We start from the raw sequence: 72089 nt of genomic DNA, 5'->3' as shown, positions 1-72089 counted from the left end.
AATTCTTAAGCCAAAGAACAGATATTGTGTCAAATAAAAACGGCCTAAATAATACCTAAGTATTGTCATGATGTACAATACTCTGCCGTAAAAATGCATTGGAATTGTATTTCAACTTTAAGGAAACAAACCTTTCAAATGTTCTAGCTTCCTGCATGTGCTCAAAAATTCATCCATGGTCGTCAAAAGTGATGTTTGGTAAATTGTACTTCTAAGGGACTTTGGCTATCCTGATTTTGCCAAGTGGTTGATGTCATTATAGGGCAACATCATGTTGACCCTGGGACAACATTTAAATCAACCAATCAGGTTTCAGAAATAAATTTACAGTTTATTTTAAGTTTAATCTTACAACCAGGATTAGGTGCTTCTAGACCATTGTTTTTCACTTATCATTTCCCTCTGATTTTAGGGGTAAGTTATGGTTAGGGTTGGGATTTGGTGTGGGTTTAGGTTTTATTTATAAAAATGTTGTCCTTAGGTCAACAAAATATGTTGCCTTGAGGACATCAACCGCTTGGCAAAATCAGGTCGAGCAAGGGACTTTATGCTAAATGATAAATGACAAAATGTTGTGATATTAACAAAACCTAGTAACATTTAATGAACCTGATAACAATCTGGTAATATAGGGTTTGTGTTCTCTTGCATGATTATTAATCCCAATTTAATTTATTAATAATTATTAAAGTATTAAAAGAGATCTCCTGTTAATTTTCCAAGTAATTGAACCAACAACTTTCATCTGGTAAGGCCATATCTAGAGACAAGATAAGAATGTCAGAATATTAACTCTTCTAGCCTCTTCTAACTGCATTATGCAACACCCCAGCAACCTCACAAAACACTTAGCAACACCCTGTCAACCACCCACAAGCATCGTGGTGATGACTTCTACTCCAGCAAACAACTTAATTCTTTCAAAATTTTTGCAATTTAGTTTAACAAATAAAATTGCATTAAAAAGTGACATAAAACCAAATTAATTATGATGCATTTTATTTGCCTGTACATCTACAGTATACACTATTGGCTAGGGATAGTTCATTCAAAAATGTATTTATTTACCATGTCATTCAAAACCTATGTGACTTTCTTCCTTCTGCAGAACACAAAATAAGATATTTTGAAGAATGTTGGTAACCAAACAACACTGACTTTCATTGTATGGACACAAAACCACTGAGACATTTTTTGAAATACTTTTTTTGTGTTACACAGATGAAAGAGTAAAATACAGGTTTTACTTGAGATGAGGATGAATAAACGATGACATTTGGGTTAACTATCCCTTTAAATTTTTTCTCCTGCAGTTACTGTAGCACTGCCTGTTGTTACAGTACCACCCATACACACATATTGCTGTAGCCTCATTGCTGTACTTTCCTATCCTGATCCGATCAGCACATCACTGTCCACCAATCACAGGTGATCTTGTGCTCCACTGATCTCATGCACTGACTCACCAATCACATGATTTTAAAAGGAGCCCCTCATCCCTTTCTGACCCTCCCTTTCCTGCTTTTGCTCAGCTCTCACCGTTTCCAATAACACCGAGCCTTCTCTTCCGGGAAAGGGAGAGAGAAGCAGAGAGAGTGTGTGTGATTGTGTGAGAGAGCGTCAATTCCCCTTTTTTCCCTGATGATGTCAGACTACATTTGCATTGCTGATCTCAATGCTGGAAAGTTGGTGGCCTGATCCAACTGAGTCAAAGTCTAATGGTGTGTGCATCTCTAAAGTGACTTCATTTGCCTGCTACAACACTTACACTTGTTCGTGCACTTGCTTTCCATTTATGGTCAGTGGTTGCTCTACACTGTATGAAAAATCAAACATCAAGACAAGCGATGGAGCTTTCCAGCACCAAACACAAAGGCCTCACATGGGCTGCCGAGACACAGTTAGCAGCGTGGCATCAGAAGATCTGCTGTCATGAGGAGCTGACTCATGATGAGCTCATGAAAAGCTGAGCACCTGACTTGCACCCTCCCAATCTCCAGATGTTTGAGCCTGCGGGTTTATCACATTTATGCTGATTTGATTTACAGCAAGTGATATCAGCTTCTAATGTGATTGCTTGCTAATCTCATTTCAGCTTGAAGTGAAGTGTGCTTTACAAACGGCCGTTTTAAGCAACAGCCGATATTTCCTAAATCTCTGCTTCTGTTCCTCAAGTCATTTTCATATGAATCCACATCATTATATGGACATGAACTACACCTCAAATCATATAGCTTGCTGAGGAGGGTGTGCATTGAGGAAAATACCCTCTGTATATATCTAAACACAGAATATCATATAGAGTAGTGGCAAAAGTAATGTCCGGGTGGAGCACATATGTACAATATTTGCTTTTAATGCATCCCCAAGACTGTTTAAAGGTCCAGTGTATGAAATTTAGCGGCATCTAGGGGTGAGGTTGCGAATTGCAACCGACGGCTCCCTCCACCCTCTCTTTCGAAGCACTACGGTGGCTGACACAGAGCTAAGATGTCATCAAGTTTTCACTTCTTTGCCGAAAGAGATCGCGCTCTTTAGAGCAGTTTGTCCATATAGGGCTACTGTAGAAACAACATGGAAAATTCCATGTAAGGGAACCCGCGGTGTATGTAGTAAGAAATAGCTCATTCTAAGGAAATAAAAACATAACGCTTCATTATGTAAGATCATTATACACATCTGAAGTTATAGATATGTATATTATATTGCATTTCTGTCAATAGATCCTCCAAAAAATTACACACAGGACCTTTAAAACAATCAGAATATGCATGGCAAAAAATTGCCAAAACAAAACTTTTAAGGTATTTATTAGACACAATTTGCAAAGAGGCAAATGATCGTTAGATTGCAGGCAACTGCTGATGAAATATCCTCTTTCTTTTTAAAACGTAATTTCTTTGAAATGTCAGAAGTGAACATTCCCCCCTGTGTTTTTTAGTTCTTGTTTCTACCCATGAAGGGCATGTGGCCCTACACAAACACACATTCACAGCTTCCTGTATTGGAAAGTAATGTCACAAGAGAAGCCTCACTGGTCACAATGACCTTGCAAATGCAAGTTCGTACCAGCACACACACACACACACTACACACCACACGTGCAGTGTCAGTCCGTGCCTGGCTGTGTGTGACAGTCACAAATCACATGCAGTCCAAAATAATTTATTCTCAAGGGACAGACTGAGCACTTGATGTTATCCGAGTATATTTAAATATGTTCAGTTCCTGCACAAACATCCAGTCACGAATGAACCAAAAGATTGTGTATTAAAGCACACCAGCAAATGTTCTTGGACTGACTGTAAGTCATCTGCTTTGGGGATTTATTTTTAAAGACGTATAAAGATCAAACATCTCACAGTTGGATCCTAGGTTTATTACATTTGCACAGATGAAGAATTTAAATCAGACTTCCTCACAGATCTTTCTCACATTACTGTGCATATTCATTTTGTATTTAAAAACGCATCCACACACATGTATAGAAAATATTTACATTTATTTACATATATTTACTGATCATTTAAATTATCATTTTAAATGATATTTATTTATTTTATTTATTTTTATATTTTTCTTCAATATATGCATGTATATGTATGTTTTTATAAATACAAAATTAATATGCACACAGACATATATTATGTAAACACAAACTTTTATTCTGGATGCAATTAATCACGAATATTCGTTTGCAGCCCTTGTCAAAAGAATTCACAGATGCACTCAACCATGCACTACTTACATCTATACATTAGCATCTAGACAAATTCATTATTACCCATTTTTAGTTTCCTACTGCTGTGAAAACAGCTGCTGATTTCAACATCGTTCTCTTTCTTTTTTTACAAAAAAATCTAAAAATAGTGACGTTTTCCAAATACGTTTCTCAAAAACGCTCCTTGTTGAGTACTGATAAACCTGCAACATAACTTTTTCACAATAACAGACTCTTATCTATTTTTTTCCACTTTGTCTTTCCACTTAATTTTTGTGCTAGATTTACCTGTGTGCATTTATATGAGAGCAGAGCAAAGTCCACCTCACGAAAATTGGATGAGATTCTGCATAACAGAAACAAATTTTTATCTCATCGCAAAGTCTCTTGTTCCTTCGACAGCATACACACTTAGTGTACATGTAAACACACCCCATGGTGTTTTTTCAGCAGTTTACGCCTCTGTGTACAGCTTTACTAAGAATAGGAGTCTTATCTTATCTAAGGTTTCTTTAGTGGAATTCCATCTTTTTCCGTTTTCCAGGTGCTGATTTTCTCAGCTTCTGGGTAGTAACACCGTGTCTACACCAGACGCAACAGGCGTTATGCGACATGACAACCTCCAGTGTGGACAAAATTAAAAAATTATAATGGGTTCTAATGCGTTTCTAATGTCTTTATTCGTGTCGCATCGCGCCGGTCGCGTCCGGTGTAGACATGGTGTTAGGCTTACAGGAAACCGCAGAGATCCGTTGATACGAATGTGTTAAACCCAATTGACAAACAGGTGTGGCTGAAACCGAGCTGTGAATTGGAGGTCAGTCCCCCCTCACCCGGGTGGCCCCAAATCTCATTTTCCTGGGGTCTTGATCCCCTCTACTCCTCCCTCTTCACACACACATTGACCACATACCCACTGCAAGGTTTTAATGCATTTAAACAGAAGGAGTAAATCTCAATATGTATGGAATACAGGAGTCACACCTGAAAGTAAGTGTACAGAAGGTGGTCCGGCTACATAGTTGCTGGTCCCCGGTAACTTTGCATTGGTCGTCTGCACCAGGCGATCGCATGTTAACAATCTCATCCTGCCCGGCCGCTGCCTGCATGCCATTCTGCACCCATGCAAGCACATGTCCTTCTTTCACTAATGGTGTTGTTAAAAGATTATATCATGTGCTGTTCTTGTCACTTATTGTGGAAGATTTATGGAGGGGGAGGTTTGATCAAAGATCAACGGTTCGTTTGAGGACAAAACCGACACGACTGGAACATTTACACAATAATCTGTACAGTTTGAACGATACAGTATGTACAGACTCAAGGGCTGGTCTTGATCATGTATGAATAAATCCAAAACAGGGTGAATGGAGTGCTGGAGTTTGTTTAGGGTTCAAATCAAGTTGAGATATACAGATGTCCTACAGTCCGTGTATCAGTTTGACTAAGTGTTTTATGAATGTGCGTGTGTGTATGTGTGAATGAGTGCACTGATAGGAGCATTTCTAGGAATCAGTCTAGGAATACGGTGAAGCAGAATCATTGCACCATGGCCTTTTACCTGGAAAAGGATTCTGAGAAAAAGGCAGGTTCATAAAAGTACACTCAGATAGACACAGTGTGCTCAGTTCTCAGAGTGGACAATGATCTTAGCAAAGGGGATTTTATTATATGTCAAGACATAATTTGACATGTTGCATACAGAGGTTCAGAAGAGGGTACGGTGTGTGACTGATCCAGGGTTCAGGTGTGATATTGCAGGTTTCGCACTGCGGTCTGCAGCTTTGTAGTGGTTTAATTAGGCCAAGAGAGTTAATCTTCCCTACCGGCGAATCTAAAAATAGTTACCGCATGGAAACTCCCAAAACAGATCAGGCAGATGGATAAAATGTATTTGTAGGGTAACCTATGAGCATAACATGTACGTAGACTAGTTCAGTTGGTTCCAAAATGAGATAACTCAGTTTTTAACTTTGTTCAAAAATCATGTTTTTTATTGTGTATTCCAATTAATATCAATCAAACTGCAGTTGGTTTGATTAGATTTAAGCCATTATAACACAAAAATACAGTTAATGGCTGGAATACACTATAAAACTTTTAAAATCTGAACAGATTTTTTTTTAACTAGATATCATACACTTGCACACTTTTTGAAAGCTTCAGATAGAAACACACTAACTGATCAAATCTGCAGACTGGCACAAACTTTCTGCAACAAGTCCAGACTGAAAATCTGGGCAACATCTGAGCAAAAGTCTTGTAGTGTATTTTAGCCTTAACTAACACAAAAAACAACAATAAAAAAACATGATTTTTTTTAAACAGAGTTATCTCATTTTGGAATCAAACTCTTCATTTGTTTATTATTCCCCTTGATATTGTAACTCCAATTATTAATTTATTATTAATCATTTTTATTTTAGATGATCTTCCCCAACAGCATGTAAATACAAAACCGACCATGGTTGTGCACTTATATACAAAGATAATAACAAGATGCGCCACTGCCATTACAATCTCTGAGTCCCAATCCGCATACTATTCATCCTAAATAGTATTCGAAAGTAGTATGTCCCAAATCATAGTATGCTGAAATACGTATTCTGGAAGTACCTGTATGGTCTGCTGTTTACTGGTGAATATCCATGGACACTCCAACGGCTGATATTACCCACAACTCACCGCGAGTAGGCGGAGTTTAGTGACACTTCACAGTATTAAAAAAATGTAATAATTGACGCTTCACTGAATTAATAAATGTAAGTATACAGTAAATATTACATAAGAAATAACCTGTGAATGAATACTTAAATGTAAAGAAGTGCTGAATTTTAATGATCGTGACTGTTAACAATCACAGTGTTGTCTAGGCAACAGCCACCTTCCAGTAGAACCAGAGCCATTGAGAGAGAGCGAGAGTTGCGTCAACACTGTTGACTCTAATGGAACAGTTTTTTCACAACAATGGCGGTTCATGGAGCCTCTCAATAGTTCCCGGAAGTTACTAGTAACGCACAGAGCTGCAGCAAAACAGACCGATTGTGACAAGCTTTTAACCCATTTAATGACGCAAGTCATATAAAGAATAAAAAATGAAATAAATAAAGTGTTTAAAGAGAAAATATAACTTCCTGGAACTATATGAAGGCTCCATGAATCACGTGACAAGCAAAAATTTGAAACTTCCGTTGTCGTGACTCTCTCTCTCTCAACAGCTCTGAGTAGAACGATCCAATCGCCAATCGATAAAAACGATTCTCTGGGACGGGGCTTATGTGAGGTGCTTGATAGCCTGTGTGCATGCGCACACTGTAAACGATTTTCCTGTATTTTTACAGTAATTTACAGTACTGTAATACGTTTTACGGTAGGCTACACACATTATTATAGTATAGCTACAAAACAGTACTTTACTGTATTTTAACTGTATTTTTTTATTTTGGTATATTTGTACTGCATTTTCATAATACTGTAACTTACTGTAATACCTATATTGACACATTACAACTAATTATTACTTATTGCAATAATTACAAATAATAATATATATTATAAGTAGTTAAGTATATAAATCGTCTTGGTTACGGATGTAACCTCAGTTCCCTGATGGAGGGAACGAGACGTTGTGTCGAGCCGACAGATGGGGTTCACTCTTGAGAACCTATCAACTTCTGACTAGTTTAGAAAAGGCCAATGAAATTGGAGAATGAAATTTGCATGCCAGACTCCGCCCCCAGATATCCGGGTATAAAAGGGAGACGGCGTGCTGCATTCATTCACCTTTTGGTCTGAGGAGCCTGAGCATCCCTAGACCGCTGCGGCGGGCGGCCAGCGTTGTGGCAAGAAGGACACGTCTGGAGCACTAGGTCCGGTTAGAGCTATGTGGTAGATAACTCAACTGTTCCCCGGCCTAAGGGGGCAGGGCTGCTCTGCCCAGCCTGCCCCCAGGAAGGTGCTTAGTAATGGATGGAATGCCTGTTCTTTACCCGGTGGGGAAAGAAGGGAGGTGTAAATAGCCGCTGATCCCCCTAGAGGAAGGGGGAAGGGCTTTCGCAGGTGTACGCCCTACCGGCTGCCGGTCCCACACGTTGCCCTGCAGGACGCGGGCTGACACCGGTTCTACGCGTAGGTATTAGAACCTCGCAAAGGTGTTGGGCGTTTCCCAACCCGCAGCTCTGAAGATGTCTGCCAGAGAGGCGCCCTGAGCCAGTGCCCATGAGGAGGCTACAGCCCGAGTGGAGTGTGCCCTCCCTCCTAACGGGATGCCGTAGCGACGGCATCCATGATCCAGTGCGCCAGCCTCTGTTTGGAGACAGCCCTCCCCTTCTGCTGACCTCCAAAACAGACAAAAAGCTGCTCAGAGCTTCTGAAGCTCTGCGTGCAGTCCAAGTAGAGGCGCAGTGAGCGTACTGGACACAACACGGATGGGGTTGGGTCTTCCTCCCCGGTGGGGAGCGCCTGCAGGTTCACCACCTGGTCTCTAGGGGGAGTGGTGGGAACTTTGGGCACGTAGCCGGGCAGGGGTCTCGGATAACGTGAGAATCACCGGGCCCGAGTTCTAGGCAATCTGTGGACAAGGAGGGTGCTTGTAGGTCCCCTACCCTCTTGGAGGTGAGCGCCATCAGGAGAGCCGTCTTTATCATGAGGTGAGAAAGAGCGGCAGCTCCGAGGGGCTCGAAGGGGGGGGCCTCTTGAGGCCCACCACCTAGGTCGCAAGAGGGTACGGAGCACGGATGAGGCGGTAGCCTTCTCGCGCCCCTTAGGAACCTAACGAACAGGTCGTGCTGTCCCAGAGGCTTCCCAGCAACTAGGTCGTGATGAGCGGCCGTAGCGGCTACATACACTCCCAGTGTGGAGGGGGGAGCGGTTACTCTCCAGTCTCTCTTGAGGAAGGGACAGCACGTTCTCTTAGCTCGACACAACGTCGAGAGACCGACATAAAGGGAACTATAGTTATTAATATTGTAAAACTACTATATTTCAGAATTACATTATGAATCAAAAGGCAATCAAAGCAATGTTTGTATCAAAAATATTATTTATTAAATAATTTCATTGAAACATAAAACACTTCAAAGATTTTAAAAACTGTTTAATAGGGTAACTGTTAGTCGAGAAACTGCATGACTTGCAGTCGTGGCTGGACATCCTAAACCTGGGATGACTTGCCTGGGAACTTTACAGATGACCCAAGCAATGGTGAGACTGTAACATAAAAAGTCACATATAACAAATCTGTCTGCCATAGAAATAAGTACAAATTGTGCAGGAAATGGTGAAAGAAAATTCAGTAACACTTTACTATAAGGTTATATTTTACATTTGTTAATGCTTTAGCTACTATGAACTAACAAAGAACAATATTTTTTACAGCTATGATAATATTTGATAATGTTAGATAAGGGGCAGTCGTGGGCAGTAGTGGCCTAATGGTTAGAGACTCGGACTTGTAACCCAAACGTTGCCCGTTCGAGCCTCAGTACCAGCAGGGATTGTAGGTGGGGTGAGTGAATGATCAGCGCTCTCCTCCACCTTCAATACCATGGCTGAGGTCAGGTGAGACCTTTGAGCAAGTCATCGATCCCCCCAACTGCTCCCCGGGCGCCGCAGCAATGGCTGCTCACTGCTCTGGGTGTGTGTTCACGGTGTGTGTGTTACTCACTGCTGTGTGTGTCCACTTGGATGGGTTAATGCAGAGCACAAATTCCGAGTATGGAACACCATACTTGGCCTCACATGACTTTCACTTTCATAATACATATTCATTGCATATAAACTAATGTGAAAAGAGACTAATTTATTTAAAAATGTGTTAGCAAATGTTGAAATGTATTAAGATGGATAATGTTAACAAATGGAACACTATTGTAAGTATTACTGAACATATAGGGAGGGAGCGGAGGAGTCATCGCCATTGGCCGTGAGCCGGAGCCTGCTGCGGCCGCCAAGACTGGCCCCCGGGGGAGAGTAGAGCACAGTCTCGTGGGTACCCCCCAGCCTGTGAGGGTCAATGGGGGTATGTAACGAGGAAGGTGGGACGAGAGCCGTGAGGGGACGGTGCAAGGCCGGTGACGTGAGTGATAATGAGTGTCAGCTGCGCGTTGCACCGATTTCGCATCTCTCATGGAGGAGCGGAAGCATAAAAGGACGAGCGACAGGAGTGAAGGATGAGAGAGGACCAGGCCTGGACATTATGTTAAGTTTTATCTATGTTTGTGTGGCCGGCAGTTGACCGTGAGGTAGCTGTCGGCCCTTTACTTTCGTTTTGTTGTTTGTTTATTTGATTAAAAGTTTGTTTAACGTTTGCCGGTTCCCGCCTCCTTCCTTCCTTACTTTGAACTGTATTACACCTTTGTAATTACACTTCAAACAATTTGACAAAAAATAAACTTAGCAAAACCCTCATATATCCATTTATTAAGATGTGAAAAGCGGATTTAAGCAGCAGGTATACACCTAACTCTATAGGTTATATTTCTGAGGGAGATTAAAACTTTCATTGGCAAACTTTTCTGTCTCAGTCCATGTTTAAAACAATACTGTGACAAACTATTGTGCAAAATACTAAATGATGTAAGTTTGCATGAAACACATAAAATAAACCAAACTTACCGAACCACCAGAAATCTAACGTCCTCCTTCAGCTGCAGCCAGGAGTTGTGCTCTGTGTGACTTATCGATGGGTGGGGCACTTTTGCAGTTTACAGGAATGCTGTATTATTGCCTGGCATATTACAGCAAGGCTACAGCAAGGTTACAGCAAGACCAAATTTACTGTAAAATTTTCCAGCTCAATCAAAATGACCCAGAATGCATTACGAACTGCAGTATTTTACTATAATGTAGAAATGCGGTATCGTACTGTGCATTTTTACAGTAATATGCTGCCATATCTACAGCAACATCTAACAGTGCAGTAGCTGAAGCGACTTCAATAAATGTAATTTTTTAACGCAATTTAAGCTTAGCAAACCAAAGTTATGGTACAGTTCATATCAGGTTTAATCAGTGATTGGAAATATTTAATTGCGATTTTTGCCAGTGATTTTAGAAATATATGCCTTCCACCATTCAAGGAGATAGGACTGTTGACTTGCTATGACATAAATAACTGCCCAGACGCGTTGTAAACATGGCCACCAAGTGGCATGACTTCCGTAAACGGACTTTGACTTATCAGCCAAACAATCTCCTGCTATCTGACTACTTACTTCGTGGACATAATGATATGCCTCGTGGACCAGACTTTAGCCTTCCAGTCAAATGTCACTCTGTAGGAACAGGCTTACAGACATGCCCTAAAGCATTTTTTCTAATATCAAAAGCTGGAAAGCTAAAATCCTCGACCTTGAATGCTTCATGCTTTTTGAAGCTCTTGTCATTCAGTTTTCATTCTGAAGTCACCTCAGGCTTGGGCGTGACCCTGCAGGGCCGCGTGAGCACTGCAGAATGCCCTCTAGTTTCGGCACTCGTCTCAGAAAAGCTTATGGTTATTATGATCCGCACAGCGGTGCTCCATCTGCCATCAATATCTCCCTTTTTTCCCTGCAGGCAGCACGCTGGCTTAATCTCCAGCTGTTCTCCTCTCTTTTCTCCTCAAACACACTCGGGAAGGGCATGAGAGGGTACTTCACAGTGTGTGCTGCTAATTGCCTGGTACACCCAGTACAGAAAGATACAAGGATGGGAGAGACTTTTGCAGGTACTGTATGTCAAAACGAGGACATATTCTGCCGCCAAAAAAACTTCTTTGATCACTGCACAATGGGACAATAGGACTTAACCATATCTATTAATTCAATAACATGCATAATAAGATTTTGGGTGTATTTGCATCTGCATATCACACACGCATTTCACTTCAAATCTTTTATCATTCTTTTGAAGGTAAAGATTAAATGCAATAATTTGTTTTGTATAATCAGATGTTTGGAGATTAACTGACATAATTGTACACCTTTAAACACCCTATTTTAAGTCTTTTGCGTATCTAATGACACCTTAACGCCCATCTGTTGGCCCCATCTGCTTAGATAAGGTCTTTAGTGTAGTACATTACACAACCTTCATTACCTGTCAACATTGTCTGCATCTATGAAGTTAATGTTCAGCTGATGTGAATCAGAGGGGAGAGCCTCTATGCTACCTGTATTTGTTTCTCTGTTGTTGTTGTTTGTGGGTCACTCTGGGTTACATTTATCTGTGGGACAGGTGAATGTGTCACCTGCCTCGCTGTTGCAGGAGTTGAGTTACACTGTACCTGTGTTGCCAGGGGCGTCATTTTTCACCACCCTGTGGGTGTGCCAGTTACCTGGGACATAGTGGTTCCTATGGGTTTGGTTTACTAAACACAGCTTTTTTGAAAGACTAAAATTATAGTGACTATGTAAAAAGACATCTGTGACTGAGGATAAAACACAAGATTTTTTTCTAGGCCATTATTGTATAAACCTTTTCGGATGATGTCAACAACACTGGTTCAAAGGTGGTCCAATAGAACTTCCTGTTTCACAAACTTTTGAGCAAAATACAACTAACAAAACATGTATAACTGATTTAAAATGTTAAACACATACACAGTATTTAAGATGTAATCATATATGTAAGATTTAAAAAGTACTAATAATAAACTAATTAAAACTGAACCCAGAAGTGTTTCTGGACCAGTGTTTACATTTTGCGTGGTCTATAAAAAAGCTTTCAAATGTTTCTGTAGTACAAATTACATATACAAAGGCAAGTACAGTAACATGTTAAATTTGAATCCAAATGTGACTAAGGCCTTTTATCATTATTGATCTAATTTGACTTAATAACTTCCCTGTTATTTTAATGTGTACAGTGTTTCAGTATCACGGGAGACCAAGAGTCAGTGATTTAATAAGAGTTAAACATATTTATTACCAATAAAAGGGCACACTTCTCTCAAACCAGCAACCAGTCATTTCTATTGAATTGTGCGACAAAGCAGTGACGTGCAAATAGCACGACTGTTACTCATCCTATCATGTAAGTTCGTTCAGATCTGTGGAGTTTAAAAGATCTCTGTAAGTGACCTCGGCTCATGCTCACGGGATCATGTCCTCATTGGATTGTACATGAAAGTCACAGTGAGTCCCGCGCTTGAGCTTTGTGATCTCATGAGATGAACATCTGCCAAGGAGCTGCTTCAGAATGATCTGTGAGAGAGTTCATAGTGCTGTACATTGTTTACAAAGCAAATAAATAGAAATTGGCTCTTGCATTGCTCCAGAAATCTCTTTGATCACCGTCTCTTTCACAAAGAAACCATTTTGCTGTGATGTTAACACATTCTCAAATGGTTAATACAAGACCTATTAATAAATTTGACCTTTGAAGGTTCTATCATTTTGACCGTTTCCTTGGTAACTGTAGGTTTGAGTCTGGGTTGTCATGTGACTGTCTGTTGTTGTGTGTGGTTTCTGTGGTAACCGGGCCAGTCAACAGCAGCGGTGGTGAGACAGTGGTCTGTCCAGGGAAAAGTGCTGAGTCAGAGTTCCCACACATCCAGTCTACGGTTCTGTTCCCTTCAGAGTAAACATGACTCCACGGCTAGAAACTGTGACCATAATAGCATGCATCCTGTAACAAGAGGGAACCCCACTGTAGAAAAAGCAACTCAACCACCTCTCTTTCAGTCAACCATACCCAAACAATACTGTTGCCACAGGCATCTCCCATAGCAATGTGCGGATATCTGATAACAAACACGGCTTGGTGTAGAATATTGGATTACATAACAGTGTAACCATTTCCAAAATCCAATGGGATATTTGTTTTCTTGCAGTTTTCGCAGTTGGCTCCAAACTTCATTTTCCGATTTCCTTTTATCACACTTTTAACCTTGACCTTGTAAACTGTAGACTCTAAGTTTAAATTATTTGCACATTTATGGTGTTTTACAAATGTTTTATGAATCTCACGTGAACACTGTTGTTGTTGATTTCTATGTTTGTTAACATTAGTTTGATAAATGAGGCCCACTGTGTTCTTTGGGCTATCTTCTTTTTTCCCGTGTTTATCCTTTCTTTTTCCTAAGGTAAAGCCATTTCGAAAGGGGGATAGTGTAGCTTTTAACCTTGGTTTATGAAAACCCCATTTTGAACAAGGTTAGCACCATTTGTACATTTCCAAACAAACGCAGTGTTAAACTATGTGGTGCAAGAATGTTACGTTGTTTAGCAACAGACAACCAATCATAGCTGACCTCACTGCTTACCTCATTAAATATTTGCATGCTTCAAGCTTCGCAGAAAGCATCCTAAAAAATGTTTTAAATGTTGACACCTGAAAAACAGGATTACTCCTCCTAGCGTGAACAGCGTGAATCACGAAACAAGATAACCTGGTATTACATTTAACAAAATCAAGTGTGAGAAGCCATTCTGTTTCTCATGATAACCTTTTTATTAAGATCGACACGGGACGGTCCAGCAAGCTGAAAGCTCCACCCGGTTTGCACTGAAAATTCCTTGGAATGTATTTATTACATGAACATCCTGCAATACAAGAAAAATCTTATGTTAGCATGTTAATATGTTAGCACATTCTGCTAAGATTTATATGTGTGTAATTCAAGCTTTCCCTGAGTTTTTGCAATACAGGAATTAAAAAGGTCATCCAAGTCTCTTATCTGGAATTGTGTCATTGAAATGAAACAGTAGCATGTGTCATGAACTTCGAGCAGCTGACTGATTTCCAAATCTCCAACTTCCCCTGCTAAAATAGTCTCATGCCAATAAAATAAACATTGCACTCCAGGAATAACCAGATGCATTCAAATCTAACACTACAAGGTAGTTCACAGATATATTTAGTAGGGTGTGTGAGAGAGAGAACATGTTCTGTCCACAACAGTACGGTTGGGTTGTCGCCAACAGGCTGTGCGGCACAGTACAGTACGTCTTGCCGTCAGGAAACGGCTATAAATATCAACCAGAAGAACAGCATAATGGCTGGAAGACGGCGGCAGTGTTTCTAGAAAAGGGCGTGTTTGTTAATGTTGCTAGACGCTTCTGTGTTCCCTCCGGGTGTCCCTGGGTGATTCTACGCAGTTGCTTGTATCATGCACAAATATAAATATTTAAAATAAAAAATCTAAAATATTTATTTATCGCTATAGCAATGTATTATTTGCCATATGTGCATGCGTTCAATAGAGATCGGCAAAAAGTAATTATTTTGCACTAGAGAACAGTGAACTACTCCAGTCCTAGTGGCTCATATGTTGATTTGTTAAAGATTTTTAAAGAGTTCACCACAAAGTTCCAATGCCTGGCAGAACGGTCTGAATTAATGACAATGACCAGTTGGTCATCCTGTACTGTTTTAGCTGTCAGATATCTCTGTGACTAAATAGAATGCAGCAACCTAGAATGAGTTCAAGTTTACACATAGCATGAAATAAAAATATATAAAAAAGCATCCTAAACGCAGCAGCATCATTTCCCTCGGCGGCTATGAAAACTAACAGTATTGCAGTTTGTTTCTTTGCATTTCATATTTCAAGTGTAAAACAGTACATCACAAAACTCTTTCTTAACCTATCTTATGTTGACTTAAAACATTTCTTGCAGCCAACAGACACCTGCAGGAAGAAATGCACCCCACCCAGAAACATGCAGAAATATCAAGAACCTTCTAGTCCATTTGACAGCAAACATGCTAATCTGACAGCCTGAAGCTTGTTCTTTATTAAACGCAGGGCACACTGTGAATTCCTGACACAGGAATGGAATGTCTCGACTGAGTTTTCTCCAACTGTAGGATTGGTTCATTACTTGGAATAAAAGGTACGGAGAAGCACAGCGAGTGCTTTGATGTTCTTTTCTTTTGTGTGTGTGTGTGTGTGTGTGTGTGTATCTGATACAGACTCTACTGCCACAGGCAGAAACACGCTGTGCCCTGTTTTTCCACTTGGTTTTAAAAACAAAGAGCCATATACTGAACCATATCTGGGAAAAAGGAAAACAGAAAAGTCATTTTCTATCCCCCCCTTCCCGGGTTTTCAGCTCTCTCATACACAGACACACATTATTCTGTTATGTTGCTAATATTTTCCTCTGTGCTATTATAGACTTATACCACCCACTGCTGCAGTCCAGCTTGCAAAATGCATGCACAAAACCATGCACTATCCATGCTTACTGCTGTTTCTGTTTATGCTTTAGAGTCCGAATCTAAAGCCGACGTTCTGAAGTCTTTTTCATGTGCGTCTGTATTTGTATGGTTTTACCTGAAACTGGAGGGACGTTGAGGTGAAACCGGCAACAAAAGATGACCCCATTACACACATAGCATGAGGTGCACATGCTTATTTTTCCTGAAGGCATATTTTTTTGGAAGAGGTTAAGAACGTGTCGTTCACACGGGTATATTAAGCTCCTCCCAAAGTCTCTGCAGTTAGAACAATTTGTCATGGCAAGCTTAGATTTCCGAGTATTACTTTAAGCTGAAGCATGTCATTTTTGCACCAAGCGTCGCTGATACAAATACAAATAATGTTATTTAAATACGTTTCCTCAATGCTCCCTGCATCTGCCGTTGGTCGGTCTATTGGTTGCATTGGTTGAGCCAGTGTTGCTGTGTTGGACTGATCTGATTGCTCAAACAAGCAAATCGATGTTTTGATAACATTGTTGAGCGTACACACTCCTGAAAGTCCCAGTTCAGCCATCTTGGTAATGCCCTCGGGCGGCTTTTATTCATGTAGTCATGGAAATTCATTCGTATTAGCCAAAACATCTTGTTTTCTTTCTGCTTTAACTCAAAGCTAAAAAAAATTGCGAGATTGTTTTAGCTAATGCCTTTTCATCCGCATGGGCATGCATGCATGTGAATTTCATGCATTTTGCATATGCATCAGCATGCCGTTTTGACACCAGTAGGCTATATGCCAAATAGCACATTTGACAACTGTCCCAAAACAAAACACAGTGTACAGCACTACTCTTCCATTAAATAAGCACGCTTCCTTTCCAAAACATTGCACAATAGCTGTGGCTTATGCACAGACTGCGGTGGTCGGAAAGCCCTCCCTTCCATGTTGTTTTGGCTGATACCTGCCGTGCGACTGGCCGAGACTGGATGATTGTAACCTCATGCCTTTAAATGGAACTCAGTGGAATAGGAGAAGACAGAACGTTCCAGGATACACTGAACTTTATTTACTAGAGCGACTGTGTTCATTATGCCGTTTTTGCTCACAGTCTGTGCAGCCAGTTACTTTAGATGAACAAGATGTCTTTTTGCACCACCGCCGTTCTGCTGTTCACACTGACTTTTACATTTTCACATTCATACGGCGATCATGTTGTCTAATAAGTTCCCTCTTTAGCTGGCAATAAAGTAACAGACATTATTTACGGCCTGGATTTGACAATGTATCATGCATTTAGGAGCGCAGAAGGACAAATTGTTTGTTTGCATACGGAGACAAGGGGAGAGTGCCTTGTGCGTGCAGAGTGGTGTGTCTACAATGCAAATTGCTCAGTGTGTTACACATTTAAGTGGTGCAGTTTAAATAGTGTTGTCGTACTGTAAAAAATGTTATGCAATGCATTTAAAGTGAAAAGTGAAAGTGACCTATTAGTCAGATATGGTGACCCATACCCGAAATGTGACCTCTGCATTAAACCCATCCAGAGAGTAGTGAACACACGAACAGCAAGTGGTGAACACACGTACACCCGGAGCAGTGGGCAGCTATCACTGCAGCACCGGGGGAGCAAGGAGGGGTAAGGTGCCTTGCTCAAGGGCACCTCAGTCGTTACCCGCCGGCCCTGAGAATCCAACCGGCAACCTTCTGGTCACGAGTCCGACTCTCTAACCATTAGGCCTTTTATGCAGTACAAAATGTTCGAAAGCCCTTGACTGGCAAGCTTTACGAAACACTTACCCGGTCGCTGGTGCACGTGCCAGTTTAAACTATTAACTCCTGTCACAGTGACCTCTGTTCAGACTGCGTTATACAGAGGGCGAGTGATAGAGCTGGAATTTAAGTGAGTACGGATCGGCCTGTTTGGAGAACGCTGAAGTCAGCTGCCACGCACTGGACTCTGATCAGAATGTGCTGGTGAGATCACTTGCTCCAGCGATCCTGCATTCCTCCCGTGTTCTGTCAGTGCATTCCAGACAGAGATGCAGGGACGCTCTCTCATGACTGGTCCCAGTTCAGCTTATCATGGCTGTGTTCTGACTTCACTATAGCATAGACTCACTGGACTCAGATCAGATCACTATACTTAAAATAGAAACACTAAAAGCTTTTCTTTCTCTCTCTGAACCCTGATGGATTTATATAGGTGACAGACTGTATATGGTGTGCATGATCTCAACTGCAAGCAACTACGTCTGTGCATTGCACAAATGTGTAAGTCACAGTCGGGAGATTTATATTAACCCAAAATTAAATACATTTAACTAATCGGCAAAATATGTATTTTTATTCAAAAATTATAAATATCAATATAGTGTATCATATGATATAATATGTAGTGTATGTATAATATAATATTACATCGTGTGATTTAAAGCATATTATGAGAAATTTTCCTGTTACTTTAACCAGTACTTCAGTTACTGTACATGACCAGTTGCGTATAAATGCATGTATTTACTCAAACATGTATAGCAATAAAGACAAAAAAAAAAAAGAAGAAAAGCTCTTAACATTATGAGTAGGTGATACTTTTGTCTTTGTAGTCATGCTGTCTGATGCGTGAGAATGAGTCACATGAGCAGCAGCAGCTGAGGCGGGTGGATCATGAGAACGCAGCGGGATTGTCCATCTGTCTGCAGCGTCGCGCCGCGCGTTCACAGCTGTTTAACCTCGAAATCCCGAACGCGATTGGAGCAATAAACGTTGCTTAATAGACGCCCAAGCATGAGGATTAACGTCTGTATTGTAAGGGCAAGCAGATCGACTTTATGTGGCGCTGCGCAAACCGATCGACGTATGACATTGAAATAGCGCGAGAGCGCAGCTTTAGAATACGTCCATCGGTTTGCGCATCGCCGCATGAAGTCAAATAAGCCTAACGAAATTGCATTGTGACGGTCCTCGACAGACAATTCATTTCAACGCTACCGACACTGAGGCTTTTCCCATTGTGTAATGTGGATGATAACGAAATGCGTTATGTTGTTATCTCTGTGTAAGCACGAGGCTTTGGGGGGGGTTACATTGCGTGTCCCTGCTGGTGATCTGAGATCAGACTCCCCCACATCGTGATGCATCCTGTGAGTCGTGACTAGAGATCAGTTCCCACATCTCAACCCCTCCACCCCCTCTGAGCTCCAGACTAAAACACTCCTGAAGTGACTTTCAAAGCAATAGGTCATCTAATCTGTTTGCATTGCAGCTTTGTTTTATGAAAGACAGAGTAACCAAATTTCTTGCAAAAGATATTGGCCTTTTCACATTGCCATTTACTCCAGCACTAGTCTGCCCACAAGAGCTTTAAAAGATGGTTGAAAGTTTTTATATGAATATTTATTTTAGACAATAAAAAGCATTGCATGAAATTGCATAAAAGAGTGTCTGTCGCTTTTTCTTTTAGCGTATAGCTATCCAGCATGAAATAAGAGTCACGCTCCACCGATTAGTTGAGAAATGTCAACCTATTCTTGTAAAGCCACCTGCATGATACCAAGGCTCAGTTATGCAAGGCTTGTGAGAAAGGAGACCTTTTAGTGCCTCTTTATATCCCACCATGTTCTTCAGTCCAAAAATAGTAGCCTACCTTAAAATTAAATTTGTACATCATATGCGCAGTGTTACGTCCCCAGTTTAAATGTAGGGGTATGAGAGGACGTACAATAAGAATGATAACATTGAAAGCAATCTCGTCTCAAATCACAACAGCAAGTTCGTTTTAAGGCATTTCTATGACGCCAGTTTATTATATTTTTTTGTCAGTTGAGACAAAAGAAATTAGTCAGTTCGAAAATAATTATTACCTCAGGAGCGGGCCCATTCAAAACAACAAAGAAAAACTCTCTTTTTTTTAGTAGACACTTTACCTTCAAAAAATCAAAGAGGCCTTTAGGCAAAAACAAAGACAGGTCGCTGCCCTTCCTCCCTCTCTGTGGCCAAACAGGAGAAAAGATCAAAAGAAAAAAAGAAAAGGAGCCCGTTCCCTACCAATACCGGAACACTTCGTTTTGGTGGGTAAAATAGGGTGCCAACACAACACCATAACGAGTAAGTTTTTAAACTCTACAACATGTCGAAGTTCACACCAACAAGGATATCTCTCGCTCTCTCTCTCTCTCCCTCGCTGGCGTGAAGTTGTTCTTTTATGCCAAGAACAGTCAGGTCAGGCAGTCTGGGAAACAGGTGCAGGTAGTTGTCCGCTAATTAGATGAGCGGCGGAGAGAGAGACACGCGGAAGAGAGGGGGAGAGAGAGACACAGCAACAAATGCCACACCAACAATACAATGCCAGACACAACATTCACCCGATAAAATATGTACACAAACATATATACGTCTAGGACATAACAGTAATAAATAACCTTGTCATAAGACTTGCATCTGCATTTTAAATGCTCTTGATTCATTTCAAGTTCAAAGGTAATGCTGGCAGTTAGCACAGAAAAGAATTTAATGTGTCCCTCAGTTTATGAGAACAAACAAATTGGTGGCTGGACCACAATTTCGGACATGTTGTGCAGTGGCTGTTATGTCAGTGTGACCATGTCCAATTCCAGCTTGATACCCCCAGCTCCCACCTATCTTGACCTTTCACCTCTTTTGCTATCTGTGCCAATAAAATGGCATAGCACACCGGAACAAACATTAAGTCATCGACGCCACCTCAAGTCATCATAATTCTTAATATAAGAGTGATGTTTACATGAATACTAACTATTGTGTATTTAACAGAAAACATTCCTTGATTCCTTCACAGCGAAAATCAAGGAAATTCACACCTCAACGCTCCTTTATTTCCTGCTAGATCAGCTTTCTGAGAGAACATTATCTGTCCTTCCTCCCTCATCTGTGGTTCTGAGAACAGTGTCTCTTTCCTGTAGGATGAGGGGCTCATAATGAAAGAGAGAGAGGTTTGAGCGCTGGCCTTGGATGTGCCTCCGCTCCCTATTCTTTATCTGGCCTCTGTGGGCACTCTGCGCCTCATTGTCATGCCGGTCAATGCTGAGTCCTGGCTGGCCGGTTTGTTCTCAGGTCTTGCCCTCTGCTGTGGGGTCTGTACCGGGACAATGTGCCTTTGTCATACGAGCCGTGTTCACTTCCTGCACCGCAGCCTCTCCGCTGGACAAGAGCGAAGACAAATTATTCCCATGTGAAAAATGCCTTACAGCGCTCACTTAACAATGGTATTAAAATGCACAATAGATCTCAGGGGATTTTTTACTGTCTTCTTTCTTTATTAACGCAGGCAACTTCATTGAAGGATTCGTCTGTGCCCGGTTCACACACATTTATCTCCTCTGAATTTCCGAGTTGTGCGTTCCACCAATAACGTATTCCAGCTGCAAGACCGCCCACTGCGACCAACAATACAGCCATTTCCTCCAACGCTAAAGATGACAGCGTTTGAGGTTTTGCTAGAAGATGATCCTCCTGTTTCACACTCAATGACACCAATGTTGTTTGAAATGCACAGCTCCTCGGATCACTCTGTTGATGCAAATCACCTCTTGGTCTTTATTGCGCTTTTCCACTGCATGGTACCGTCAGGTTTAGTACGACTCGGCTCGGCACAGCTCACTTCTCTTCGGCTCACTTTGCTTTTCCACAGCAGTTTAGTAGCGCTTCAAAGTGGGTGGGGATTATAAACTTCTCGTCATAGTTGCGCCGCCTCTACTGCCGTAGCATTATTGTGAACGCGACATAAGCACAAGCACAACACAGGAGAAATGGAGCATATCAATGGCGGATGGCAGCAAAACAAAATACTGCTAAAATACCAGAGAGTTTGAGAAATCTTACAGCAAAGAGCAGACAACGATCATTTGGTTATCTCGACAGCGCACGAGGATAAGATAATGTAGCATTTAGCATTGCGTTAAGGGTCTCAATCTCTATTTTACTGTCACGAAGCATATAACAAAATGCCAATATTACGTATTAAAATGCGTATTCATGTGTTGCAAATCCAATGAGGCTGGTAATGATTCTCTCTGCCCAATCAGTGATCTGTGTGTAAACGCCTCACATTTTGATATCGGTACAGTACGTTTGGAACCTCAACCGAGGTGGTACTAAAAAAAGTATCAGGTACTAGGTACTGTACCCAGTGGAAAACCCCCCAAAAGTGAGCTGTACCGCGCCGTACAGTGCAGTACTATGCAGTGGAAAGCGCCAGTTACTCGAGGCCCAACTAAATACCACTCCTGCATTAGATTCATCTCCATTCAGAAGCAGATCGTGTTTCCATGTAAGGTTAGAGGTTGATTTATCTACACGAGCACCCGTTCCAGTGGAACATTCTCTGCTGTCTCTTTTCTAATACTCGCCTTCCAGGAAACAGGGGTCATTTGGTACTTTGCTCTTTTACTCCACATGTGTGTGGAGAGAGAGACCAGGATCCTGTTTAGAGAAGATAAGGGCCAGTTTACAACTCATGTCAGACGCGCCGCTTGACCCGACTGATGGAAGCTTCTCACAGCACGTCTGTGAATGTAATTGCATGCTGGAGAGCTTTCAATGCAGGCCTTGACCAAATTTAACACAGCAATTGCAACAAAAATGCCAAATGCAAAAAAAATGGCATTGGTGAGTAAATATTATTACTGAGTAAATATTACTTGTGTGTTGGATTGTGACATGATAGTCACGGTTTACTTTAAAAATCATCAGATGACAAAGTAAAGATTTAACCATACTTCACCTATACCACAGCTTGCAATTGTGCATGTTTGTGTGTTTATCTAGTTTTTGTGTTTTCATTCCCAAAACGCTATCTTTGTAAGAACTTGCTTATATCATGTTTTAAACAGCTACGGTATAGAAAATGAATCAACAATGTAAAAACACTGGGTTCAAGAATTTAAAACCACAGATAAATAGATTTAATAGTGGTTCTCTTGTTTAGCAAAGTCAGGACATTTATGCTCCTGAAAGCAGTTTTGAGATTAACTATCATATCCAAACAACAGATGTGGCTCATTTACTGACGCACTGTTCATACGGAGTTGTCAGATCAGAATGTCAACAGACATATTCATGTGGGTTGTTGGCCAAAAGGGTGTAACTGTATACGATTTACCCTTTAGTGAGTGCATTCTTAATGCTGATGTGTCAGCTCTTGTCCGTGGGAATTTCACCATGAACTTCCCTCAAAATATGATTTGCACAGCCCAGCGACTTTGGCTCTCTCTCAGCCCACACCATGGGTGCACCGCAGTGGCGATCCGTGACTCCTCTTCCAGGGAAGCAGGAATTCAAAATACATGTTCAGTGCTTCACGTGAACCTATGTGCCTGCTGCAGACGCGTCGAAAGGGTTTATGATAAAAGAGATGCTCGCGTTCAGAAGACACTGCGTTAACACTTAACTCTGATTACACATGAGACTAAGAGAGTATCTAGCAAACGCGAGCGTTTCTTTTATTAAAAACTCTTTCGACGCGTCTGCAGCAGGCACGCATTTTGACATGAGAGGAGTCACGGATCGCCACTGGTGCACAGTCAACACGGGTGTGTGGGAAAAGAGTGGGATATGAGGGCGTATGAGACATGAAAGAAAAAGATTAAATGAGAACGCCGACTCGGAGGAAGAATTATGTTTAATAGATGTAGGACAGTAAAGAGCTTGAGGCATTAAAAAGGAGCTTGCACAAATAAAAGTGTTCATAAAATGCCCCGATTGCTACTGGGGGGTTTTCAGAACTTTCAGAGATGCTAAACTGGTTCAATGTCATAAATATTGTGCCAAATGAAAGTGGAATTAAATGACTGAACTGAAACCAAAACTCAGGGCAATTTCCTTTATTTCACATTGGTTGTGAGCAGGCCAGTGTAACTGGGAAGTTTCTTTCTTTCGATTTTTTTTATCACATTGAATGCCGTGGACTCTCCATCTGCAAGCTTCAACCGTTTCGAAATTCTCCAAATATTTCGGAAGTTTCACTTACTAGTCTGGCAGGTTCTCTATGTGAACCAAATTCTGCTGTGACGCCCTGTTTGTTCAAGGTAATGTCATTGACGCCAAGCATCAGCCCTTGAACTGCTGCTTGCGTTAATACACTCACTCTCTGTCCTAGAGGTTGGGACAAGGCGTCAGTTTGCTCACGCTGTGAGGGAATCCCTCCCTTCTATTTTTAGCAGAAGGTCTGTTCAGGTATTTGAGATAATGACTGACATGTAAGAGATCTTATTTAGCAGCCTCACAGTTTAAAGTGCATTAAAGCAGATACTGTATTGCAGCTGAGCAGTGTTAAGCCCCTGTATGGTTCTTCCACGGTTCTGTATCACCTCAGTCATCCCAAAAGAACCGCCGAGGCACCAAGATATGGTTCTCCATATCACTTAAAGTGGTTCCCTAATGATGGCGAGGCAAATACCACTTTCCGTGCTATATAACGCCATTTTTTAATGTAGCATCACTATGAAAAACTTTTTGGTGCAGCTTTACTTTCTTTAAAGAGTTTATCTATGTCCTTGAAACTAACAACAACTCCATAAACCACATAGAAGACCCTAGAAATCACCTAGCAGTTCTGTAGCAACCACATGAAACAACCCAGTAACCCCAACAACAACATGCTTGAAAAACAACCTAAGAATTACCCAAAAACCTTAACAACTGCCCAGCAAAAACTTTTCATCAGTGTACCTGTACAACATTAGGAAAATTAGACCTTTCCTATCAGAGCATGCTACGCAAGCCCTGGCACAAGCTCTAGTCCTGTCCAGACTGGACTATTGTAATGCTCTCCTGACTGGCCTTCCAGTTTGTACAACCAAACCTCTGCAAATAATCCAGAATGCAGCGGAAAGAGTGGTCTTTAATGAGCCAAAGAGCGCACATGTTGCATGGCTCCTCATCAGGTTACATTGGTTACCAATTGCCACTTGCATCAAATTCAAAGCTCTGCTTTTGGTTTACAAGACGACCACTGGTTCTGTACCCCTACCTACACTTACTAATTCAGACATATGTACCCTCCAGATCCTTGCACTCTGCGAGCTAACAACATCTTGCGGTGCCACCCCAAAAAGGCACAAAATCACTTTCATGCATCTTTTATGGAACTGTTCCACGTTGGTGCAATGATCTGCCTGTTTCTATAAGAACAGCGGAATCGGCTAAAGACACATTTCGTCAACACCTAACACAATAACTCGGACTCCTCTTGATATCCTTTTACTGTTTTTTGTTTCCTAAAAAAATTATATTGTCTGAAAGTATTGTATTTGTGTTTTTATTTGTATTAGCTTGAGGCCAACTAAGGCCAGTTCTATGGCACTTGCGCATTTCTGCCCTTTTGTTGCTCTGATTGCTTTCCATGCCCCATTTGTAAGTCGCTTTGGATAAAAGCGTCTGCTAAATGTAAATGTACCTAAATATTCTTACTGAGTATCTTTAATCTTGTCAAAAGTTCCCATTTGTTGCTGCTCATACCCGTGAATATCTATGTCTCTGCACTTTCTCATGAGCCTGTGTGTGGTGTGGTGGGGGACATACTGTAGTTAGGAGAGTGATTTATATCAGCTGAAAAGAAAAACTGCTGACAGCTCTGGGAAACCCTTCCTCTTCAGCACTGGCGGCAGCTGGAAAAGTGTGTGCGCGTGTGGAGCAGAAAGGGAGTCCTGCGTGTCCGCCAAATCGAATGGCATGTGCAGTGGGAAAGTGGATGATCTGTACATTTAAGTCTTGTTGTTCACATAATGAAAACCCTTGTCTTTATAAATCAAGCCAGACTCACATGCCCAGGCGCAGCACGGTTCAGCATGTGATTCTAGAGGAAAGTATGTACTGCATCCAGCCCGTCCCTACAGTGCAGGATTCCCACACCCTACAATCAGAATGCTTTACCCTTGTGAAAGGGGTTTGTATGTGTTGTTGCCCATGTGCTGTTATTATAGTCTTTGTAATAAATAATATGTTGTGATACTTTGCACATGGCGCTTCAGCTTGGTGAACACACGTCTGGGATCCTATCTGAGTAATCTTTAGATTCAGTCAAGAATATTGTTGAAAAAGTGCAATCTTAAGGCTAATGATTCTCTGCTGTAAGCGTTTGAGGGTCAGGACGGGGTGAGCAGCTCTGCTCCGTGACCCTCAGAGCCCCCCGTGTCGCCACTGGCTTCCTGTTCCTCCTCATTAAAGCACAGGACATGAAGGAGAACAAGTGGGTGGAGAACACATCAGAAGAGGGAATCAAATCCCCCCCAGCCTAGTTCCTGTGTTTCTTCTTCCTGTCCTCTCTCACACTCAAACCCACACAAATGCATACACACATCATTGCTACAGGGCTTCACCTGATCTCAGCTGTCTCTTCACTGTAAACCCTTTGCTACAGGAACTGATGGTCAATCTGCCCCAAGTGTTCCTGGAAAAGGTGGTCTTACTGGGACCAGCACCAAGAACCAGTAATGTCAGTGTCTGGGACAGTGGGATGATGCTCAAGCATGGTTTGTTGAACAATGATTACTCAGAACACGATGGTGCCAAACAAGATCATTTTAATTATATACAAAAGAAAAACAGGTCTGCGGTGAGTTTGGCTGTACAGTATATTCGTGTGCCAAACATGAAACCGCAAACCTGTTTTACTTTTGGCTGCATTGTTATTAAAGTGATCTAGTTCTGCGTAATTGGTTTTTATATTTCCTTTCAAAATCTGATCACAAAGTGGTCGCCTGACATGCATGCCACTGACAAACGGGTTCACTTCACTTGAGACGAATCTTAACACTAGAAGCATTTTGTGACTCGACAACTTTGGATTTGCATTTGGAATGTAGCCTATGAGTACAATATGAGTCAGAGAACCTGTTAAAGTGTGCAAAAGGTGTTTATTCATAATGCACATGTGGCAGGATGGTTAGTTTAAACGCATTACGCTGACATTTATTCGTCAGCCCTTTTAACCAAATGCTTTTGATGAAAACACTGATCGCGTGCTCTGCATTCTCAGGTGATGACAGTTATAAATGAGCATGTGTGCAAAGCTTGTACATTATATTCTCTTTGCGTGTATGGGTTTGGCCCCATTGATCCACCTACAGGTGTACTTTAGTGGATCGGTTGTGGTGACTCATTCAGTTCCAGGATCCTGGGTTCGGGAACAGGAATGTACTTTCTTTATATAAACAGGTTTCGGTGGCAGCTTGATTTGTTTTTAGATCCACCATTTCTGCTGATTGAAAGTTTGAAGTTTCATCATACATGTTTTGGTTAGAGAAACATCACCTTCGAAAGCAGTGCAAATAGAGACTAGACATAAAATGAAAAATCACAGATGAACTCTCCTTTATGTATCAAATGCTTATGCAGTAGACGGTAATGGACTTGATAGGAGAGCAAATAGAGACAGAGGAATACATTTGTACTGCAGTTGCTATCAGTCCTGTCGTTTGTCCAGGGGAGATGAGAGAAGACAACAGTTTACTGTAGTGCGACCTTTCACCTTTCATGACCAGCAGCTGTTCTCAAAGTGCCAAAATCTGCTGTTTGTAAACAGGTTTGCCATGGAAACGTTGCCTCGTTCATTATGGGTGTCCTGTAGCTCATGTTAGCTCTTTTCTAAGAACTACATATCGAAATACTTTTCAGTTGCCACAGACATCATAAACACGGCAAAATAATTCTCAGGATTGCTTGGTGTGTCGTTATCCATGCAGGTTTCTTGATATGGATAAATTCATCTACCTCACCCAAACACTCCCTCTTACCACACCTGAATACTTGTCGTATAAACAGTCACTAATGCGAGTCTACAGAGAATTGAAAAGCACAGGATGCCCAGATAGTTTGACCTTTAACCCACATATATTAGACATCAGTCATAAAGACAAAATTGCAGCTATTTTTAAACAGTAAATCATCTCTGTTAAAATCATAAAACAGATAATGATCTCCACTTATGATTGCAGGCTTTTCATATTTATGCTAGATGATTTTTGACTTATCATAATTAGCTGTGTTTGCTCGGCATGATTACTGCTTTGATGTGACTGTTTGCACTGGAGAACCTGAATGACATCAAATAGACAAGTGCAGTTCATTTTATTTTACATTTAAAATGGGAAGGTAGTGCTATCGAGTATCCGGGGTATCACAGACACAGCTCTTTCAAGTTGGGCCAGTATGAAACAACTTTTTCAAGATTCAAGATTTTATTTGTCACATACACAGTTATATAGAGAATATACAACCAGCAGTGAAATGTAGGTCAGGTCAGCTCCAAAGGCAATTATTATAAAATACAAACATAAAAGAAAAAAGAAATAATATAAAGATAAATGTGCAAGAGAATGTGCAAAAGACAGTAACACAAGGTGGTTACTTAGCAGCAACAAAAAAAAGAGCAGTCAGTGCTGTGTGCAAGTATGTCACTATTGGATGTTGAATGTTCTTAGAGTGCAATGAGTGAGGTCAAATGATGTTAAGAGACTAAGTTTAGGAGCCTGATGGCCTGGGGAATAAAGCTTCTCCTAAGTCTCTCTGTTATGGCCATCAGGCTACGGAAGCGCTTACCAGATGGCAGCAGGTAAAAAAGACAGTTACCAGGGTGGTTGAAGTCTTTAATGATTTTTTTACTTTGCATTCATAACAGCAACCACAAAAATTGCAAAGCAATGTGCCAACAACAGTTAGCATCACATCACATCCTGGCAAGTACCAAAAATCACCATAGCAACCAGTTAGCAAAACCCTGGAGCCAACCAGAACACTTTATAAAAACACCATAGCAACACCCTGACCAACCAGGACACCCTGAAGTTGCATAACAATGTGCTAACAAGAGTTTGGAACACCTTAGCAAATACATAACATCATGGCAATCATGAAAAAATCACCACAACAACCAGTTAGCAACACCCTAGAACCAACCAGAACACCTTAGAAACCCCATAGCAACACCGTAGAACCACTCCAATCAGCTTTGCAAGCACCCACAATATTCTAGCAACACCTCAGCAACCCTAAAAATTGCATAGCAATGTGCTAACAACCATTTAGAACATTTTAGCAACTGCATCACATTCTGTAATTTCCGTAAGTTACTCTGAAAAAGTAATTAATTACTAGTTACTTTTTGCAATAGTGTACAGTAATTAGATTACTATACAAATTACTCCCTCCAAAAAGTATTTAATTACTTATTACTAATTCCTTAATTCATTAAGTAAATAAATAGAAAATAAATCATATAAAACTTCATAAAGTACTCTTATTACGGGACTAAAGTATTACAAATGTGGGAAAGATACAAAGTTAGACTTTGAATTTGAATGTCAATTCCACTATTGTATACATTACACAGTATTTAGTTCAATTACATCCGAAGTAACTGTCCCTTACTTTACTTTTTAAGGGAAAAGTAATACAATTACATGAACTAATTACTTATTTAGACCCAACACTGCTAGTACCACACTTTCAATGACTCAAAACACTCTGGTAACTGCACAGCAACATGCGAACAACCACCCAGAACATCTCAGGATTGTGAAGATAGATTTTGCACAGGCAAGCAACACTCACATAAGTGAGTGTTTTTGTTTTCTTCTAATGCTAGTTTCTGCTCATTTCTTTGGTGGGTTGGAGCAGTGATTGTGCCTTTGTGATCCCAACAGTCAGTTACAGATCAGACATGTGACTCACACCTGCAGCTTACAGGAAGCCAGGGGAAACTTACAGGGGTCTCTCTTTCATGTCTCTTTGAACATATACTCCCCGTGCAAAACTGTTGTAGTGCACACACGTTTACTCATGCACCAGCTGCACAGTGAATATTCATAAACATGACTCAATGACAACTTCTATCTGACACCGTTTTCATCTCAAAGAACTCCTGTGATCTGTGCTTGAGGCCACAACTGAGAAAATTAGATTTCTTTGGCTCTATTTTTGCCAACACTAAAGCCCATGCTGGTGTTTCATAGTCGGAATTGGTGTTTGAGGACTCTGGCTGCACATCAAAGCTTAATGTTAACAGCAGACAGTCAGATTGAGTTTGATAAGGAGCTAGGCCGTGAACAGCATTAGTCATTTTGCTTAACGATTTTCTTGTTTTACTGATTACTATCATTAGAAGGCAACTAAAGGCTTAAATATTCTCACAGCTGCAGTGTCAGCTGTGTTATTTTTGGAAAGTGACTTTTCGCCACAATGTCAAAAGATGAAACTTTAAGTTGGAGTATGTTAATGAGATAACAGGAACTTTTGTGAATATAGTCCTCTGGTTTACTGAAGCAGAGAATGAACTATCACCAGATAACTCGCCCGTTACTCATCTTCAACCACATTAAAAATGCAAAAAAGCTCTCACTAAGCCTCACTAGAAACGAAAGTTTGTCATCAGTTGATCACTTCAGATGATCGTGAGTCACTGGTTGGTGGCATATTCATAGATGGATGCTGCAAGTATTGTAGAATGGATAAATTATTGATGACCTTCTCCTATTTCACTATCGCCCATGTGTTTATATAGGCAGAAGAGCTTCACAAATCGGCAAAGGGTCTTGAAAAGAACATAAAGCATGAAACTGATGATTTCTTTAAAGGATCACATATCTCCATTACGATGAAAAAATTCAGTCAGATCTGGAGATCTGGAGATCGAGAGATATGGATGATGGATCTCGTTTCTGAGAATTTTTTGATTTCACTTTGCAAAGGTTATTCATTTTACTCTCTCTCTTGCTTTGTGTATGGGTCTGTTTACATCGCCATATGCTCGAGCATACGTGAGCAGCACAACTATTCTAAGCATGCGTGATGTATTTATTTGACGAATTCGATAGCAATGCAGCCGAAGCTTGCGTGTCTTTGATGAAAATATCTTCAATAAAAGCTGATGAATCATTAGTCAGATGCTACTTACATAAGCTGCCGGTGCTGTTTGTAGGAGGCGATGAGCCTGTTGTGACATGCGATTTGTTTTCTCTTGTCTGTTGCAGTCACTTTACCATCCAAAATTATAGCTCAGATTGGTGCGTTTATAAGATGCAAGGTGTTTACTGAGGTGGCAATGCACTGTAAATAAATGCTTGCTTGCATCAGTGTTATTTTTAGCCTGATGTTTACTAAAGAAATTGTTAAGACAGAAAAATGCAGGTGGCAATGAATACAATGCAGATTCTGAGTTAAAACGCTGTGTGCACACATGCCGGAAGTGTTTGTGAATTTGCCCCTGACTCCTCAAATGATTAGCGACATCCGACTTTCTATTTTAAAGAACAGTTGTAATGCATTTGCTGGGGACTTTCACTGAGACAGACTTTTTTTGAGTCTGAGAAAAGTTTGAGAAATCGATACAGGTCAGCTGAGATGCTGATCTGATGTCTGTAGCACAGGAAATCACGTCTGAACCGAGTCATTACCAGTGTCTGACAGTTCAGACGAACATCAGCATTAGAGCTAAACAGGGTTGCTGTTTTTACCGTGGCAGTCTATATTCTGTTTACACCGTCTGGAAAGTCTCGCCCCTCAGCGGTCCTAGCACTAGTGTCTGGGTTTTCCCTTAGTGAGTCATCGCTGACTGATAAACTTTCTTTCTCCCCTCTACCCCTAGTGATATTTAGCACTTTTTTCTGCATCTCTCGCCCACTTTCTCAGCAGACCAGGGTGTGCCGACGAGGAAGGGAAAGAGACAGACGCTAAAGTGAGTCGTACGGTTGAGCTGCAGTCTGGGAGACAGGGAGGAAACAGACAGACAGAAAGACAGCCGCACACACACATTGGCAGGGCTTTCGTGACACTGTCTGAAGCTGTGCAAAACCATGCAAAACACATGCAAATATTTTGCAAATGTGATTTAGTTGCGAAATTCTTACCTTGTGGGGTTACACATGTTTCTCCAAGAAAAAAGTTGACCAGTTACTATAAGTTGTTAAAAAGTGTTAGGTCCATGGGGTTGAATTTTATTATTTAAAAAAAAATTTTTTTGTCATATTATATATAGGCTACTTTATATAGATCATTTTCTACCTTTTAGTATACTATTTAGTTGCTACAACCAATAATTCATTTCATTTCTACAACCAATAATTTAAATAACAGGTAAATATCACAGAATATTGTGCATCGCTTCCGAACAAGAAAAAGCTGTCTTTTATTCCAAATGTTTGCAGAATGTCATGTCACTATATTTCAACATATGGAATTTCTTTCAAATGCAAGAATTTTCCTATGATGCATGCATGTCCATGGACATTGGAGTGGTTCATGGTTAATAGTCAAATTTAAGAAACTAGTGAAAGATTGCAAGGTAAGATGAGCCAAATTTGTCTGAAGAAACATTTTTAATGTAAACTTAAACCGTACGTTTCAGTTAGTCAAGCAGTCAATTTGTCTGAATATGTTTCATCTTTATCATCATGCCCGAAACATCCTACATACTCACACACGCCCGTCTGAGTCTGCAGACAGACCGTGCGTTACCTCCTGTACATCTTGGTGTTTGTGTAGTCAACACCCAATATTGAGTCAAGGCTCACGGTTTGCAACTGCCCTAAATGTTTGTTTTTGGAAATTGAGTATAACAGCATGAACCAAGAACAGAATGTTTATAACTCTGCAGCATTCAGTGGGAATACTGTGTAACCGATGAGTATCTCTCCTGCCCGAATGATTATCTATGGCAAGATGATCTGTTGTGAAACGATCTGGCGTGATCTGTGAACTGATCTCACTGCAGAATAAACATGCTCTGTGTATCATTTGTTTTTTTTAAGTACTGTTTTGTGTTTAAGGAGAGACCGGAGGAATTTCAGAAATGGCAGTCAGTTTGCTCGAGGGGATTGGCTTGGTCCATTGTGAGCTTTGAGTGAATTATACAACTTTTGCTGTCTTTTGTTTTAAAACAAATCTGGGGACCCCTGGTTGGAAAACTCTTGGACTTGTCTTAATGCATGAGGGCAATCCCAGAATGCATTGCAGTGGGCTTAATGGAAAACAGCATTCTTTCAAGATGTTGATTATAGATGTACTACAGTTTAATTAGAGAGAAATGCATCAATAAATAAAGTACTGTTTGTATCACATATGTTTTTTTTTTAGCTCATCACATTTTTAAGCTTTGCCTTATGCTTTTATCCAAAGCGACTAAAGGCTAAAATACCCTACAAGACTTTTGCCCAGATTTTCAGTCTGGACTTATTGCAGAAAGTCTGTGCCAGTCTGCAGATTTGATCAGTTAGTGTGTTTCTATCTGAAACTTTCAAAAAGTCTGCAAGTGTATGATGTCTAGTTTAAAAAATTCTGTTCAGTCTTGTAGTGTATTCCAGCCATTACATTCCATTTAAAGTGCACATTTTTTTCCAGTATATGTGTTCCCCGAGAATCAAACACACACCCTTTGAGGTTTTATTTTGGTATAATGATGCATTCGATTCCAACTTGGTAGTAAGAGTTTTTTATTAGTGTTTTCAATCTGAAATGTTTATGTTAAACCAAACATCTCAACAGACCAACCAAAGTGGTTATTTAAGTGAAAATCGTGGGATATTCAATGCATAAAAGCCAGCAGCTGAGCATGTGCTCGTAGCCAAGTAGACTCTCAGGAAAGGAAGGAAATACGCACAAGCAAACCGATTAGTGACCTCTGCAGATCTCTGACAGGAAGAAAAAAACTGAGTAACAAAGAAATAAGGAGTCATTCCTTCCATATGAGCACCGCTGAGCATTAAACAATGTATAGACTACTATACTAATTGTTGTTTCGATCCGCTTAAAGCACTCTCTGTTGCTCTGGGCTGGATTTGAAGATATGAATACAGCTTGGCAGTATTTCAAACTCAGCTGTAGGAGTTTATGACAGCCGCAGTTCCTCATAAGCTTTCCAAGGTAATGGATGACAGTTACTATGTAAAACGTCAAGGCATCTTTTGCCTGAAGTGACGCACACCCCTCCAGGCTTGAGAAAGCTGATGTCTGGTATCTGCATGCTGGATCATTGAGTTTCTGCTGACTCGCAGCACGAGATGAGCGTGTTGGAGAATGTGTGTGGTCAGCGGCAGGTGTGATTTCAGGGTGACACTGGTAAACGACAGCAGCTGCATGTCTTCTTTAAATGATGGGAGGTGCAAGATATGGTCACACCTGGTTGTCCAGGTCCACACTAAACACTTACACCATCACACGTGCATTTACATTTAGTCATTTAACAGACGTTGTTATTCAAATCAATAAGGAAATATTTTATGCAATTTCTCACAAGAGTGAATGATGGATTACAGTTGTAAAGTTTGTCCCATTGACCCTCTCATTGTTTCGTTCTCAGTCCTACTTTCTGCGGAAGAACTCATTCATATGAAAACGTGCAGATACTCACACTGATACTACATTTAAAGGAACTTTCGATTTGATTGCTAATACTTGTGGCTTTTCTCGTTCGCGTCTCTGTGAAAGCCTTTCTTTGATTTTGAGAGCCTTGCCCAGAATAGATATACGGGTGAATATACCAACTAGATGCATTATTATTGTGGTAAAGTGGTACTGACTGAAATCCCAGTTAACGTAAAGTCATATCGGTTTTAGTGTCTAGCTCAGAACTTATTCTGAATTTAAGCATAGTCATATTTTTATAGCATAATGAAGGAGAAGCTCTTTGGCCCCTGCATTCAGATCACCACCTTTTCCCGGGCGGGTTTGATCACTTTGGTCCGAATAGGCGTTAGGGAGTTCTGGGTTGAGTCAAAGTCTGTGGATGAACAATATGATTTAAATATGGACCACATTTCTCCACTTAGAAGCACCGAGACAATGATTGAGTTATTGTGGTTGTTTTACCGTGGCACTCATTTCCATTTCAGGCCCATGTGTAAAGTTTATTCAGTTCAAGCCGGTTATTACTGTTAAGATGGTCGGGTGGGAGCAATTTCTGTCCAGACGCTTTTCCGAGCCTGTGGTGTTAGTGAGTAAGCCAGAAATCATTTTGTGTGTGAGTGTCTATAAATAAGCAGATTAACATCGTTCCCAGTCGTAGCAGCTGTACGTAAACCTGTCTGGAATGTTCTGGTGCTTCTTTTTTGGACATTCTTCCTCACCTTAAAAAAGCAGCCCTCCGTCGGAAGCCATTGGAAATATGCTAAATATATACTGAGGGAAAGCGAAGGAGGGATTCTGGTTTCTGGAGTTTCGGGTAGAAACGGCAGCAGTTGTGGGGCAATTCAGTGAGTCACTTTCCATGCTTTACTTCAATACCCCCATACACACACACATATACATATACTGTACATTGCCCCTCCCATTTTCTCTTTGTTGGTCAGAAAAATGGGATAACAAGTGGGTGTGCACGCGTAGCAATGGGGTCATTTCTATTTTTAGTGTCGGTAAGTTGCATTAAGTCAACTCTGCACTTGAGGTCGGGGGCTCAAACTCTTTGATCATAATTATAACTCACAAACTCTGGACGCATGGAGCTACCAAAATATAAATTTAAAATATAAAGCCTTTGCAGCAATTTTGTCATCTTGACATCTTGTGTGCAAGTGCAAGAAAGGCTTATCCTGCATTTAGTGGTTCATTTTGTGCCGGGCATTTACAGTAACTGTATAGACGCTGTAGTTCTGAGAAACACATCAGCATATGAATCGAACAGGGCTGGGGAGTAACGAAATGCATGTAACTATAGAGACTGGCTACAATAGTGCGTTTTCATTTGAAAACTGAGCTTTCGTTTTCAAAACGTTCTTCGTCCATACTAGCGTTTTTTAGCGTTTCCCAAACGCTACCAATCCACACTGAAACGTCTGAAAGTAAAACCCAAGACACGTCAGCATGTGTCATTTCTGTCAGACGTTTATTTACTTTCTGCATTATTCTGCGACTTTCTTTTTTCCGCAGAACATTAAAGAAGATATTTTGATTAATTCTGTTAACCGGCACCCACTCACTTGCATTGGTTTTGTGTCCGTACAATAGAAGTGAATGAGTGCCAGTGCTGTTTGGTTACCAACTTTCTTCAAAATGTCTTCTTTTGTGTTCTGCCGAAGAAAGAAAGTCATACAGGTTTGAAATGACAAGAGGGGGAGTAAATGTTGACAGAATATTCATTTTTAAGTAGAAAAAAGTCCACAGGAATGAAGTGCACAATGCATAGCCATCTAAAACTAGTTGCACAACTCTGCAGCTCAAATAATGATTTTTTTCCACAGAAGAATTAAAGAAGTGTGTAATTTATGTGTCACTTGCATGTCCAAATAAGATTGCAAAAATAATTACACTTTTCAAGCAGGTTTTCTAAACACTTCAAACAGACAAATCCGTCCTGACCTCATGCCATTGGTTGAGCCAATGTTGCTGTGTCGTTCTGGTCAGGATGGTCAAACAAACACATCATGTTTTGATAACGCCACAATGTTTACACTTTTTGGGGGAAACAACCTACGAATTGCTTACGGTTGCTTTCAAAACTAGAAAAAGGAAGAAATTTACCTGACTACCCTGCTTTCTAGCGGTTCTACTGAAATATAAAACCTTAAGTATCTTTCATTTTGTAAACAAAAAGCTCTGACAAATGTTAAATGTTCGCTTATTTGGAAACCACGTTGGATTAAAGCGTTTGCAAAAATGTAAATGTAAATGTCTTTAATACGTGCTTTGAAAACATTTGAGCTGCACATTTCCGCTTTCAAGCCCTTCATAAAGTCTAGACAGATTTGTGTCAGTTCATCTCTGTGTGACTGGATTTTTCTAAACTCATTATTGTTAAAACATTAAATATTTTCTGTTTTAATTCCCCACTCATTGAAGTACAATCTCTCTTTTAGATGCGACTATCAGATTACCTGCATGTTAAGAGCATGTTAATGTGAAATGCATGCGAAAACCACTGTGCCTTAAATCAGAACAGCTAACAGAAACTGTCTCTGTATCCTCCCTTCACAAAGAGCTGTTTCTGTAGTTCAACTTTAGCCACCACACCCTGCGACTCCCACAGACTCTCTCTCTCTCTCACCTCATTCCAAAGCCCACCCAACCCCTCCAACCAGCTCTCTTCTGTGGCTGGCATTTGGGACGGGTGAAGTTCAAATGGGCCCCACTTAAAAATTCCTTTCAACTCTGTGGGTCAGTCAGACCTGTTGGCGTGAGCGTAAACCTCACTCTGAAATGTCCGCATGAAGGCCTCGTGTCATGAAAGGCTTCCTGCCGCTTTGCACGTACCTTTCAATTAACTGCCACCTCAAACAAAGACTCACGCACATGGGGCCAAACAATGGCTGCTCTTGTGTAAGTGAAGCCTGAGGTGAAATTCCACTGTTGGTTCATTTTGGTTAAATGAGAAAGAGCTCAGCTGACCACAGGGCCAGTGGAGGACACTTGAGGTGCGCGTTCATCTGAGCGGAGACATGCTGTGTTTGCGTGATTGTAAAAGACTTCAAAAGAGCAATGTCTGAGAGTTTTGTTTCATTTAAACAGTAGACAACCGTAGACAATTGTTTTATAAAATGCTTTCATTCAAGCTAAGGAATGTGTTGGTTGTTTTTTCGTTTTGGACAAAATCAATAAAACGGCATACTGAATGAAATTCAAGCATGACCTTTGTTTGCATGCACGCTTATTTAGACGCCTAAAGGGTATACTTTGTGTGTTTTTGGTTATCTTTGTGAGCATGAACCCCTACCCTGCAAATACTTCAAACTGCACTGCAACCCCTGCAACCAACTATACTAAATAAAATGCATGCATGCGATGTAAAAAACAGTGTAGAAGGTATTGTCTGTGATCACTGTCCATATCAAAATATAAGCTTCAAAACATAGCCATACTGTGATCCCACAATAAATTAAATGCATGTATGTGATCTGTGTAAAACAGCAGTTGGGAGACTTGACTGTTTGGCGTTGTCAGCATGGATGAAGCCCGTTGCTTTAAAATACATGAAAGCTCAAACTATACCAGCACAGCAGCCTCATTTTGAAGATATAAGACTGACTGAAGTGTGAAGTCATAAAAGGCAATTAAATTACCAGTAGAAAATGTTGCCATGTTGTGCTTGTTAAACTTTGAATAAAAGCTCCACCAGGAGAGAAATCCTCCCTTGATCTCCCACTGTAAATGACTTTAAACAGAATACAATCATTTTTCTTGGGTAGAACGTGCCAATAACGTTAAATGAGACCACCCGTGCGTCGGGGTTCCTTTAATTGTTAACATATTAATACTCTGTGATTCACACTCATTAAAAACCCTCCTGACTGTAATATTTAGGTCTCCTCTAGGAATAGAAAGAGAGAGAGTCAGTAATACTTAAGATGTCTTTTCTGAGTCAGTGCACGCAGTTAGAAAATTCTGGCTCGGATTCGGTTCTGTTTCTTATCTTATAAATATCTCGGCTGGATGCAATTGCTCGTTCATACAGTGATTCTGGAAAAGGCCATTTCAAACGCTGCGTCTTACGCTCAACACATGTTCTCCGGATGCATCTTCTGACGGCCTGGCACTTCAAAGACCGGTGAAGGCTGAATGATTGAGCTCTGGAGGAGGTCATGACTCATGAGGACGACGGGTAGTGCTCGATCTCAGACGTCTGCCCAATGCTTCCAAAATGAGGCCCAAATTAGCTGCAGCTCTCAGAAGATCTCAGAAGCGCGGGCTTATAGGAGGCTTTACAGCACCGTTATCAGTGTCAGTAAAACAGAACAAAAGATTACAGTCGGCTTGAATCAACCTGCAGTACTGAGACGTGATGTATTGTCCTGGCAACAACAGAGTCAGCGGTTGGATTCTTAGAGAACACAAGCTATAATGTATAACCTGAATCAACAAAGTTGCCTTGAATTAAACAGAATTATTATACATTTTCCATGCATGTTAAAATGTCCAAAAAAGTTTACACATGTAGAGTGGCACACTGTACAAAAAAATGTAATTTTACAGAATTTTACAGTTTTATTTAACAGTATTTTTAAACATGGTCAAATTACAGAAATAGACTGCTAATTTGTAAAACGTAATTTTAATTTACAAAAAAAATGGTATTTAAGAGGTTTTTCTGCTGGAATATTTGGTTTTACAGTACATGGTGCCCCAGAAGGGTTTTGTTTCCCACATTCTTTAAAATATCTTCTCTTAAGTGCTCAACAGAACAAATACATTTATGTGCAGTAGGTTTGAGGGTGAGTAAAAAAGAATTTTCGTTTTTTTAATTTTCAATAAATAATGTTTTAATGAAAATGTGTGTCTTTTGTAGCAATCTTTTTCTATATTCAATAAAGCTTATGGCTTTGACATTATACAGGACTGCTTCATATTGCAGACAAATGTTATCGATTCTCCTCTGCACCAGAGCTGAGAGGTCATTTAAACAGTTGCAGTTGTGTTGATGTAAAAATTGGTTTCATGAAGAAACACAGCCATATGGATTCATATGGTGAGCAGAGGGTGCGGATGGAGTGGGTGGTTATATTAGGGGTAAACTGGGTGGTAGGGGGCTTTGAACAAGTCTATAATTGTGGCCGTACTGCAAGGTCCAGAGCTGCACACTCTTTGAAAAAGAAAGGCTCTGTCGGGCTCAGCATCAAGTCACGGGCCAATCCAGGAGAACCACAGGAGGTGCAGGAGAATCCATTTTGGGTTTTATGTCCATTACAGAATCAAGAAGCCCCTTATTTTAACTACAAGGCCGCCACTCCCCGGGATATAAATATAGCCCTGCCAAGCTAAAAATATTCCACCAGGCCTTTCTATAAATAGCCCTGCTGTCTGAACTAAATACGGTCAGCAACTTTAAATCAGCCAGGGCTTTTGCAAGGGGGAAGAAAAGACTCTCTGTTTCTGATACTGTACCCCCTCCCCGCTTTCTCTCTTTCTCTCTCTCTCTCTCTGGCTTGACGTCAGCACACCCCAGCACTTTCGACTCCAGCCACCAGTCTCGTTCAGGCAGATTTTAAGCTACTTACACGTGCTGCTATTGTACAGCGGCGTGACGCCTCTGAGGCTGAGCATGCATGCACAGTTTTTCCAGCAGTCTGCGATGAACACACAGCAAGCTATTGTCTGGTCAGCTGTGCTGCGAGTGTGCTTTACAATAGCACGTATTCTTAGCACTTACCCACTCCCAGTTTCCACCGTGACCGCTGAAAGTGACATGTCACACATCAGACCTGAAAGTCGCCAGTTAAGTCCTGCAACAATCAAGTTTATTCCTCGTGACCTTTAACTTTTGTTGAAGCAGCACCAAATTACTGTTTTGAGTTAGCATGCAATATATACTCCAAATTCATAACTATTAATTCATCAATTTTAATGCATTTAATGCATAGGATGATTGTTTCCCTTGAAAAACAGTGTTTTACACGTTTTAATGTTTAAAAAGTTTGTTCATCAACCAAACCAATACACAGAAAATGGCAAGACAAGAAAAGCGTAAAAAACGCAATTATGACTAAATATTTTGAACTTTGACATGACTAAACTAATTCAGGTTGTGAAATGTCTAGCCCAAATAGAAAAAATAGTTTTACCTAAAAATAGTTTGATAATGTTGATTTAAGGTTCACATGCAATCAAGAAAGGTTGCTTTTTATACCACCAGACATTTTTATACTTTTACTTTTTTTTACTTCTTTTCCTGAACTTGGACACTCATAATTGACCCAAATGCAAAAATTGTATTCTCAGCAAAATCCCTGTTCCTTGAATCTGAAAAGCCGTTCTCTTAAAAACTCTGTCAGCATCTGCTGTAACCCAGTAACTGGTAGCTTTCATTAAGCATGAGCGGTGCGTTTATAGTGGTGAGATAAAGTGCTGATTAAAGACTCTCACAGCAATGAAAACGCGAGAGTTCACAAGCTACGATTTTACTGTCTGTTTCACTTGGTCTGCTCTGCAGGATGGGTCATAAAATTGGCCAGAGTCACATCATGCCAGCCTTTTTTTGTCCTGCTCGGGCTGTGGGTGGGGGTGGAGAGAAGAGCTACCGCCAGGCTGAATGTACCTGAAGACCTCAGAAACGGGAGTCAAATAGAAACAGACTGGGTGGTATATAGTCATAACCGCTCACACACAGATCAAGGCTTTATGGGAAGGGAAAACTTCAGCAGGGGCCTGGAGTCTCTGCCTATGAATGCTTTTAAAAATAGCAACCTAGTTTCCCTCGGTTTCTTTTTCTGCACATTTGTGTAGGTGTTTCAAGTACATTGCTGTGTATATTGTTCTCTATTGGTCATGTTTTGAGATGCATGAACAAAAATATACTTGTATCATGGTACCTACAGATATACTTACTATAGGCACAATGTGTATTCTTTCTATTTATTATTATAACCACACTGTTGGCTTATCTGTAATTTGCACTGCCGACTGGTGTATAGGGGAGCATGGGGCTTGTTGTCACAGAGGGATGTTATCAAGAACTATTAAGTTTTAAACTATAGGTAAATAGCATGAATGCTTGTTTTCTCTAGCAATGGCCATCTGTTTCAATAAACACCTAGTACAAAATTTTTGTGATTTTTGTGAATTTCTTCAGCCAAACAAAATGAATAAATGTATAATATCCTAGCTGTTGTTTAATTACTGAACACAAAGATAATGCCAGATTTGAGGATGTTACCTGTTTTCTTAAGATTTTTAAGATGGTTAATATTGTTGTCACGTGTGTTTTACATGTTGTATTTGAACTTTGAAATTCACAATTGTATTTCTTGTTTGTTACAATGAAACTGTTATTTCTATAATGGTCCAGATTTGAGACAATTATAGAGCTGTGTGTCACATCACGATGTAAAAATAACTGTTTCAACAGCTCACCGAGCGCATTCGCGTGACCACGACGAGGACAAAACAGCTTGATTCATTCCAGCACCTTGTGGGAAACAGCTCGTGCACTTCTATGGAAACAGAGCGTCTATTTCCGCATTCCACACATACCGACGGCGGGAGCGCTGGACACGACTCACCCATCAGTGAGCTGATACATGTGCAGTGTGGCTGTTCGATGAACCATATATAATGTGGTGTTTTTGAAGGAAAATAATGTCAAATAATATAATAAACAATTATATTTGGCTTACGTCTCGCGAGAAGAAGATGCTCGCGCAGCTCTCACAGATTTTTGCCCTTAAATGGCCAATGACGTTTCCGGGATACCAATGCGTAATCGGAGACAGACTACGTCAGACGCAAAACCAACCCAGGGAATGCCCAAGAAAGCATTTGATGCCTTTTATCGCAAAAAAGAGAGTAATTTTGGCAACGTGTTTCTATTATTAGCACCTGATAACAAGTATACTTTTATATCGAGATCACTATTATATGTCGACAGTTGCTGATGCAGTACAAGCATTTCTTGTTCCAGATAAGCGTTAAGCCTATCTTGTACTTTTCAACTATGACTATGGTAACCTTTCTGATAACACACACACACACATACATGTTGCAAAGGATATGTCAAAGTAAACATTTTTACCCATTTTAATTTATTATAAAGGTAAAAAATATTAAATGGGTTTTTGTGTGTCTTCAAAGTTCATCATCTCTTCGAGTTCACAATACTGACATAACCAGCAACTAGATATTTAAAAACCAGAGCTCAGTCCTGAAGAGTTTCTTCTTATGGTAGTGTTAGATTAAAGGGGTCATATGGCGCGAATACGTGTTTTTCTGTTTCTTTGGTGTGTTATAAGTTGCCCATGCATGTACGTAAAATTGCAAAAATTAAAGTGTCGGAACAAAAGATGCATTCTATCTAAAAACGAATGCTCACCCACACCTGCCTGAAACGCCTCGTGTAACCACACCCCCACAAATCTACGTCAGTTGGTGGTATGATTTGACTAAGACCGCCCAAATGTATACGCAAGTACAGTGGCCGTACCTGTCAGTACAATTGCTTTGGAACCTGATGTTCCAAATATGGTAAGAAGCGTTACATTTCCGTCACACGCTTGCAGTATTCGACCAATCACTACGCACTGGTTAACTGGCCAATCATAGCATACCTCGTTTTTCAGAGCGATGAGCTTCGTTCAAAATCCGCGCGTTTCAGAGAGGCGGGCAAAGAGGAGATACAAACATGCACGGTATGTGGAAAATACAACGTTTTTTAACCTTAAATCGTGTATACACACTGCATTACATCTAAAACAAACAATAATATTCGTTTTAGCCGTGTCATATGACCCCTTTAATAGCTATGGGCTAGCAACCCAGGTCCTGGTGGGTCGTTTCATGAACATTGCACGAAACACAACCTTTGGTTGCTCCAGAGAAATTTGACCTGTAAAATGTGTACTGTAGGTCATAAGGTTTCTATATAATAGATTGTGTTGCATAAACTTGTAAAAGACATTTAGTTCAAACACCTGTAATATAACCCCTAATAACATGCTGAAAGCAGCTGTATCATGTTATCAAATAGAGACTTTTGTATCTTCTGGAGGTTATCCAAGCTCTAGTTCTTGTCTGTTTATGGAGGGGTAGAGCTTGCCAAAGTAGACTTGCGAAGTCAGGTGTCGTAATCAGTTGCGTTTAGTACGGATATGACGTTGATTCCAGGAGAGGAGGATGTGAAGACTATCCTTTGGCAAACTGTGTGATCTGTTTACCCTGCTTACCACCTGCATTAGGACTTTAACATTTGAATAGATGTATATGCACCAGTGCATTTCCTACTCGACCCCCCTTGCTATGCAGTTCAGAATAAAATAATGAAATAACTGAACTTTTGACCAGTTAAGTGAATCTAGAGTATCCTTTTGATGTCATCTATGAGATACATTGGCAGTGTCACCAACCTTACACCCCCTCACCCCAAAGCAAAACAACAGTCAAATTTATGCAATTCTCAATCAATAATTTATTGTAACAACGTTGCATTGACAATAACATAAATGCATATATTACTCGGTTTAAATTACAGTAAATAACTTTAACAATTCATAGTATGCACTTAATAGCTCGACAGCTCATAGTTCCACAAACACTATTTCTCAGTGCAGTCTACAGAAGCAATTGCAGTCCATTAATAGCTTGGCATACAGGTTACGGCAGTTCATGGTTGTCCGGCACCAAAACTGGATTTTCATTCGCCATTTCCAAAATACATAGTCCCACAGTCAGCGATAGTGAACCATAGGCATATACGCTGGCGCTGACGTACAGTGGCTTTCCAACCCATTGCACATATGAAACTGGGGGCGCACGCGCCCACGCCGCCCGCCTGCAAGTTCTCCATCACAGCTCGCGCCGACGGGCAGTCCTTTGCAGTTCATGTTCCCACAGCTCTGTTCCTCCGACACCAAAACGACCACCTTTTCCCCCCACGGAGGACATAAGCTGAAGGGCAGGGTGTGCCGTTCCAAGAGCTCCACTTTCTCCCTCTCTCAGCCCCGTCAAAGGACGCAGCAGTCAACGGTTCCTGGTGCAGCGCACGTTTGCTTTCGTTCGCAGAGAAAGACTCTCATCCTTTCATCAACAGCGACAGCTTGGCGAGTTGTTCAGCGTTCTTGCAGGGACAGATAAGGAATCCATTGGTTTTTGCAGCGGCTCTCTTCGCAGTAGTTCCCCACGTCATTTAGCGCCTGGCACTTCAGTGGTTGGCATTGAGCGTTCTGTGAAAATGCATGAAATGCAAGGTAAGTTATCGTCGTGTTGGCGCGTTTTAGATGCAATTAAGATGAATCGGAATGCATTTCGCAAATGATATCACGAGTCTACTTACGGTGACTAGGAGGCAGTGGAAATCTCTCGGCTCGCTGTTGTCTAGGTTGGTTGGCTCGCCGAGCACCTGCGCGAGGCGCCTCAGACCGGACACGCGCAGGATGTTGATGTCGTTATCGCAGCAGAACGCCTGGATGAGCGTAAAGTGAATCTGCAGCGCGATATCATCATGATCTTCTTCATCGGTTGCCAGAACGCAGAGTACCACACAGTCTGGATCTCTGTGGATCAAAAGGACATGCAATCAGTCACCCGTCTGTGTGCTTGAAGAAGCACGTACATGAAAACTGTTTTTCGTATAACATTCAAACAAGTGATATACTTACACATTCATGAGTTTTGCAGATTCATAAACTCCGACTGTCAGACAGTCTTGTCTCTGGGCTGCAACCAGCAGCTCTTCTAATGCTTTGCTTACAGTGTCCATTCTGTAAGAAACATGCGAGTGGTTAGAAACCATCGAGACCATCTCTATATAGTAAGATGTCTATCACGATTGAAAATGGGTAAGTGTAAATGCAATAAAAAAAACTTACTTTTTATCAGTAATGTTGGATCCGACGACTTCTTCCAGAGTCATTTTGTTTTCGAATAAGAGTAATCCACAAGTCTTCAAAGAAGCTCCGCAAATGTGTAATTCCAGTTCAAGTGTTCTGTCAAAAGTATAATCCTGAATTCGCTTGGAGTCGTAATCCCTAGATAGTTTCTCCGAGTCTGTGAAGTTGTATCTGCCGTTGACTGGCGAAACTCGCTGGATATATACCTCTCTTGTGTGGGCGTGGCTCCGTTTAACGCTCATCTCTCTCATTGGTTAGAAAGAATCTTGCTCTCCCTCAATCATTGGTGATCGGGGTAAACTAGTGCTTACACCCACGTGGGCTGTTTCGCGGAACCTTTCCAAACAATTAGCACATCGTGCACCTTATTATTTTTCAGTTTGTTTGTACCAGGTCCAATGGAATTTCCTCATGGAAAGATGGAGTTTCCCTGTTGCTTTATATGCTCACATTGCAGTTATATGTGAAAGCATTGCATCATTGCGCACCATTTAGTAAAGCCAGCATTTTACTCGTATTTCCAATTTTCCTCAAAAGCGAAATACAAGAGCACACGCTGGTCTAAATTGCATTGAACAAATGATTGTTGTGACTCCCCTGGTGCACATATTTGCACAAATGATAAATGGTGAATTGATTGATTTTTTTTATCAGTTTTGGCATCGCACAGGTGACTTAATTCATTTGCAAAACACAAGGCGTCTGCAGAAGCTCTAGAAGGCGGTAGAGTTTCTGTTACCTGGAACTTTCATCAGCCAGGCTGTTCCAGTTCCACCGGCTAATAATAGACGGTAGTCACAGGATCAGAGCTCGATGTTGTCATGAGACAGCTTGTTGTGCACGAGTTACGAAACCATCCAGCCTGCAGAAACACTGGGGTCAACATCTTAAGGGGAATTCGTTGCTCGACCGATTTACTTACCACGATTCATTTAAAATGCGTTCATAATCAAATTACTTAAAAATGCCAAAATGGTGCATGTGTCTAGACCGCAGCCCTTTATTAAAGTATTGCTTTTGCATTTATGTGTCACATATTTTAAAATGTATTTTGAACTGTAATGACTTGTCCAAACAATCGATTCAACCCAATTGAAATAAATCAATGCACTGTTCTGTTGCGCCATCTGCAGTTAGTGTGATAAATGATAATATAAAAAAACATTTTTTAAATAAATCACAGATGGAGTTTGATACGACGCGACCTTTAAGTTTTTTAATTAAGTGGAGTTCATAAGAAAATATGTGAAAATAAAAAATTGCCGTATTCACTGTTGAGAATGCTTATTTGCGGCTCATTTGAAGCGGTTCAGCAATCAGTAGCACAACCTGCTATCTACGTGTGCCACCTACTGTTGAACTATAGTATTACAATTTACAATATTCCTTTTATGCAGAATAGAATAGAATAGAATAGAATAGAATAGAATAGAATAGAATAGTTTATAGCCTATATATAAAACTTGAATATTGCTCAAATCCCAGAATAAAGAATTCATTCGAATGTAATATTTTCGGAAATTTTTTAAAGACAGCACCCATTACTTTCTTATGCCTTTGCACGTAGTTCCCATCAAATGATCTGTCGGTAATGTATCTTTTTGTGACTTTGTGTGTGTGTGTCTTATTAGCGTTTGCCAATGGTTCTAATTCCGGTCTTTCTGAGTGGCTAACACTTACAAAGGCAACAGTTACTGAATCTGTAATATGGTTGAGCACACATTATCTTGAGCGTGTTTATTGGCTGTGAAAAACGTTAGATAATTAGCAGGACTTTCAGACAACCTTCATCTTGGCCTCGCACACAAGTGAGAAAAAAACATGTCTTTAACACGGGGGTTCTAATATACAGGAAGCCGAGCAGGGGGTTCTGCAGTGTTACCTGCACCACTGTCTCACGGATCCCCTGTGGTCCTACTTATTCACTTGGAATACACTTACACTTCATCTTGACACCTCCTCCCCAAATTACACATAAACGTCGGGTCCATGGTCGGTCAATGGTGGCATGGGTCGCAAAGTAACTAACACACTCATTAAACGTTTAGTACGGTTAGTAACTGAGTAGGAAATATTAAGTGGAAATAATATGGATGTCGGTTTGGAGTAATCATATTCCTGTCTTGAGCTAGAATAAAACAATGCCTTTAACATTGAAAGTACCCTTTGAAATGTATTTTTGAAATGAGCATGCGTAGTAGGCCTATAGAATATAATAACCACTGCATTTCAGCATACATACAAACAATAAATAAATAAAGCTAATTGTCAGGCATTCTAACAAATGTTTTTTTGAACACTGAAAATTCTTTAATAGGCCTAATAATAATAAACTCATACAAAACATCTAATCTTGCGTGTTATCATTACTGTATTAAAAAACTTTAATAATAGCCCAAACCAGACTAAATATGCGGAGTATTTGAAAGGACGACGTAAGATATGTTCGACTTCAAGCGCCGCTGCGCAGACTAAGCGGCATGTGACATTAAAGTACCGCGAGAGTAGCACTTTTCTGTTGCTCTCGCGGTACTGGATGTAATACGCCGATCGGCCTGCGCAGCGCCACATGAAGTCGAACACACATGCTAAAGAACACGTACAAGAGACCGCCCAATAGACAGCTTTCCTTAATTGTGACGTAGGAACCTTTAAATGAGTATTGTAAAAGGAATCACCTGCTCTCAGGTGATGTTTGGCGGTATACTAGAACCGACGGGAAGACGTCAGGTAGGCTGTTTACAACTCTGTTAAAGTTTAATGGAATATGCATGCCTCCCTGTGAATGTTAATTTCAAAATAAATGTGTCAACAGTATGTCCTCTCCCATTTACTCGGACATTTTCCACTGTGAAGTCACAGCACCTCACCTGCCAAAGGGGCCATTTTCATATAGTGATGATGGGCTGAATGATAGTTTGGATGGGTAAGGCACTGCTTGGGTATTATGAGTGAAATTTGATAAATTTTAGTATGTGTTTTACAACAAAACACTATTCAAATGAAAAACTAGTTTTGTGTGTTTCTAAAATGACAGTAAAAACAATATTCTAAAAGTAAAATCCAGACAAATAAATGGATAAACTATTACATGTTTGAGCAGGAGTTCAACTGAATTGACGGATGTCTTTGAGGAGGAATGCTTTGAGGATGAACTTTGGACTCCACCAAATGATGATTTGAAAGAAAAAATAGCCACCCAGCTTGAAAACTACCTTTCTGATCAGAATCTGTCAGAGGATGCTTTTCTGCTAAAACATGTTCAAAGAAATAAAATGGGCTATGTCAGTTTGAAGCTATTGACATCTTTCAAAAAGGTGAGCTCCGATTTATCTTCTAGTCAAAATAAAATGACAACATTGTAAAAGGTCTTTTTCAACAGATTAAAGATCTCACTCGTGACTGGCGGACTACGCTGGCGGCTGCGCGAACCTCTGAGCACCTGGAAGTGAACGAGACCGGCACCAAGGTGCGACGAAGGACACTGGTGCCCGACTGGCTCCTGTGCATTCCCACAAGCAAGCTAATGCTGGCCTGGAACTTCCTGGATGGGGTTTCCCCAGTCAAAGACGGGATGAGTGGGTCACCTGGTTTAGAGCATTTAGGCATCATGGAAGTGGCAATGCGGATGTTTTCTCCCTTCGGCACCATTTCCTCTCTCCGCATTCTACGCCCAGGAAAAGAGATCCCTGCAGAGCTGAAACGTTACTGCAAAAAACACATGGAACTGGGGCGCAAGGTGTGTGCTGTGGTGGAGTACGAGTATCTGGAAGGTGCCCGCAAGGCCTACGAAGCCCTGAAGGCAGAAGAACAGATGCAGGGAGGAAGAGGCATCTGTGTGGCCCTGTTGGGTAGCCGTGGAACTCGTAAGCCAGGGTGGAGCCAAAGCCTAGCGGAGGACGAATATGAGGAGCATATTGGCAATGATAGTTTGAAAAAGCCAAGCAGAAAATCTAGGAAGTTTTTTTACTCCTTGGAGGATTCAGCCCTTTACAGCTCTTCCGAGTCTGATTTTGCCCCTGCGTCTCCCCGACCCAACCGCAGGGTTTCTCGCCCACAGGCCCTATATGGCAGCCCCCTCGCTGTCCCGCGGATATCGACTTTCCGGTCTGACCCTTACAGGAATCCCCTTGGCAGTCCTGTAGGAAGCCCCCTCCTGCCTCGCAAGCTTTTTCCGTGCAGTCATGTGTCTTCAACTTTGGCCACGCATCATTTTTGCAGCACGCCCACTGCACCTGTTACCACTTCCTTTAGTCGATGCAAGAGCTCAGGTGATCTCTCGCCAGATGACACTGGGTTCATGAACAGCCCATGGGTCCAAAAACGGAAACACGCTGCCCAGGTCATTCAGCCTGAGATGGGTAGTTCTGTCTCACCCAAGCATCTTACAAGATCTGTGAGTGTCCTGGTAGTGCGCCAGCCTGTCGGCCCTGATGGGACCAAAGGTTTCCACAACTGCATTGGTAGGGGGAGGATGCTGCTACCTTAGTGCTCACCCACCATTACAGTTGCTTTGTAAGGTCTATTCTTCTGCTGTGTCATCACAACTGTTTTCTGCAGTGCAAATTTATAGCACTTTTAATGCAACATAAATAATTCATAAAATATAACTTGCTATTAATGAAAAGTCTATTGTAAAAATGTCTAAAATAATTGAATAAAGATTTGTATTCAACATCAATGATGCTTAACTAAGTTCTAAAGATTTTTTTTGTAATTACTGTTTACTTGCCCTCATGTCATTGCAAATCTGTACGTATTCTATTCTGCAGAACACAAACATGGTTGAAGAATGTTGGTCACCAAACGACTCGTATTGACTTCCAATCTATGAACACAAAACCACTGAGACATTTCTCCAAATATATTTTTTCGTGTTCCACAGAAGAAAGAGTCATATACAGGTTTTCAGTGATGTGAGGGTGAATAAATGACAGATTTTGGGGGGGGTTGAACCCTTTAATAGTATACTTGAAAAGAATACCTGAACTCACTGTGCATCTGAGGGAGCATTACACAAGAATTGGCACTGATGAGTAACAAAATAATTTATTTTTCTTAGATTAAATAATTACATTGACCAAATAACCAAGAGTATTTTAGGCACCATTTTACCAGCAAGTAGTTACCATGCTGCAATGCAGAATGACATGTAACTCTTAAAACCAACACTAACATATTGCGTAACCACTATATCTTAAGACAAATGATCCACTGGACATATTAAGCTGTACATAAACTACAACAGTAATGCCCCATCATCAGTACAATCCAAGTCATTCACTACATTACTTGCACTTTTAACGGTTTATCCACATACTGTATAGCTTGATATAAATAAATATGGCAAAATATAAATGACTTGCATAGACTTATTTCTGCTAGGCCGAATTACAAGAACGAACAAAATGAATCTGCAGAAAAATCTATCACATCAACAAAACTGAAATGTATAGACAGTTGTCATACGCTGACATAACACAGTTCATTCATCATTCTGGTCACAGATACAACTGTAAAACTATTATAAAGAGAACCAAAGCAAGTGCTTTTTGTCACTATTTAACCACCGCTGGCCTGTAATTTTGTTAGCAGTAAGCCTGTCTTTGTTGGAAATTGCTCCCTGTTTATCGGGGGGGCACTATTTTGGGATGCTCTCAGAACAAGTTCACTGCATAGATCACTTAATTATATACAATGCACCATAAATTGCAGTGTTCATTTGGTGTACAGTACACCACTATGACAACATCATACTGTCACTTATCAGCAGTTTTGTGGTTCAGTGCTTTGCACAAGGAAACAATGCTTGGTGGGTATCTCAGTCTCCCATTGGTTGATTTCTATCCTGTTACTTTTGAATTTCAGTCCCAGGTCCTAAAATGCAAGCAACTACAGGAAAAACAACTTTTTATACAAATTTGTCCAATACGTCATGCAAGCTTAACAATATTAATGATGTAAAAATGCTTTACATCAGCATAAATGATTTGTAGATTATTCATTGCTGAAAAAATTGTCTGTTGTAAGAACTACAAAGTACAAAAATTGGACAGTGGAGTAGATGATATTCAAACAGGGAGCAGTTGCCAAAACAGCTACTGTTCTATCACGTTCCTTCTCAAACTGTAACAGTAAATTGAGAGTTTTCCCGACTTACATTTTAAAAACATTTTACCAAAGGAACCAAGATGCAAAAAAGTCAACAACATGTTACAGCATTTGCAAATAGTTAAAAGGGGAGAGAAACCAAGTTAACAATAAAAAAACAACTGCATATTGAATTCAGAGCACTTCAAATCTGAAATATGCTGTAAAGACAACAAACAAAAAACTCTCATTTCACTAGCATCCTATTCACTGAGTACAGTACATTACCAAATGATGACCAGACGGACATTTAATTATTTGTAACCATCAAGACACACAGGCCGCTAAACCTGAGACAAGGACCAGTTCAACTGTGACTCATACAGTGGTCCCAAACACAACCCCATCTAATTCCTGATCATCCGAGTCATCCTCGCTGAGTGAGAAGTCTTTGTGATTGGAGAGGCGGCTGAGGCTGCAGTTTGACTCTCCATCAGTGAGCGAGTTGTTTGTTGTGGGCTTCCCCAAGTCACTAACAGGGCCCATTCTCTCAGCCTCGGCTATCTGTGCCAGCATGCTGTCCAGTAATGGACGGCTTTTGCAGATGTTGTCCAGCAGTTGGCATCGATGTTGTAATTGTCCAATTAGGGAATCTTTTTCCTTAATGATTTGGTTAAGTTTATGGATGGATTCCTCTGAGTGACAAAGCTTCTCGTGAAGGAATGAAATCTCTCTTTACAAAAAAAGAAATTGTAAAATGAATAATCATACATAGGACAGACAGTCACTGTGTAATGTAAAGGCCAATGAGGAATCATTGGTCATTTTGTTTTCAAACTACATGTAAATAAAAAAGATTAGTGACAATGTGTATATTATAGCCGCATACATTTTACACATATAAAAGTACAATGTTTACAAGGATCTTATGCTGATGTGATACACATGAATATCTTTTAATAACTACTAATATTAAATGACATGATCAGATATCAACACAACAAAACGAATGTGTAAAAAGATGATTTTCCTCACCTGTCTTTGGTCTCTGTGATTTCTTGTGTGGCAGCTCTGAGTTGTTCATCTTTGCGGATGAGACTCTCCGCCTGCTCTCGCACGGTTTTCTCCGCGTCCTCCAGCTTCTGCTCCAGGTTGGTGACGCGCCCGTGCAGCGCAGCCAGATGCGCGTTCGCTTCTCTGATCTGCACCGGCGACGGGGACGACATGTCCCGATGTCTGCTGCTCAGTATGAGGAAAACACGAACCGTTCCTGTAACCTCCTTAGGCACAATTATTCTGCGTTCGTGTGCAGATCATATTTCCTGGGTCGGTTCGACTGGTTCGGAAGTGTTCGGACTGAATCTAACTCGCGTGCATGATGCTACTGCGCCGTCACGCCTCTAGAGGCTTTTGTACATCTGCGCGTCTGTTCTCCAGTGAGAACGTGTTTTAAAATGCAGCGCGGAGATTTATGACACTGTCATATAAAATCAAGTGTGGTGATTTGTAGTTGTTTTGCAGTCCGCTGACGTGTCATCTACACCAAACTTCAACAGCAACTTGTAGCTGCTGACCCGGAAATGGAACTTACAGCAGCCGACCAATCATACCCCAGCAAATTGTACAAACAATACTGCACTATAATATTACGTGAATACAATTTTAGCTATGGATTTCCTGTTTATAAAAAAGCGTGGATTTATAACAATACCGTAACTTATTTTGTGTACAACTCACCCCCCATATTTATTAATTTTGATAAAGAAAAAAATCTCTCTTTTTTTCGTTTTATTTTATTGCATTATACTCGGGGTTTTGTTATACTATTACAATATATAGTATTTATTTTATGTAATGACATCGTCGTGTTGTCTGTTTACATTGCTTATTTTACACTGTCTGTTCTGGGGGCTGCAAAACAATAACAGATCTGTTAAATAGAATAAAGACAGACATTCTATTCTATTCTATTCTATTCTATTCTATTCTATTCTATTCTATTCTATTCTATTCTATTGCTGATATGTAGGCTACTGATGTTACATATTACCATCTGCATTATGTCATGAAAGAATAGAAAATAAATAGGCTTTCTCTTTAATAGATCATTTCACTTTTAACGATATCAATTGATGATACCGTTTTTTTATAGATGATGCATAATTGACTAAAAAGCTGATCGGCCGTTGTACTTTCAGCCTGGAGGGGGCAGAAAACTCTCCACGTGCATGAACTACATTCAAAACAGCGCAAGAAAGAAGAGCTCCACCTCTCGCGATATTTCGGTCGTGTCCTTGATCTAAGGCAGAAATGGGCTACTGGGATCTAGAGGAGGGCAAAGACTGCGTGGAAAAAACATGGATCACCACGAAATTAGCGACAGCAATCGGTCAGTCTGATAGATATTTGTGTTTCAGAGCCTCTAACTGATCTCTTGAGTTAGGTGTTAAACAGAAAATCTGCTTGTGTGCGCTTAAAGCTAAGTTGCTAGCATAGACGCTAGCTGGTTTATATACAATGCACTGTTCTTATAATTTTCGTATCATATTCATATTTTTAGCTATATTTATAACATCTGTTTGTTTACAAGTTTTATTGTCAGTGGTGTTTTTCTGTTGTGGTTGTTTTTGTTTGCACACAGATCTCCAGATCTACTGTCACTGAGTTATATATTTAGTGTATTTGTTTCTCTACTGTTGAGGTTTTTTTATGTTAATACATGGCTCTGATGCCATAGTGATAAAAATAAGAGATTGGAGAAATATTACTATAAATGGTTCAAAGTGCAAAATAGAAGAGTTGTTATTGTTTTGCAGGGCTGGTCGGTTCTGCCTACCACATAGTGGCATACCAGCCTGAGACAGCTGTTGAGGCTCTGACCAGAGCAACATCAGGCACTGTCACCATGGGTAAGAGAAAAATAATACTTTTATGGAAAATTATTGTTTTCTGTTCCCATGTTGTTGTTGTTGGTATACTTAGTGTTTTCTGTCAGTGCATTGGTCTGCTTGATTTTGTGCATTTTGTGCACTTTTTATCAGAGAATCTCACATGATAATCTCTTTAATTACAACTGCTTGTTTCACCTTTTACAAATGTTTACATTTTTTAATTATTTATGCAGCTTACTTAAGAGTGGTTGGATAAAATGGTTATACCATAAGGTTAAAACAGATGACACAACAACAATATGTTAAAGATGACATTTTCAGCAATTTTTCTACAATTATATAGGTCGATTTTTCTGAATCATTATTTTAGGATTAACTAGATATTAAATTACACCTGTGTTAAAGGCGGGGTGTCCGATTTCTCTTAGCCGTATATAACACACGTCGTAGTAGGAAATGCCTAAGGACATGTTTTTATCACTGTTCCTCAAGCCTCCTCAGATATTTTTATGATAATAAATATATTTATAATGATCATGTTTGACGGGTGTTGCTTTTTGAAATGCACGTTATAAGCGACTCAAACTCGCAGTGCTTTTAGATCGAGCAGCATTTCTACTGATCACAGAGCCGTGCTTCACGGACAAGCTACGAATCAATAAAATAATCGATACCTTGCATTATCTCAGCCAGCTCGGTTTCAGCAGGATTTGGTGGTAACTGCGGTTAACCGGGCACATGTCTACTGCTGATTGGCTACAAGGTTGTTTTGGTACTCGGCCCGACTCAGTTGTCTAAAGCAGTGGTTCTTAAACTTTTTCGTTGTAAGGCCCCCTTTGTGTTAAGTGCATCGCTTTGCGGCCCCCCATATAAAGACGTTATAATCTTAAACTTAGAATTTTAATTAAACCAAAAACATTCAGTTATACAATGCTAAAACCTCAATAATTTTGGTTGGTGGTGTCATTTTTCTGATGTTTGATTGCATAAAATCTATGATAAATTTCTATATTTCATAAAATGCCACAAAATCTGTGGCCCCCCTGGATCCATCTTGGGGACACCAGTTTGAGAACCACTGGTCTAAAGCGTAATTCGGAAATCGGTTACCCAGCCTTTAAGCATATTAGAATTACTTGGTTAAAAAAAATGTGTTCGTGTTCGCTACCTTTTCAGCCGCCATGGGGGCCATCTTTGGAATGGCCACTTGTCTGAGCGCACAGGCCAGAGATGCACCTGATGACCCCACTAACTATTTCATTGGTGGATGTGCTTCCGGTATTTTCCTTGGGGCACGGAGTGAGTATATCAAACACAACAATATTCACATGATTTTCATTATTTCATTCTTATATTATATTATAACATCTCAGTTTCAAAGTTGATTAACAAAAAATCTGAAGTGCTCTTTTTTTTTCTCTAAGCACACAGTGCTATCACAGGTACCACAGCATGTCTGGGTCTGGGAACGGTGGCTATGCTCACCAAGGTTGGAAAAATGGAGGGCTGGAGAATAACAGGACCCCCAAAGCTGTGATCACTGATGTCTCCCCTAGTATTTGATGTTTATATTGTATATTGCTTAAATAAATGTATTGAGAGTACACTTGAAAATCTGTCAGTCTTGTAAACACACACCACCAGGAGTCATTGCACCATGTCACTGAATAAAAGGACACATGATTTTGTCATGAAAGCAATGTATTTGTATTCATGTGCATATTTTATCTTTCATCAAAGTATGTAACACGAGTCAGAGCCACATAACAATCTAATAATGAAGTGCACTGGCAAGCACCACAACTTGAAAGAGCACTTACAGGATCTCTAAAAGCAATTCTGCTTTTTTGACACATGTTTAGTGACTTTGAAGATGTATTTTAATGCTTAGATGCTTTAATTATTAGAATTAAAGTAGTTAACCATAAAGAACCTCTATCTGGTAGGTAACAGCCCATCTATCATTAGCTGGGATCACAATAAAGTTAATAGACATCAATGAGGTTTAAACATGCTTGCTGTTCATCTCATGAATCTGCTGCCGCTCATTAATGGTAACTAGGAAGTTATTGCAAACATTTGAGTCTTCATTCTGTATTACATTGCTTTTAATTCACTTGTTAGTTAATATACCCTAAAGCTTATAGTAATTGTACTAAATTTAAAGGTACAATGCGGGATGTTTTGTATGATCTATTAACAGAAATGCAATATAACATACAAAACTGTGTCTTTAGATGTGTATAAAAACCTTACGTAATGAAAAGTAATGTTTTTATTACCTTAGAATAAACCAGTTGTATCTACATAGGGAGCGGGCCTATCTACATGGAATTTGTTATGTTGCGCAGCCATGTTTTGTACAGTAAGCTCTAACGGACAAACAGCTCTACAGAGCGAGTTTCGTATATGTTGGTCTTTGTGTGTTTTTTAGACGCAGCTTGCGTCATCACTGAGTTGAAGACGCACAAAGTAGTAAGTCGTAGTACGGAGAGGAGGAGGAGTAGTCGTCGTCTGAAGCAATTGATTGTTCTGTCTTAGAAGTTTTGATAAAATGGAGGACCATGCGTATTGTGCACAAGCGCCGACAGAGCGTGAATCTCCGTCGTCAAAGAAGCGCAAACGTGATGCTGCCAGACGAATGAGAGACAAACGGCGGCATAAATCCAGGATAAACATCGGTGTATCTATTACCAGATGGAAGGCACTGTTGAAAGACAAATGTTTTCAAGGCGACGCCGAAGTTGCCTGTTTTCTGCTAGACTGGTAAGATAATTCATTTTCAATGTTTCCACTTTTTCAATGTTTACCAAACAACTGTTTTGTTGAAAGGGTAACGTTAGCATTTTATACCAATGGCCATATAACCTCCGAATAATAATGTTGTTCCGTCCCTGCGGTACGTACTCCGCTTGTTCCTGACTTTACAAAGGGGGAGACAAACGTCTTCTAACTTACACCTAACTGCCCATGTCGCTGTCTGATCAAACGCTTTGAACAGCGTTGCTATTTACGATTAGCTAACTTTAGTTACTTCACTACTCTCAGCGTGTACTAGATAGCACGCAAGAAATATATCTAATTATAGAATTGTAACATTAACTTTCGCAATAGAATACATGTTAAATGATTAATTACGTTAATATATTGCCTTACCTTTGTAAAGAAACATCGTTGCTTGTATCACTGTTATCCGCTGTCTCAGTAGAGACGACATCTTTTTTTTTTACTGTTGCGGCCACCGTCGTAATTCGAAAGGGAGGGGTGAGCAAATGACTCAGAGATTCGTTGCAAAACTATAATACAACGCTAGTGGCCGCTGATTTTCAAGAACTGCGCCTTTAATGTACACACCATTTCATTCTCATTTTCCCCTGAGAGAAACAACACTTTTTTTTGTATGTAATTTTTACCAGATTTGTATGGTAACATTTATCTACATTTTAGACATGCAACATACATGAAATGAAACGTATGAACTTTCCTTAAGATTCAATACTTTCAACTGTAATATTGTAGCAAGTTGTATCAGAGTACACACCAAATTTGGTAGGTCATGTAATAACTTAACAGCTCAGAGCGGTTGGATAAAATGGTTATACCATAAGGTTAAAACAGATGACACAACAACACTATGTTAAAGATGACATTTTCAGAGCAGAGCATTTTCAGACTACTCAGAGCAGAGTAGCAGTGCGAGTTCTTATTGTAGCCACAAGGTGGAGCTGTTACCCAGTATTATTGCAACGTGTCTGAAACCATTCAAACGTCCGCAATCCTCAGGTGAACACAAACTGTACAACAGTTTTCGGTGAATTCCTTCAAAAAAGTTGTTAATAACATTGTCAACATTGTACTTATAAGTCATTATTTACACTGTCTAAAAAGCAATTGCATTACTTACAATTTACTTGGAAGACAGAAAGAAAACTTCAATATTGAAGGAAAATTCAATATTGTTTTAATCTAGGACAATTACAGGTCCATAGCCTTAGCCAGTATTTTATCTAAAGTTTTAGAAATTATTTTGTTGGATAGATAAGTGAGATTAACTCGGCAGAAAATTAGTTTGGGTTTAAAGCAAAACATGGCACTGACTTGTGTATATATGCTCTTAAAGGAATAGTAAATAAGTAGAGAGAAAAAAAATAATGAGTGTTTTTGTGTTTCATTGATGCATCAAAAGCTTTATTTATGAAAAGCTATTTCTAAAGCTGACACAAAGAGGAGTGCCTAAATATATTGTGAGAATTTTGAGTTATTGGTATGCCCACCATCAATGCAAGTAAAGTGGAGAAATCAAATCTCAAAAAGACAAGGAGGAATTTTGTCTCCAGTCTTGTTCAACCTCTATATGGATGATTTATCTAAATATTTGAAAGCCTGCAAAACGTATGGAATGATTTTGCAGACTAAATTAAAAAGGTATTGCAAACTGCATTTGCAAATGCGTTTTCTATTTGTTCGTGTCAAAATTGTGACATTATTCAAATGCAAATGCAAACCATTTGCATTTGCATTTACGCGAACATACAGTGTCTGCCAAATTTCAAAAGTAAAAGTAAAGTCTATTTGCAAATGAATTACCTCTGTCTTACGAGTTACGACCCTGCCATATTTAAAATCGAAATGGCAATTCCCCATATGCCATTTCACTTCCTCTGGTGTCGCGTATTAAGCCTGCCAAAACTCAAATGAAATCGCAAATCCCTTTGCATTTGCGTTTCCTCTGACTTGTACAGAAACCTGTCAATCAACGGCGGGGGTGGGCTTATTCAACGGGGCGTGTTTGTATCGGGAAGTGACGTCATTCACCGTCGACTGGAACTTAAGTAGATACATGTGATACAGCTAAACACATTAGGAGTGCAGTTAAAACTGCACTCACAATCGGCGTTGAAAACAGTGTAGTTTTTGTTTGTTTGGAAATAACTCGCGCTGGAACTCTGGGCTCAGAGCGGCATCACTTAGCATGTGAAACTTCGGTGCAGGATGGATAATCATCACCTTCTGCAACATTCCTCTACACATGTTTGTTTGTTTGTTTGTTTGTTTGTTTGTTTATGGTATTCGTTTTCACAGTACTCCAAAGTCAAAGCGAGGACATGACATTTATTGACAACACTGATTAATATGTGTTGTAAACCATAACAAAACATGTTCACTTTGTATGAATAAACAGCATCCTGCATTATCATTGTTGTTCATTATGCATATAACGAGTTAATAATAAATGACAAAAGTACGTGAATTCTACATCTCTTTATTTGTGTATCATAACATTGTGAGACAAAGACAAACTTGTGCTCCAGTGTTTTAGTGAGTTTGCTGGACACAGAAGTACATTTTACATTTACGCATTTGGCAGACGCTTTTATCCAAAGCGACTTACATTGCATTATCCTATACATTTATACATAGGTATGTGCAATCCCCTGGGATCGAACCCACAACCTTGCGTTGTTAATGCAATGCTCTTACCACTGAGCTCATTGAGATCCAGACCACTGTTTGTGTTCATCTGTTAATCGAGCCGTTAAACTTTTTTAATTATACTTGTTAAGTACCGCAATTGTGATTCATTGAAAAGATTTTCTCTATATGAAACTCTGCATCGGATCCTCGTTTGTTCCATTATTGTTATTTTGGCTTTTAGCTGTAGCTGAATCCCTTTTAGCCACAACCGGTGTCGCCCTGACGGTGTCACCTTAGTGTTGGACTGACTGCCACCACTGCGACGGTGAATGACGTCACTTCCCGATACAAACATGCCCCGTTGAATAAGCCCACCCCCACCAGTGATTGACAGGTGATTGACAAGTCAGAGGAAAAGCAAATGCAAAGGGATTTGCGATTTCATTTGAGTTTTGGCAGGCTTAATACGTGACGCCAGAGGAAGTGAAATGGAATATGGGGAATTGCTATTGCGATTTAAATATGGCAGGGTCGTAACTCGTAAGACACAGGTAATTCATTTGCAAATAGACTTTACTTTTCCTTTTGAAATTTGGCAGATATTCGCGTAAATGCAAATGCAAACGGTTTGCATTTGTGTTTGAATTATGTCACAATTTTGACACAAACAAATAGAAAACGCATTTGCAAATGCAGTTTGCAATTCCTTTTTAATTTAGTCCGCAAAATCATTCCATAAAAACGGGTTGTATGTTTGGAAATATTTTAGTGAATCACATCATGTATGCAGATGATCTTGTTGTGTTCAGTCCAGTGTTGGGTGTAACTAGTTACTGTAATTACTTTTTTAATGTTGTAATTCCTGTATTATCCTTTAAAAAGTAAAGTAATGGATTACTCTTATTTTTCTGTAATTTAATTAGTTACTTCTGATGTAATTGAACTACTGAAATTGAAATACTGTGTGTAATGTAGGTATACAATAGTGGAATTTACATTAAAATTCAAAGTCTAACTTTAAAAGGAATGCATTAATGTATCTTTCTCACATTTGTAATACTTCAGTCCGTTAATAAGAGTACTTTATGAAGATATTTTATTTGTTTGAATTAAGTCGTTTCATGTCTAACCTTGCATCGCTTAACTAATCAAGGTTGATAGGATATAGAAAGTAATTAGCATTAAGTAATTAAATACTTTTTGGAGAGAGTAATTTGTACAGTAATCTATTTACACTATTGAATATGTAATTAGTAACAAGTAATTAATTACTTTTTCAGAGTAACTTACCCAGCGGTTCAGTCCGAGTAGTGCTGATCTTTAGCAGCTCTTGAACATATTTTTTGTTTATGGCTTTATTATTATTAGGCCTATATATAATGCTAACAAGAGTACTATTATGATTTGTAGACCTAGTTTAAATTTTCCAGTTTTCACATTGTCTGATAAGAATCTAATGGTGGATGTGAAAGTAAAATATCTTGGGCATTTTATTACTGAGCATTTGACAGATAATGAATACATAGGGAGGCAACGTCGATGTAAATACAGGCTAACATACTTTTACGTAAGTTTGGTTTCTGTTCAGATGAAGTGAAAATATGATTGTTTAAAGCATATTGCACACCATTATATACTGCTCACTTATGGTCAAAGTATAATACTGCAAGCTTGCAAAGGCTCCAAGTAGCCTATAATGATGCAATGAGAATTTTGCTGTGGAGACCAAGGTGGCATAGTGCAAGTGAAATGTTTGTGGGACTACAAGTAAATACTTTTCAGGCTGTTTTACACAATCATATATAAAATTATCTGTCAGCTTAATGAGTCAAAAAATGAAATAATTGAGGGCCTAACTAATATAAGTGTAAGTTCTGAACGGTATCTGTCCAGGCTGTAGAGGCATTGGTATCACTGTATTTTTGTAATACATTGACTTCTTATGTGGTTACTGCTGTACAGTTTTTATGCATTTATGTGTTTTATGTCATTTGTTTGTTTTAATTTTTGAATTGGACTTCGAGTCTGTAATAAAAGTGATAAAAGGGGAGCGTTATTCCGTAACAGTCAACTAAACCGTAGGCCTAATGCTTTACACCAAACACATTCATATATAAAGAGGTTTGGCAAAGATATGAACACCCATTATTATACAGGTTATTATTTTGTAGGCTACTGTAAAACAAAAACAAACGTTGTGGTTTTCTTTTGTTACTATATATTGTCGACGTGCCAAAACAAGCTTTTGAACAAGTTGTGCCATGAACAAGTTGTATTCAGCAGCTGTTATACAGGAAATTAGTTTCCACTATTATGAGAAGAGTTAGCCTGCTCCAACATCTCTGAAGCGACTGAAAGATATTCAGAAAGACGAATGGTACAAGAACAGTCCACTGAAGACTATTCAAAAGTTATGAATTATTATTTAATTAATAAACACAATATAAAATACTGTGAGAAAGTTTGAAGTCTAACAGCGTATTGAAATAAGAGATCACCAACTGGTGTTCACGTTATTTATATAGGTAGACTAAACTTGTTACAGTTAATAAAGTTGCTTAGTTGATGAGTTGAAGCAACATGAGAAAGATGATTCATACTGTACATGGGTCTGAGCCTCCATTAGAGCCGTTTCTATTTGTTTTATTAAGGGAGTATTTATAATCACCGGTGTCAGGGGTGGTCTTGTCTGGCAAAGAATTCTGAAAGTCAGAGCTGGAAACATGAGAGCGTCCTCATATATGTTTGTTAAAGACCAGTACAGCCCAATTATAAACCAGTAGGAAGACCGTTCCAAGGTGTTACATTTTTATTAGTGGCTTGTTGAATTCACTGGAGCATATTTACAGGTGATTAGCACAGTCGTTACTCAGACGCTTTCAATAATTAATGAGATGTGAGAACCAGCTGTTTGCACTTTATTTGGATGGAACGAGTGAAAAACATGAATCCTGGAGGTTCATTTGTTTGCTTTGGAGTTTTTCTGTGTTTACAATCACATAGATTAAAAAAGTGTCAACTGTTACAATGGGGCGAAAAGCATAAGCTTAGTAAGCATTTGTGTCATCATTTGGACCCTTAAAATCATAGGATACTTCTTTGAGCGCTTTGTCCTGTTGCTGCGACATGTCCGTGGACCGGTGCCGCCATTTTGGAGAGGGCAAGACTGCCACATACAGTGCACAGAAGTGAGTAAGCGAGCTGCGTTTTTTTCTGGATAGAAGCATTTCTCAACTGATTTCAAAGCTTGACAAGCATGAGTTTTCACAATTCCTTATGACTGTCAAATAATAAAAAATATATATTTAAAAAGTCATTGGAGACAGAACATTTTGTACCCCACATAAATTGTAAACCATTGACATTGGCTGAGAAATGTAAATGTTATTGCACGGCGTATGTCTATGCTCAAAACAATGTGCTGATATTTTTATTGTGACACAGAAGTTACAAATCAATCTCTTTTGTGCACTGAACGGCCTCAGATGTACCAACTTCTTTGTAATAATATTTATTCCAGCACTAATGGCCATTTGGAGTCACTTGACAGACATCCTGCTAGTTTAAACACAAGCGCACTTGTGCATTTCATCTTGTGGGGTGACAATAAATTACAGCACGGATTGAATTTGTCGGAGCTGAAATTAGGAAGAAAACACATAAGGAACTGATGAGAGAGTCTGAAAACCTCCGTTTGTTAATGCCTCCACTCATGGGACTAATTATGGCTGTTGAAACTTGGTAAGGCTTGGCTCTGGTAGTGACTGTGTATGTACTAATGTTTTTTTTTAATGAACAGATTACAACTGCAAATAAAACGGACGTGATGTAAAGAATTAAAACAACATTGGTGCACTTCTCAGAAGCAGGAGTTTAAATGTATTTTTTTATTTGATAATATGCTTCTTATTCCAGTGTGTTATACATGAAGTCAGCTAAGGAAGCCATTTATAGGTTAAATTAAGCAAAAGTGTGGAGCTTTTAAAGGATACCCTAAAATGAAAATTCATAGGCAAAATCAGTGCAAGTGAAAGGGTGCCGGTTACCGACATTTTTCAAAATATCTTCTTTGTGTTCTGCAGAAAAAAGAAAGTCATACAGGTTTGAAATGACAAGAAGGTGAGTAAATGTTGACAGAATTTTCACTTTTGGGTGAACCATCACTTTAATATTGCTTTTGCTGTTTGATCGAGCAGGGGAAGTCTGTAATAGCTCGAGAGATCTATCTGTCCGTGTTATCATTCATCGTAACGGCTGTAGATAAACTCAGCTGACTCATGCAGCCCAGGAAATACAGTTTGCGACTTGGGTGCAGAAATTTTTACTTCAGCGCTGGACACTATGAAACATATTTCATGCTATTAGAACTTCGGCAAAAAACGAGCTCACCAATGGCATGAGTTTAAAGGTTCAGTCTATGAAATTTAGCGGCATCTAACGGCTCACTCCACCCCTCTCTTTCGAAGCACTACGGTGGCTGACACAGAACTAAGATGCCGTCATATTTTTGCTTCTTTGACAAAGCAGATCATGTATTTACGAATAGCGCTCTGTGGAGCAGTTTGTCCGTTCAGGGCTACTGTAGAAACAACATGGCGGATTCCATGCAAGGGACCCGCTGTGTATGTAGATAGAAATAGCTCATTCTAAGATAATAAAAGCATAACACTTTATGGAAGGTCTTTGTATACCTCTGAAAACATCTAGATCCTCCAAAAAATTACACACTGGACCAAGACTGTCGGTTTCTGAAGTTTGGGAAACTTGTTTGGAGAACCTGTCTTCTCCAGTTCCGCTTCACCTTTAAAACAAGCCAGTTACAGTATCTGATAGATCAGTCCCGCAGTTTCCTGTGCTCTTCCTTTCTATTGACTTTGCAAGAAAACAAGCTGATATCAACTTTCTTTTGCTACTCTGTTTTTATTGATTACCTCTCTGGCTCCATTTCCTTCCTATAGAAAGCATATGTTGAAACACTAGTTCATCTTTATCAGAACTGCTAATTTTAAATCAAAATGTAACGATTGTATATCTGTTTGTCTACACATTTATAGTCTTCACTGCATTTGAACATACGAATGAACACCTCACTCAGCTTTTTTTAATGTCGAAATGTCTTCTGTCTCAGTGGAAGCCCCAAGACAGTTAGCATCGACCCAGGACTCTTGTGCGTCACAGGCATGATTCTTCTGTGTCAAGGGTCCGAATCGGCAGTTTCTGACTGCTCTGTGATAAAAGAGAGTGAGCTACTGTAGATTCTAAACAAATCTTTTTAATCTCAAAAGATATATGAATCTGTCAGTAATAGAGGAGCCGATCTTAAAAAGAAAACCATTTGTGATATCAGAGCATGTTAAAAGCTTCTCTCCATTATTGCTGGCATACTGGGACTCATGGGCCTGTCTGACAGTGTGTTTTACTATAATGACCGTGGGGCTTTTATACAACTGGTTCCCCACAGTTGCACACTCGCAAAGAAGTGACTTTAATGAAAAATCTGTTGATATAGAATGAAGATTCATAGCTGATCGTGTCAGCCGTAGATGGTCTGTAGTGGGTGTGTGATGGACAGAGTTATTGACGTCTTCCATCTAGTTAACATAATGGACATGATGAAATAGATGCCTCAGCTAATGACGTTGAAAGCGTACATTTACTGACTTTAGAGCATATTCATCCTCATTAAAAGAAAGAAACGCTTGAAGATTGATTTTAATAGTGTATCATTAAGGTTTTGATGATGTAAGAATTACGCAACACAGCGTTTCCAACATACTGTAGGCATTTTTCATTCATCTACAGTTAAAGGGACAGTTCACCTGAAAATAAAAATTCAGTTATTCATCCTCATGTCATTCAAAACCTGTATATGACTCTCTTTTTCTGTGTATTACACAAAAGAAGATATTTTGAGAAATGTTTTGTGTCCATACAATGGAAGTCAATGTGGCGATGTTGTTTGGTTACCAACGTTCTTTAAAATATCTTCTGGGAATGACATGAGGTGGAATAAATGATGAAAGAATTTTCCAAATTTTGTTGATTGAAGTATTATCCTTTCCTCTTGTTAGTAACGGATCAAGTTGCAGGCCTCATAGGGCAGCAGTATTTGGCACCATATTTGGCATATGACAGACGTATGCTTCATTTCTCAAATCTGTAATTAAATTGTTTAGTTTTAACATTTAGGGATTGACTCTTTGGGTCAATGAGGATAAGATCACAGTTTGCTGCCTGCTATTAACCCCAGCGTATTATAAAGAAGTTCATTTAGATACATGTTCACATTATTTATAAACCGTGTTGTTGCCTTGTATACAGGGTTGCCAGATCTGCGTAACAGAATCAGCCCAAAACTAGCCCAATGACGGCATAAAAATCCCCCAAAAATTTCACACCCATACATAAACTACATATTTTAAAGTCAATTTTGTGCATCACATACAATTTGAAAATGAAAATTTACATACAAAAATGCAAATTCTGACATCATTTACCTTCGAGTTGTTACTGTATAAATGTCTTTGTTCTGATGAACACAGAGAAAGATTTTTGGAAGAATGCTTACAACCAGACAGATCTCAACACCCATTGACTACCATAGTAGGAAATGATACAATGGTAGTCAAAAGTGCCCCAGAACTGTTTGCCGTCCTACATTCTTCAAAATGTCTTCTTTTGTGTTCAACAGAACAAAAAAAATGATAAAGTAATTTTCCTACTATGGGAGTCAATGGGGGTCGAGATCTGTTTGGTTGTAAGCATTATTCCAAATATCTTTCTCTGTGTTCATCAGAACAAAGAAATTTATACAGATTTGGAACAACTCGAAGGTGAGTAAATGATGACAGACTTTTCATTTTTGGGTGAAGTATCCCTTTAAACCCGGAGTGACAAATTTATGAAGTGTGTTATAAAACTAAAGCATGCCGGTCCTGAATAATTTACAGAGTGCTGAGTGTGGAGAATCCAATACACTGAAACCAAAGTCCCAAATCTGATCACTCGCAATATACTCCCATCCCAACACGCATATGTGAGATGCAACGTCTGCGGAAAACGATGAGGCATGTCTCCCCACGGGTGACACTACGGCTTTTGAAGGGCTTCACTTCCCGACTGGTGTTGAAAACATGGACTGTTTCATAGGTGTTTATATTCAGTCCTGAAAGCTGACATCTTCTCCAGAACCCTTCATATCACCTTGTAATCCTTGGAGAGACTAACATTTCTGCAAATTGATTTACGGAAGTACAATGATTTTCTACATTTGTGCTTTGAAAAAGCCAGAAGGATCCTTTCTAAACATTACTCCGAATTCAGAAACAAAGTGTAAATCTGGACATTTGTCGACTAACAGAATAGGGATACAATACAAAATGTTGCAGAACAGATGTTTAATTTGAAATATTCTTTATCATCTCTACGCTGGTGTCCAAGAAAGTTTTCAAAGATTAATTTGAACTGAAGAAATGCCATACTAATACGTCTCTTGTTAAGATAATTGTAAATCTGTCATCATATTCTCATGTGACAAAGAGATTCCACACTGATACCAAAACCATCTGTTCACAATATGACTAACACGAGCTGTCTGGCCACGTGTGCAACACAATATCACTATAAATCTGACTTTATCTCTGAAAATGCCTGTTGAGTCTGTTGAAGATCTATAACTGAGAAGCATCTTTAGATACAATCAGGGTTTCCAGAGAAGGTTTTCAAGGTTTTGTGTGATACTGAGATTATCACTGTCAGATTTGCAACAATTCACAGGAAAACTGGATAGAATGATTTTTATCTCCACACGACTAGAGCCACTGGAATTTGTTTCTATATTGTTGACGTTTTGTCATCAAGAGCAGGAACTTCTTGAGGTTAAGTGTGTCTTTATCAAGAACATCATTATAAAAGCTTTATCCAGACAGCAAACAAAGCTGTAACCTTTCGGTTACCACCCATGATGTTCTTACGTCTCGCTTTGGAGACAAAAAACCATTTCCGTATGAAGTATGTTCTAAAAATATGTTTTATCGGACATATTTTGGACAAGGGAATGTTTCAAAAAATGAAAACTTATTTAATAATAAAAATAATACGTTCTTTTAATAGCCATTTTTGTAAAACTTTCATTTGTAATTTTATAGCTCTCTTGAACTCATGTTGACATCTGTGTTTGGCCCATTAAAACACATTTATTTAGCACGCATAGCACAGAGATCCCAATGTTGTTGGCATGGTGAGTTGGCTAAACATGCGTAAAAAAAATAAAGCTTGTCTCATTGGATAAATAATCTTTTCTCACATCCATTTACATATTTTGTATAGTACTTTACAGGAAGGTTGTAATTTGGAATATTCTTTATTCGTTAAAATGAATGCATTAACCAACATGAAGTAATAAGCATTTACTTAACATCAGCATTTTGCATACTCGCCACCGTTTGCATACTGTTTTTGCCTGGCCGGGGGGGCTGCTTTAGAATTTTAAAGTTTTACTTAATTAATATTGCATATAGGAATTTATAGTCTGTTATATTTGACCTGTGCTTCTCTCTCCTTTATCCTAAATGTGTGCACTCACTGAGCGTGTGTGTGTGTCTGTGTGTGCGTACTTGTCTGTGTACGTGTGTGCGCACGCGTCTGTGTGTGTGTGTCTATGTCTATGTGTGTTAGTACGTGTGCATATTGTGTGTGGAGTGTTTTGTATGTGGGTATGTCTGTCTTCTGTGTTTTCAACTTTTTCTTGTTTTTGCAGGTACAACTTTAATTGTTTTGCTTATAGTCAATATGTCTCATGTACAGCTGCTTTGTAACAATGAAAATTGTAAAAAGCGCTATATAAATAAAGTTGAGTTGAGCATTTATAAATATATGTTAATGTTTGTCCCTGTCAATATAGTTATTTATGTTAGTTCATGGTGCATTAACAAATGTTAACATTTACAATGTTTGATTTTAATAATGTATTTGTAAATGCGGAAATTAACATGAACTATCATGAATAAATGTTGTAGAAGTATTGTTCATTGTTGGTTCATGTTAGCTAATGCATTATGTTAACAAATACAACCTTATTGTAAAGTGTTTACAAATAATTATTTTCTTTGAATGCACTCCATCAAAATATGGAAACAAACTGTTGATGTGCGTACAATTTGGCAGTCATGATTGTTGTAAATAAACCAGGACCACTTTGACCCAAGATTTATAGATATGTTTAATTGGGCAGTAAAATATCTTTCCACTAAAAAAGAACAATATAACCAGAACAATTGTTGTTGTTTAAGAATATGAAAATTTGGGGTAATTCACTGCTTCTCATTATTATAATTTTCTCACCATATTTTTTTGAAGATTCCTTACTGAGATCTTAAAACCACAATATGGAAGAATTTTGTTATGAAATATCCAAAAATCACTTGCACAGTGTGATATATTTCATGCAGTTGTGTACTTACATTATCCCAAATGTTCCCAAGAATGTGCAAATCCAGAGAAATTCCTTTTTAAAATAAAGGCCCGTCCCTTGTATTTGTCGCATATCAGTGACTTAATATCCGCTGCTCCGCACTACCCTCAGTTTCCGGTTGTAGAAACTACGACAACACGCAAATGCGGAAGTGGTTATACAGCATCTGGGACGCAGCATCTGTTGTTCTGTTATTATGGATCACGATTACGCTTTGGCGAGTAAAGGAAACCCAAAAAAGTGTAAACGTAGGCCAAATGAGGCAAGCAGGCTTATGGACAAACAAAGAAATAAAACAAGGATTAATATCGGCGTGGCGTTTTCTAAATGCAGAGAGCTTCGCGACCAACTTGGACTCGACAGAGATTCCGCTCTCGCATGTGTTTTAATAGACAGGTAAGCAAAAATGTTTTTATTGTACACGAAATACTCATGCACAGATTATTTGAATGGTTATGAATGCAGTTACCCTGTGAAATACAGTATATGTCGCACAAAAATATGTAGCCAGTAATGTTACTTGTAAATGCTGTGGGTTCGTTCAAATTTACTTTTTAAACGACGACTGTATGACTGTTTTAAACACGTAAAACTGTGTAGCATTACGCTACCAATTCAATTGACAAAGTCCAATAGAGGGTATGCATTGACGTCACTTTCCCATGTGAACACATCCGGACACGCCCCCTTGAGTGGTAAAACTAAGGCAAAATGGCTGCATTCAATAGGAGGAACAAAAAACCGGGACTAAAACACGCAATTATTTGCTGAAACTACAAGCAGCTGGACTCCACGGTGATCCTTACGACTACCTTACGACTTACAAAGGAATCAGGTGTTCTTAGACACTCAAATGTTGCGCGGAATTGCGTTTCCTGATATTGTAACCATTCAATTTGCTTTTACCACTCAAGCAGGCGCGTTCTGGCGTGTTCATGTGGGAAAGTGACGACACGTGCATACCCTCTATATCAGTCGCGGGCTAACGTAGCATTACATTCCACATTTCTTGCAAGCTAATTCATTACGATGACATAAAATAAAATTCATTCATTACCTCGTCCGTGAACATGAGGGCTGATCTCCATACGCCTCTGGATGGTGAAAACGACATGTCCCATAATTCCACTCTCCTACATAAAGTCATTTAGCTTCGCCTTTTGTTGTTGTTTCGAAAGTGCACCATCTAGCGGTCCAAATATTCCATATTGTGGCTTTAAAGGGAAACTCTGCCAAAAAGATAAAAATTCTGTCACCATTTACTCACCCACAAGTTGTTCCAAACCTGATTAACAGATATTTGGAAGAATGTCAGCAACTGCTAGTTCTGGGACACCTTTGACAACCATTTAATTTTTTTCTACTATGGTAGTCAATGATGCCCCTCGGTTGCTAACATTCTTACAAATATCTTTCTTTGTGTTCAACACAACAAAGCAATGTATACACATTTGGAACAACTTGAGAGTGAGTAAATCATAACAGAGTTTCCCTCCGCAAGGGTGAGTAATACAGATGTTGCCTTGTCATATGTTAGACATGTTGCACATTCTATTTACACTATTATTGTTTTGCTTGCTAATGTGGTATGGTGATAATTATGGGCCCTGTTTTATCACTTGTAAATGCATCATCCAAATATTTGTAAGTTCTAATTGGCCACAGTTATTTCATTAGCAGTCTATATTAGTCCTGCAGGCTCTGAGCGCTCTATTTTTCTAAGCGCAGATGTTAGCCCTGCACAGCTGTAAACCTGCGCTTGTGGTTTCCATCACAGCGATTTCCTCCACTGGTGTTTACATCACAGCGGCTCTCTTTCCAGCCTCACCTGCTCTCTGTCCTCTGGCCAGTGCTCAATGTGACCTCCCATTAGAGAGAGGGAGGTCCGTCTCTTCATCTTCTTAATGGATGATAAACTAACAGAGGTGATTAACTTGGCTGGAATGTAAAATTGTTCGGGTCTCCAGCCACAGTGGCTAACTTTTTTCAAACCACAACGCTGTTATTTCATGGAATTGTAAACACACAGCATTGAGATGGATTCCTGTTTAGTATTTACTCTAGTAGACCACACAAAATAGAGTTTCCCCTGCTTGAAAGTGAGATTTAAAGGAACAGTTCACCCAAAAACACTTGTGCATTATGTTTCTCTTATTGTTTATAAAGAACCCTTACATAGTGCTGAAAATGACACAAATGTGTTTTGGCATGTAAAGACATGTTGCAGCTTTAATGTCATCAACATTAATATTTATCGTGTCTCACTTTTACGTTTCGGTCTATTTTTCACTTAAGAAATTGTCATACGGCTTTAGAAGATGGAATAAGTCAAATGGACTACTTAATGTTACTTTTTTCAAGCCTGAAAGAACATTCAGCAAAATAACTCTTCACTGAGTAAAGAAAGTTCCCTTTTTGTCGGTCTCTCGACGTTGTTTTGACAGAATGGGGTTTGACTTGAGAACCTATCATCTTCTGACTAACTTTGAAAAGGCCAATGAAATTGGCGAATGAAATTCTGGCGTGCTGTATTCATTCACCTTTTGTTCTTCGGAGCCTACGCATCGGATGACAATTCTCATAGATATTGCTGGATTCTTACAACGTGGTGCAGCAGATCGTCCCTTCTCGTCAGTGACTTCTCCTGGGCGTCTCGGCAGTACCAGAGGTGTTTTAATAAAAGAGCAAATTTCTTCAGCCCGGCATGTCCCGCTGTTCTCATGGGTGCAACACTCTCATCGAGGAGGGAGACGGACACGATGTCTGCATCAGGTGCTTGGGTGTCCGGCACGCTGAGGCGGCGTTCTGCCTGCACTGCAGGCGTATGACGATCCAGACGTTGCGGTCACAGGTGGCTGTGTTTTTTTTTCTCGTCTGCTTCCCGTTCTGTCTGCCGCGGCGAGGGTGATATGGGGATTACCGTGAGCGTTAATCCGTCAGCCACAGGCTTGCGGACCGTTCATGGCCCGTCTCGCTCATCTGACCATTCCTCAAAAGACGGTCCCACCCCGTCTTGCTCCTCAGCCATGTATTCAGAAATGGTGCGTGACGAAGATGAGATGTTGCTTGCAGCATCGGAGGGCGACTTACTGGCATCTGACCCCGACGA

At 39.8% G+C, this 72089-nt stretch overlaps 4 protein-coding genes across 4 annotated transcripts; 2 read left to right on the top strand and 2 right to left on the bottom strand.

The window, feature by feature from the left end:
- Positions 1-43668: 43668 nt before the first annotated feature.
- gadd45ba (growth arrest and DNA-damage-inducible, beta a) lies at positions 43669-45293 on the bottom strand. The gene is made up of 4 exons (XM_057362857.1): positions 45092-45293; positions 44882-44983; positions 44557-44776; positions 43669-44446 (listed from the first exon to the last, which is right to left on the bottom strand). Exons 1-4 carry the CDS (start codon positions 45133-45135, stop codon positions 44333-44335), a joined length of 480 nt encoding a protein of 159 aa, XP_057218840.1. The 5' UTR covers positions 45136-45293; the 3' UTR covers positions 43669-44332.
- A 2453-nt stretch (positions 45294-47746) lies between these two features.
- larp6b (La ribonucleoprotein 6, translational regulator b) lies at positions 47747-49721 on the top strand. The gene is made up of 4 exons (XM_057362855.1): positions 47747-47842; positions 47928-48038; positions 48216-48429; positions 48495-49721. The coding sequence occupies exons 2-4, from the start codon at positions 47929-47931 to the stop codon at positions 49599-49601; spliced, it is 1431 nt and encodes a 476-aa protein (XP_057218838.1). The 5' UTR covers positions 47747-47842; position 47928; the 3' UTR covers positions 49602-49721.
- Positions 49722-50063: 342 nt separating this feature from the next.
- On the bottom strand, positions 50064-57324 carry vmac (vimentin type intermediate filament associated coiled-coil protein). The gene is made up of 3 exons (XM_057362866.1): positions 57250-57324; positions 52238-52441; positions 50064-51935 (listed from the first exon to the last, which is right to left on the bottom strand). The coding sequence occupies exons 2-3, from the start codon at positions 52426-52428 to the stop codon at positions 51581-51583; spliced, it is 546 nt and encodes a 181-aa protein (XP_057218849.1). The 5' UTR covers positions 52429-52441; positions 57250-57324; the 3' UTR covers positions 50064-51580.
- On the top strand, positions 53457-55707 carry ndufa11 (NADH:ubiquinone oxidoreductase subunit A11). The gene is made up of 4 exons (XM_057362868.1): positions 53457-53591; positions 54019-54111; positions 55270-55392; positions 55518-55707. Exons 1-4 carry the CDS (start codon positions 53513-53515, stop codon positions 55628-55630), a joined length of 408 nt encoding a protein of 135 aa, XP_057218851.1. The 5' UTR covers positions 53457-53512; the 3' UTR covers positions 55631-55707.
- Positions 57325-72089: the final 14765 nt, after the last annotated feature.

Source organism: Triplophysa rosa, linkage group LG20 (genome assembly GCF_024868665.1).
Source record: "Triplophysa rosa linkage group LG20, Trosa_1v2, whole genome shotgun sequence".
Taxonomy (NCBI): domain Eukaryota; kingdom Metazoa; phylum Chordata; class Actinopteri; order Cypriniformes; family Nemacheilidae; genus Triplophysa; species Triplophysa rosa.
This window is presented reverse-complemented; position numbering and strand designations above follow the sequence as displayed.

Excerpts from the sequence above, each read along its gene's own strand:
- larp6b (XM_057362855.1), top strand. The coding sequence starts at position 47,929 with ATGTCCTCTCCCATTTACTCGGACATTTTCCACTGTGAAGTCACAGCA. Across the intron at positions 48,039-48,215 it reads CTGAATGATAGTTTGGATGG|GAGTTCAACTGAATTGACGG; the intron begins GTAAGGCACTGC and ends ATGTTTGAGCAG. Across the intron at positions 48,430-48,494 it reads TATTGACATCTTTCAAAAAG|ATTAAAGATCTCACTCGTGA; the intron begins GTGAGCTCCGAT and ends CTTTTTCAACAG.
- gadd45ba (XM_057362857.1), bottom strand. The coding sequence starts at position 45,135 with ATGACTCTGGAAGAAGTCGTCGGATCCAACATTACTGATAAAAA. Across the intron at positions 44,984-45,091 it reads TCCAACATTACTGATAAAAA|AATGGACACTGTAAGCAAAG; the intron begins GTAAGTTTTTTT and ends TGTTTCTTACAG. Across the intron at positions 44,777-44,881 it reads TCTGCAAAACTCATGAATGT|AGATCCAGACTGTGTGGTAC; the intron begins GTAAGTATATCA and ends TTTGATCCACAG.
- vmac (XM_057362866.1), bottom strand. The coding sequence starts at position 52,428 with ATGTCGTCCCCGTCGCCGGTGCAGATCAGAGAAGCGAACGCGCATCTG. Across the intron at positions 51,936-52,237 it reads ATCACAGAGACCAAAGACAG|AGAGATTTCATTCCTTCACG; the intron begins GTGAGGAAAATC and ends TTTTTTGTAAAG.
- ndufa11 (XM_057362868.1), top strand. The coding sequence starts at position 53,513 with ATGGGCTACTGGGATCTAGAGGAGGGCAAAGACTGCGTGGAAAAAACA. Across the intron at positions 53,592-54,018 it reads GAAATTAGCGACAGCAATCG|GGCTGGTCGGTTCTGCCTAC; the intron begins GTCAGTCTGATA and ends ATTGTTTTGCAG. Across the intron at positions 54,112-55,269 it reads ATCAGGCACTGTCACCATGG|CCGCCATGGGGGCCATCTTT; the intron begins GTAAGAGAAAAA and ends CTACCTTTTCAG.